Here is a 72,089-nt window from a genome sequence, read left to right on the forward strand (position 1 = left end):
AGTTCTTCCATATGATTTGGTCGACGTAACCTGTCTCAAGTTGTGTATGACAGAGAATATTTCACAAAATCAATTGTTTTTCCTTTGCAATAAACATAAAGATTTTCATTCTAAGCCATCCAAGTTCAAAATTTTCGCAATATTAGTTCAAATTTAATATTCGCCTCTATAATGTAGGAAAGTATTTCACAGTTGCAGAACCCGCATCCGATTCATTGACTTTACACTTAGTCGCTGACCATAAATTCTACCTCAGAGTGACACCAGTGTAAGTAACCTAACGTACCGAAGACTGTTTGCCACTGCTCTTTCTCACCGGAAAATACGCAATTCACTCATTGGGCTCCATAAGTACACTATAACAGTAATTTCTGTGTGTATGCAATGCATACGAATTGTAGAATTACACTTCTGTATACAATATGCCTGACCTAAACCGGCCCATTATCATTACAGGCCCTGGGCAGTGTAACATCATACTGACAACAGTAATGTGGTTACACTGTCAACCTCACTGTTCGTTTTACCTGATTTTGTAGTCATTTAAATAAAACACCCACGACCTTCCAGTGGGAGATATTTCTTCCTCCTTTTCCTTCTATGAAATTTGTCAGTAAGCTTTTTGCCTTCCAACCAGCGAATTGCGGCATAGTACGGCCGGTAAACGATTCACAAACCGCGATTTAGTGCCGTTAAGACGATATCTTAAAACATTGTCGTAGCTGAAGGAATTTAGTTTCTGCTTAAATCGTCTTATGCAGCAACGTACACAGATATCTCAAATAGGAAAAGCTCTTTACCCAGGTATGAAGGTTGTAAAACAAACTTCCCACAATTGGTGTCAGGTCGATCTTTACTTCTGATAGCACTGTATAAGTATTTTGCCTAAGAAGTATCACAAGTAGTGTTCCTGTAGCTGTGGGAATCATTGGTTTGAAAACGAGTTTAACACCAATGGGTACAGTACTACTAAATATTCAAAATGATTATCAACCTAAGTCTGAGTTCATCCAAAATCTGAGGCGTATTTGTAATATTGAAGCTAGACTGTGTATCCTTGTCTTGAGTTGGCATTGGAAGGTGTTTACACATACGTATACAATACTATGAATACTTCGAACGCTATAGTTAACTTTGCTCTCATAAACTAATTTTGTTTTTTTTATTCTTCTGGGCCTTCAGCCTGCAATATGTGTTGTAGATACAGCCTTAGACAAAAACATTGAACACCAAGTCGTTCACGTAAGGTGTACAACATAGACGTGCTCCCCTCAGACTTCTATGTTCAGCAATATGGTCGAACTGGCAACACTGAAAACTGCAGCACCTGCCGGAGGAAGTCTTGACTGCAGTCTGAGTACATCACTCTTGAGTATGACCATAGTCTTGAGGTAAAATGCGAGACTAGCTAATACAACATCTGGCAACCGAAAGCACACGTCGCCCCTCTCCTCTCGGTGATTCAAGCGAATCTACAATATATTTCACTTTCTGTCACATTGTTAATTACAGTTTGGTTCGACAATATTTTAGCGAGAGATTTCTTGTCTTACCATCTGCCTCTGAACACCACATGCGTCTGAGTTCTCTGGGACCCGTTTGCTGCCTACCGGGGAGGGCTGAGGCACTGCACTGCCTCACCTTCTGCCGATAACATCTGCTCCACTCCTCAATCTTAATGGTGTAATGCTGTTGAGTGGTGACCCATAAAACCTGTCTACAATTTGTGTTTCACACTCGGTAGCAACGGAGGCACAAAACCGTTTTTATTTGATGAGTATTGTATTACACTAGTATGAAATAAATCAATGTGGCACAGAATTAATTTCATTGTTTCTGATCCAGTGCGCTATAATTAGAGCATCACATCCTGTTCTTTTTCCTTTCACAGGAGATTCTTCAAATAATTTATTTTTGTCATGGAACAGGGAGTAAATGCAATGTAATGTGTTTTATTTCTTTCTTTGATTCCCTATGCTAAATGGATGCAAAACGCTGTGTCAATACCTTTTGGAAACTGCTCTATAGCTACTCAGGCAAATTTCTTGTTTTGAGGTCCATACATTAATTATATTAACTTACACAGCTAATTTTTATTGCTAAACCTTTCGTACTATACAACTGAGGAACACCTTTTTCGATCTACAGTGTGTTATCGTCCACGCATTCATCTTATTTTTTCTGCAACTAGATGGGATCAGATTTTATTGAATATTATTTAATGTCTAAGCTTGTCACTCATTCAGCAATGGTGGCGGTTTCCCGTTCCTTGTATTCAGTCAACAACATCTTCTGATTTTGACGGCTCATTTGTCCGAGAGTGCAATTACCTGCCCTTTCTCTGGCAGACATGGTAGGCCTATTTCCCATACTGTGTAAACTGAAGGGGACCACTGCTGTCACCTGCAGCAGAACATTAGGCGGAATCTGTGGCGACAGGTGAAAATGTGTACCGAACCTGGATCTCCTCTAATAGGCAGGTGCATCAAAGACTGCACCATCCTCAACACAGTGTCATCTGAACTGCGCGGATAACTCAGCAAGCCTCACGGCCGATTCACATTCCCACCGAACGCCATCTATCTGCAGCCCCTGTCAATTATTCTCCCGTTCGCTACTCTGACATTCCCAGGGGAGGTTGGACACACTTATGCATCCGCACTGAAGAAGGTAGACCCATTGCCCAGCTGGACATATCAATTACATGAATGCGTGATGCATGTTCTTTCAGAAATGCCCAAAAGAATGGACACTACGCAGAATCCGCAGCTGTAGATTGAAGAGGGTCACTTCTGTCAGCAGCGGGGGGACATAACGCGGAATCAGCAGCGACGACCGAAAATAAGTACTGGACTGGGATTCGAATCCAGGAACCGAAAGAACAGACGCCTCACAACGGATATACCTTCTACAGTGCGGATGCACAAATGAGTTCGACATACTGTGGGAATCTCAGAGTAGTGAAAGGGAGTATAATGGACAGGAACTGCGTAAAGGTGGCGCTCTGTGAGAATGTGGATCAGCCATGAGACTTGCCGAGATAGTCCGTGCAGTTACGATAACCCTGCGTCCTAGGTGGCGGAGTGGTTAACTCACATGCCCAATAAGCAGGAGATCCCGGTTTCGAATCCCGATGCTCGTCGCCGCTGTTGGCGCTTCGCTTAATGTCCCACTGGAGCAGTGACCCCCTTCAATTTAAATACCTCATTTCACTGCTGCGCATTCAAATAATTCCTCATACTCATTGTGAGCGACAATCACTAGGACTCGTAGATGCCGTCACCTGTCGACGACTCCCCGAAACTTGGTTGGCTCACTGAGCACAGTCTTCCAAGGCTGGCAAGCCTTATTGCAAAGGGAAACCAAGACGTTCCTATCACAGATTTACTTTGTACACTTTTAGTAGTCCATTAGGACAAAAAAAAGCGGAAGTAGTAAGGTCTACTTCTTAGACAATTTCTAGGAAATGGAAAGAGAAGTTTAGCCATCAGTGAAGCAATAGTGCGTTGTGACCCGAGCACCAGCTGGCGGCGGTCATGTGGTTGCCGCTCGATCTCCAAATTTGGTGGGTCGCTGGACTGAATCCAACTTTTTTTTAAAATCTATATTTTATCAACACTATTCCTGTTACTTCGTACATATTACACATGAAAGATAATACGAGGAAAAGACACGTCTGTCTATATGAACTTTTACTGAATTCCTCACGTTATTTGTTTGCTTACTAATTTTTATTGTTATAGCAGGTATTAAGCGAATTTTAATTCCATAGGAAAGTCAAATATTTTATGAAACGTCTTCAGACTTGCTCATATTAGATTAAAAACGAACGAGAAATTGCTTGTCCTGAGGATGCCATTAAAATACATTTAGTCGTATATTGTTAACTTTCGGCACCGATATTTACGAAAAAGTTACGTTGACACGTGTTCCATCCAAAGCGTCGGAAGAAAAAAAAAATTCTCAACACGTCAACGAGCTTCGCTTTTCCTGAGAAACTCTGAAGATTCCTAGGGCAGTCGTAAACATTGCATTTATTCGATGTAACAGATGCCGTTTTAATTTATGTTTTTCGTTACTGTATGAAAGATATGACCTTGCAGCTTGTAATGTCGAAAGCACACCAGACGATAATCGTACGTTATCCACATATTTGTTTAAAAACGAACGAGGAATTGCTTGTACTGAAGAAGCCATTAAAATACATTTAGTCGTGTATTGTCAACTTCGTAATTCACTGTGATACCGAATAAAGTTATTTACACCTACATTTATCGGTGTTAGATTTGGGCTTTCCAAGCCAGTCCCTCGTCCTTCAAACCTGTGACTGCAGAACGAAGCTTCCAGGTGGAATACAGTTTTCGATGCTTTACTTAACTGCAGATATGAGAGATTTTGGAAATCACGATGGGCATGCATTTTCGGGAAAACTTGATACTCTTGATCGTTTACCTATCGATGGATATACATCTAATATTTGTTGTGATAACAAATACAACCAAACAACCAAATACTTTGAAATTCAACACAAGTTGGTGCAAATACTCTTGGTTTTTCATCATAGTGAATAGAGTAGAAGAAAATACAACTTGAAGAAACCGATAGCGGGACTCGATCCAGCGAGTCACTGATCATGTAGCTTGAATTCTATCCACAAGATTGCCGCCATCTCATGGTCAGAACCTCAACGTACCGGTACATCAATGACGCATTAAACTTCTCTTGCGATTTCCTCGAACTCAACTATGTAGTATGCATTACTGCATACACATTTTATTGTCTTAATGAACTACCAGAAGTCAACAGAATCTGAAGTAAATCCGCGATCTGAACATCGTGGCTTTCTCTTGCTAGACGTCAAAACACGAGCACTGATCCAGCCGCGTGCATTTTATATCACAACAAGACGAGCGCTCAGCCGCTCCGGCTTTTTACATTTCGTATTCATTCTTATAGGGATTTACTATAACAGCATTTAATGTAAATTGTTATTTATTCTTTGTATTATTCAATACGGTGTCGTGTTGACACATGTAACATGTACAACGTTTAGTAAACATTACAACAATCGTTTTACAGAATATCGATTGCAAAACATGTATTTTTAGCACATTAATCTCCAAGCATCATCGTACACATCATATTACAGTCATTGTACAGTTCACAATAAATGTTCAAATATCCCACCGTCAACTTCAGTGCATTCGTGCAGTGTTCGGAGAACAAATTGTGTTACTCGTCTAAGTATCTTTGCACACTCCAATGTTAGGCGCGTAATGGGGCCCCTTAGGGATATGGCGGCTAAGGAGGGGAAGAAATCCAGTCTGCACTCCGTGTGCAGTCCTGGTGGAGTCATTCCTCATGTGGAAAGGGTCCTTCCGGATGCCATGAAGAGCACAGGGTGCAGCCAGCTGCAGGTGGTGGCACATGTCGGCACTAATGACGTGTGTCGCTTTGGATTTGAGGAAATTCTCTTTGGATTCCAGCGGCTATTTGATTTGGTGAAGGCTGCCGGTCTTGCTTACGAGATGAAGGCAGAGCTCACCATCTGCAGCATCGTTGACAGAACCGACTGCGGACCTTTGGTGCAGAGCCGGGTGGAGGGTCTGAATCAGAGGCTCAGACGGTTTTGCGACCGTGTTGGCTGCAGATTCCTTGACGCGCCATGGGGTGGTGGGGTTTCGGGTTCCGCTGAATAGGTCAGGAGTTCACTACACTCATCTGGCAGCTACACGGGTAGCGGAGGCTGTGTGGCGTGGACTGGGCGGTTTTTTATGTTAGAAGGCCTCGGGAAAGTACGGGGTGGGCTGTAATCTCAAAGGGTGTATGGCAAATACAGGACGTGCTTGGATCAAGGAACAGTCGGAATTGTAGTTGTAAATTGTTGTAGTTGTGTTGGGAAAGTCCCTGAGCTTCAAGCGCTAATAGAAAGCACAGAAGCTGAAATCGTTATAGGTACAGAAAGCTGGCTAAAGCCTGAAATAAGTTATGCAGAGATTTTTACGAAGTCTCAGACGGTGTTCAGGAAAGATAGATTAGGCAGAACTGGTGGTGGAGTGTTTGTGTCTGTCAGTAGTGGTTTATCTTGTAGTGAAGTCGAAGTAGATACTCATTGCGAATTGGTATGGGTGGAGGTTATACTTAACAGCCGAACTAAGTTAATAATTGGCTCCTTCTACCGACCCCCAGACTCCGATGATATAGTTGCTGAACAGCTCAGAGAAAATTTGAGTCTCGTAACAAATAAATACCCCACTCACACGGTTATAGTTGGTGGGGACTTCAACCTTCCCTCGATATGTTGGCAAAAATACTTGTTCAAAACCGGCGGTAGGCAGAAAACAACTTCCGAGATTCTCCTGAATGCTTTTTCCGAAAATTATTTCGAGCAGTTAGTCCACGAACCCGCGCGAATTGTAAATGGTTGCGAAAACACACTTGACCTCTTAGCCACAAACAATACAGAGCTAATAGAGAGCATCATGACTGATACAGGGATTAGTGATCACAAAGTCGTTCTAGCTAGGCTCAATACAGTTTCTTCCAAATCCACCAGAAACAAACGCAAAATAATTTTATTTAAAAAAGCGGATAAAGTGTCACGAGAAGCTTTCCTAAGAGAGAATCTCCATTCCTTCCGAACTGACTATGCAAACGTAGACGAGATGTGGCTCAAATTCGAAGATATAGTAGCAACAGCAATTGAGAGATTCATACCTCATAAATTGGTAAGAGATGGAACTGATCCCCCATGGTACACAAAACAGGTCCGAACTCTGTTGCAGAGGCAACGGAAAAAGCATGCGAAGTTCAGAAGAACGCGAAATCCCGAAGATTGGCCAAAATTTACAGATATGCGAAATTTGGCACGGACTTCAATGCGAGATGCCTTTAATAGGTTCCACAACGAAACATTGTCTCGAAATTTGGTAGAAAATCCGAAGAAATTCTGGTCGTATGTAAAGCACACAAGTGGCAAGACGCAGTCAATACCTTCGCTGCGCAGTGCCGATGGTACTGTTACCGACGATTGTGCCGCTAAAGCGGAGTTATTGAACGCAGTTTTCCGAATTTCCTTCACCAGGGAAGACGAATGGAATATTCCAGAATTTGAAACACGAACAGCTTCTAGCATGAGTTTCTTAGAAGTAGATCGCTTGATACGGGCAAGTCTTCAGGTCCAGATTGTATACCGATTAGGTTCCTTTCAGATTACGCTGATACAATAGCTCCCTACTTAGCAATCATATACAACAGCTCGCTCACCTATAGATCTGTACCTACAGATTGGAAAATTGCGCAGGTGGCACCAGTGTTTAAGAAGGGTAGTGGGAGTAATCCATCGAACTAAAGACCTATATCAAAATGGTTCAAATGGCTCTGAGCACTATGGGACTCAACATCTTGGGTCACAAGTCCCCTAGAACTTAGAACTACTTAAACCTAACTAACCTAAGGACATCACACACACCCATGCCCGAGGCAGGATTCGAACCTGCGACCGTAGCAGTCCCGCGGTTCCGGACTGTAGCGCCAGAACCGCACGGCCACCGCGGTCGGCAGACCTATATCATTGACGTCGGTTTGCAGTAGGGTTTTGGAGCACATACTGTATTCAAACATTATGAATCACCTCGAGGGGAACGATATATTGATACGTAATCACTATGGTTTCAGGAAACATCGTTCTTGTGCAACGCAGCTAGCTCTTTATTCGCACGAAGTAATGGCCGCTATCGACAGGGGATCTCAAGTTGATTCCGTATTTCTAGATTTCCGGAAAGCTTTTGACACCGTTCCTCACAAGCGACTTCTAATCAAGCTGTGGGCCTATGGGGTATCGTCTCAGTTGTGCGACTGGATTCGTGATTTCCTGTCAGGAAGGTCGCAGTTCGTAGTAATAGACGGCAAATCATCGAGTATAAATGAAGTGATATCAGGTGTTCCCCAGGGAAGCGTCCTGGGACCTCTGCTGTTCCTGATCTATATAAATGACCTGGGTGACAATCTGAGCACTTCTCTTAGGTTGTTCGCAGATGATGCTGTAATTTACCGTCTAGTAAGGTCATCCGAAGACCAGTATCAGTTGCAAAGCGATTTAGAAAAGATTGCTGAATGGTGTGACAGATGGCAGTTGACGCTAAATAACGATAAGTGTGAGGTGATCCACGTGAGTTCCAAAAGAAATCCGTTGGAATTCGATTACTCGATAAATAGTAGAATTCTCAAGGCTGTCAATTCAACTAAGTACCTGGCTGTAAAAATTACGAACAACTTCAGTTGGAAAGACCACATAGATAATATTGTGGGGAAGGCGAGCCAAAGGTTGCGTTTCATTGGCAGAACACTTAGAAGATGCAACGAGTCCACTAAAGAGGCGGCTTACACTACGCTCGTTCGTCCTATGTTAGAATATTGCTGCGCGGTGTGGGATCCTTGCCGAGTGGGATTGACCGAGGACATCGAAAGGGTGCAAAAAACGGCAGCTCGTTTTGTATTATCGCGTAATAGGGGAGATAGTGTGGCAGATATGATACGCGAGTTGGGATGGAAGTCATTAAAGCAAAGACGTTTTTCGTCGCGGCGAGATCAATTTACGAAATTTCAGTCACCAACTTTCTCTTCCGAACGCGAAAATATTTTGTTGAGCCCAACCTACATAGGTAGGAATGATCATCAACATAAAATAAGAGAAGTCAGAGCTCGAACAGAAAGGTTTAGGTGTTCGTTTTTCCCGCGCGCTGTTCGAGAATGAAATGATAGAGAGATAGTATGATTGTGGTTCGATGAACCCTCTGCCAAGCACTTAAATGTGAATTGCAGAGTAAGCTTGTAGATGTAGATGTAGAAGGGCAGCAGCGCCGACGATGCGACCAAGCAGTTCATCTCTCGTATTCACGTTTCGTTTGTACACCTCGAAGTCCATCCAACCCCATCAACAATAGTCTACTAGCGTAAGGTCTGGCGATTTTGGTAGCCAATTAATTGTACTATGACGACAAATCCCGCGATTAGGATATATGCGGTTGGGATGACCCCTCACAAGTCTGGTAAAATGAAGAGGAATTTCGTGCTGCTCGAAGCACATTGCAGTCCACGTAACCAAAGGAACGTCCTCAAGGTGTTGAACAAACGAAATGCAAATGTTACTGTCCTTCCATTCATTCTCTTAAAATCACTGGACATGTCGAGTTGTTAAAGATCACGCCGCGCCAAACACTGATCGAAAGATGAACTTGGAAATTAGTTTCCACTGTAGCGTGTGGATTTTCCTGCGACCATCGATGATTATTACCTATGTTGTTGTTTCTGTTCGGTGTAAACGAGGTTTCATCAGTGAATGGTTTAATGGAAGCGAAAACAATTTTCATTTAACCAGTGACGAAACTCAAGTCGTGTGGCGTTCCTGTCAATGTGAACATTGTTGAAATACAGTATGTGAAATGGGGACAAAGTTTCCGCATGTAATGTTTGCCGTATACGTGTTCGTGGGACACTAAATGAACGTAGAGAGCAGGTGCGAAAACGGTTTAATAGATTGAAAGTGTAGTGCAGAGGAAAACGATGGTTGCCTCGCTAGTAGGACAGTACGTCAACATAAGGCGCAAGTGTCGGTAAAACTTAACTATTCTAGGCGTAATATTATGGAAAGTAGCTACATGCAACAAGTATAGCTGATGAGGTAGCACCTCTAGTTTCATTGCGGCCGTCCATTAGACCATTTCCACAGCTGCTCTCCAGGTTTACTCGATGTACGTGTGACTCTAAGTTACTATGACTAATTCAAAGTAATTTACCTTATTTGCCTGGTCCCCCTACATTTAATTTTTTCCTTCATCAGTTTTTCTCTGGTTCGTATTTTTCTTGCTTATAAATCTGGTTTTGTTCCAGTTGTTCGACGGTTCTTCCTTTATATGGTTGTTACCATCGTTCTGACTAACCGCCCTACAAGCCGGTAATATGCTTTGCTTTGATGCCCTTTCGTGAGAGTTAATTTGCTTTGGAAAAGTTTATATAATTGTATCCTCGCGTTTGCTTTTCTTTTAGATACTTCTGATAAGGCGTTAACCAGACGAAACGCCTGCAATGAAGACTGTCTCATTACGTAATTGTGTAAACCGTTTGCCGTACCCATCAGCTTAACATTGTTCAAATGGTTCTGAGCACTATGGGACAACATCTGAGGTCATCAGTCCTCTAGAACTTAGAACTACTTAAACCTAATTAACCTAAGGACATCACACACATCCATGCTACCGTAGCAGTCGCGTGGTTCCGGACTGAAGCGCCTAGAACCGCTCGACCACAGCGGCCGGCGCCTAACATGGAATGGAATAAGCTTTGTAGTTATTAATTTCATATCCAGACCCCGTGCAATGTAGCACCTTGATATGTACCTCGGTTGATGAGTATATTCTTCTGTTCATACCACAATGGCCCATTAATACCTACATATACATCTACATGGATACTCTGCAAATCACATTTAAGTGCCTGGCAGAGGGTTCATCGAACTACCTTCACAATTCTCTATTATTCCCATCTCGTATAGCGCGCTGAAAGAACGAACACCTATATCTTTCCGTACGAGCTCTTATTTCCTTTATTTTATTATGGTGACCGTTCCTCCTTATGTAGGTCGGTGTCAACAAAATATTTTCGCATTCGGAGGAGAAAGTCGGTGATTGGAATTTCGTGAGAAGATTCCATCGCAACAAAAAAAGCCTTTCTTTTAACGATTTCCAGCCCTAATCCTGTATAATTTGTGTGACACTCTCTCCCATATTTCACGATAATACAAAACGTGCTGTCTTTTCTTGAACTTTTTGGGTATACTCCGTCAGTCCTATCTGCTAAATATCCCACACCGCGCAGCAGTATTCTAAAAGAGGACGGACAAGCGTAGTGTAGGCAGTCTCCTTAGTAGTGGCCTGCCAATAAAACTCAGTCTTCGGTTAGCCTTCCACACAAACATTTTCTATGTGTTCCTTCCAATTTAAGTTGTTCGTAATTGTAATACCTAGGTACTTAGTTGAATTTGCGGCTTTTAGATTAGACTGATTTATCGTGTACCCGAGGTTTAATGAGTTCCTTTTAGCACTCATGTGGATGACCTCACGCTTTTCGTTATTCAGCGTCAACTGCCACTTTTCGTACCATTCAGATATTGTTTCTAAATCGTTTTTCAGTTTGTTTTGACCCTCTGATGACTTTATTAGTCGATAAGCGACAGCGTCATCTGCGAACAACCGAAGACGGCTGCTCAGATTGTATCCCAAATCGTTTATATACACAAGGAACAGCAAAGGGCCCATAACACTACCTTGGGGAAGGCCAGATATCACTTCTGTTTTACACGATGACTTTCCGTCTGTTACTACGAACTGTGACCTGTCTGACAGGAAATCACAAATCCAGTCACATAACTGAGACGATATTCCATAAGCACGCAGTTTCAATACGAGCCTCTTGTCTGGTATAGTGTCAAAAGCCTTCCGGAAATCCAGAAATACGGAGTCGATCTTAAATCCGTTGTCAATAGCACTCAACACTTCATGTGAATAAAGAGCTAGTTGAGTTTCACAGGAACGATGTTTTCTAAACCCATGTTGACTATGTGTCAATACAGTTTTCTTCGAGGTAATTCATAATGTTCTAACACAATATATATGTTCCAAAATCCTGCTCCATATCGACGTTAACGATATGGGCCTGTAGTTTAGTTGATTACTCATACTACCTTTCTTGAATATTGGTGTGACCTGTGCAACTTTCCAGTCTTTGGGTACGGATCTTTCATCGAGCGAACGGTTGTGTATGTTAAGTAAAGGAGCTAATGCATCAGCATACTCAGAAAGGAATCTAACTGGTATACAGTCTGGACCAGAAGTCTTGTTTTTATTAAGTGATTTAAGTTGCTTCACTACTCCGAGGATATTTACTTCTACGTTACTCATGTTGGCAACTGTTCTTGATTCGAATTCTGGAATATTTACTTCGTCTTCTTTTGTGAAGGCATTTCGAAAGACTGTGTTTAGTAACTCTGCTCTGGCAGCATTGTCTTCGATAGTATATCCATTGCTATCGCGCAGAGAAGGCATTGATTGTTTCTTGCCGCTAACATACTTCACATACGACCAAAATCTCTTTGGATTTTCTACTAGGTTTCGAGACAACGTTTCATTGTGGAAACTGTTATAGGCATCTCGCATTGAAGTCCCCGCTAAATTTCGAGCTTCTGTAGAAGATCGCCAATCTTGGGGATTTTGCGTCTGTTTAAATTTGGCATGTATATGTCGTTGTTTCTGCAACAGTGTTCTAACCGGTTTTGTGTACCAAGGAGGATCAGCTCCGTCATTTGTTAATTTATTTGCTATAAATTTCTCAATTGCTGCCGATATTGTTTCCATGAATTTAAGCCACATCTGGTCTACAATTATATTATTCATTTGGAATCACTCGAGATTGTCTCTCAGGAAGGCGTCAAGTGAGTTTTTATCTGCTTTTTTGAACAGGTATATTTTCCGCTTATTTTTCGGAGATTTGGGGATTACAATATTCAATCTCGCTAGGACAACCCTGTGTTCACTAATACCTGAATCGGTTTTGATGTTCGTTATGAACTCAGGATTATTTGTTGCTAAGAGGCCAAGTGTGTTTTCACAACCGTTTACTATTCACGTGTGCCGGCCGGTGTGGCCGAGCGGCTCTAGGCGCTTCAGTCTGGAACCGCGCGACCGCTACGGTCACAGGTTCGAATCTTGTCTCGGGAATGGATGTGTGTGATGTCCTTAGGTTAGTTAGGTTTAAGTAGTTCTAAGTTCTAGGCGACTGATGACCTCAGATGCTAAGTTCCATAGTGCTCAGAGCCATTTGAACCATTTTTCATTTGAACTATTCGCGTGGGCTCATGAACTATCTGCTCGAAATAATTTACAGAGAATGCGTTTAGTACAATTTCGGATGATATTTTATGCGTACCTCCGGAATTAAACATGTATTTCTGCCAACATATCGAGGGTAAATTAAAGTCACCACCAACTACCGGGTACGTGTTTGAAATCAAACTCACGTTTTCTTAGAACCTTTCAGCAACTGTATCATCTGAATTTTCAGGTCGATAAAAGGATGCAATTTTATTTTATTCCGGTTACCAACAATGACCTCTGCCCATACTAACTCACAGGAAGTATCTACTTCAATTTCACGACAAGTTAAATTACTTCAGGCAGCAGTCCTTGGCGATAATAATATTTTACCGGAAATATAGATCGTACAAAGAAAATAAATACGTGGATCTTAAGCTGCAGAGAGATACGCAACAGTGTAAAGCTCCGTTTTCTATCGACAGTCGCCTGCAAAAATTAGTTCCCTCTCCGAAACTCCTGTTACAGTTATTGGAAGAATGTAGGGTGCGAACTTCGGGGAACAAAGAAAAGAACAGTAAAGGCGAAAGCGGTGATTCGGAAATAGGGCTCGTTCCATAAAAAGGCGAGACTCTCGGGAATGTAAGCGCGAACGGTGATTTCCAAAGAGGGGAAGCCAGAATTTTGAATCCTGCTTGTGTAAGCACTTCATCAGCGTAACCGGGTTTAAATGTCCGCAAACAGTAAACTTGAGAATCTGACATACAGGCTCCGCGCCTCTGCTGCCTAACGGAGCGAGAACGAGCAAGGGCAGAGGCGTCAAACGAGGCCCTGTAAAGGGTTGCGAGCGCCCTGCGAATGCGCCGATGGCGCTCCCCGCTTTCCGATCGCCGTGTTTGCCCATCACATCTGCATGCGGGCACAAGTTCTGGGCCTTTACAGAAAACAGCCTACATTCCAGAAATATTCTTCTCTTCTTTTATCTAACAGAAGTTGTAGATTACAATGTGGCACGCAACACATAACGCACATCGATTAAATAACGTCGATCAATTTCCGTAGCAAGTACTTCACGAACAAAGAATGTAAATAGTAAATATTACTAATTTTTATATTGTCGTAATTATTTAAAACATATGTTGGATTTGTGCATAAGTTCGTAGCGTTTTTTTCTATAAGTTTAATAAACACAACAGGTACACATAACAGAAGCTTTAGGTATCAGAAATATATTCTCTTTCACTGTTTACAACACTGGGACAACTTTTCATTTCAGCGACTGTAGAAATCACGTGGGTTTGAAGCGAAGAGCTATTCGTGCCATGATCAGAGCACATTTCCATCTGGGGACGAAGTTCCCTGAAGGTTGTTCGATAGAGAGTGGAAAAGGTAAATATCTGAGAGCACAAGACCAGATGAATGAGGTGGTTGCGGAATGACTTTCCAACTGAACTCGTGTGCAGCGCTTTTTATCAGTCTAGCAGAATGCGGGTAGGCGTTACTGTGGGATAGCATCACTTCACGCCATCTTCCCAGTCATTGTTCAAATGGTTCAAATGGCTCTAAGCACTAATGGGACTTGACTTCTGAGGTCATCAGTCCCCCAGGACTTAAAACTACTTAAACCTAACCAACCTAAGGACATCACACACATCCGTGCCAGAGGCAGGATTCGAACCTGCGACCATGGCGATCGCGCGGTTCCAGACCGTAGCTCCTAGAACCGCTCGGCCACACCGGTCGGCCGGTCATTGTTCCTAGGTTGCGTCTGGGTTTGGTTGTTTAGGGAAGGAGACCAGACAGCGAGGTCATCGGTCTCATCGGATTGGGGAAGGATGGGGAAGGAAGTCGGCTGTGCCCTTTCAAAGGAACCATCCCAGCATATGCCTGGAGAGATTTAGGGAAATCACGGAAAACCTAAATCAGGGTGGCCGGACGCGGGATTGAACCGTCGTCCTCCCGAATGCGAGTCCAGTATCTAACCACTGCTCCACCTTACACGGTGATTGCGTCTGGAACATGACACTTGTTAACAATAAGTGTCAACAGCGATGGTTACACCTTGCACTACGAGGAAGGAATTTGTAGTACACCACATCGTCGCTGTTCCAACAGATGCGTAACATTATCTTTCGTGGATAAGCGCAGGTAGTTGCTGCTTTGTTTGGTCTCCACCATTCCTTTCTTTTCCTTATATTAACATAAAGATACCATTCCTCGTCACCAGTAACGATATAGGATAGGAGTGGTCGGTGTTGTTCACGAGTCAATAGATGGCGTTCAAGCAGACATCGTTAATGTTGTGACTTTCGATGAGAGCTTGCGGTACCCATACAACTGAGTTTTTAACCTTCCCCATTGCATGTAAATGTCGCACGATGTGGAATGTTCACAGTTTATCACATTTGCCAGTCCTCGAGTGCACCGACGTGGTTCATTTTTGATTAATGCGTTTAAAAGGTCTTCATCAAACCTCGAAGGTCTTCCTGCACGTGGAGAGTCGCTAATGTCAGAACCATATTCCTTAAACCAAGAGAACCAGTTTCTTGGCGTGTCCTATCCAGTGGCATTGTCCCCACACACAGCGCAAAGTTTCTGGTTGCCTACGCTGCCGCATCCCTTTACTGAACTCAAAGTGAAGTATATGTCAAAAATGTCCCGATTTCTCCACTTGGCGCCACAATTTCCGGCGTTCAAAGCTCCATTCACTTATCTCCAAATGATGCAATGACAACATGTTGACTCAAATTGCTACAGTGAACAACAAATAAAACATGGCAATCGATAAATAAAACAGCAGTCGACAAATAAACTCATATGAACCACAATATCAATGTACAAATTAATACCACTACGAATTTATGCACCAACCTAATAATAAAAGGTGCAGCAGACAACGAATTTAATTTATGAAAGAATAAAATATAAAAATTCTGCAGTTGAGGCAAGAAAAAAGGAAAACGGACGTGTAGCATGAGAGTGATAGGAAGTGGAAACTGGCAAAGTAGGAAATGGGTAACCTGGAAATTCAACTCTGAAGAGGCACTCATGTCTTCGTGAAAAATGTATGTAGCGTGCTGGAAAAATAAATGGAGATTTGGGGAATAGGGAGTCACATGTATGAATATTAAGAGGTCATGTGCAAACACAAACTAAAGCGAAGAAGGGAGGGCTGGTTGGGGGATGGAGTATATAAATGTGCTGTACAATGTAAAGAAACTTTAAGACAGTATTATGGAACCTGACGAATAAGTAGATGAAGAAGTTGAAACCAGATGTGTGATACTGCGAGAACATTTTGATACACCATCAAAAGATCTAAGTCGAAAGGAGCACCTGGTGTAAAGGATAGACCTCAGAATTATTGACATTGGTGACAAAAGTATTTCACCTGATATGCAAGGCATATAAGACAGACCTAATGTCTTCAGACTGCGGGTGGATACAATTCCGATTCTACGGATGACACGTACTGACAGGCAAGAATAATACCGCCCATCAATTTAGCAGGTCGTATTTGCAAAATACTAACGCTAATATCTATTTTCTGATGAATGAAAAAACTGGTTGAAGCGGACCTAGGGGTGGATAAGTTACGGTTTCGAAAAATGCAAAGAGACACTAAGTCGTACTGATATTGAAGAAGGGCAAACTTACGTTAATAGCATTTGTAGAAATAGAGAAAGCATTTAACGATGTGACTAGAATACATTTTTCGAAATTATGATAGGAGCAGGAAAAACGTTATGTACAACTTTTACAGAAAGCAAACTGCAGGACTTTAAAGGGAAGCAGTAGTGGAGAAGGAAATGAAAGTTGTACCTTCTCCCCCTTCGTCAGTCAGCACAATGCATAAGCCATAAACGAAACCAAGAAGAAATCTATGACTCTAATTGAAATTCGTGGAAAAGAAATTAAAACTTTGTTGTTTCCTGACGATATTAGAATTTTGCAGAAACGACAATGGACTTAAGAGCAGTTAGCAATAAATAGTGTCTACTAAGAAGGTTATAAGATGACGTGTGATTATATAATAACAAATTAGGGATTTCCTGAACAAGTTATAGGCACTAAAGGTTATCGACGAACCCCTTCTTATTGGTATCAACAGTTGACATCTACACAAACTGGAGAAAACCAAAGAAGACAATTAAGGAACAAAGGAAGTGGAAGTTGTCAAGGTGTACCTTTCGGAAGACAGCAGTACAATAAGTATTTTGCAAACTCGGATGGAAGAAACATTAGTAAATTTGTAAACGGTAAAAGATTTGGAAGAAGAATGGAAGACTTAAAAGTAACTGTAACAAACATAGCTAATAACTAACGAAATTCAGAGATGAAGAAGAAATACAGGAAAGTTAGAATACAGACACAATAACTGGATATGCATTTAAAGAAAAATAAGAAGTAGACCTACTTAAATAACTACACAAATGAAAGCTATAATTATCACAAAGAGAAAGAAGATGTTAAAATTGTAACTCGGAAAGCATACTCAAAATCATGGGTATACTTTACTAGCAATATAGAGGATGATTTACCAACTTGTTTGTAAAGCGATGAAACACTGAAGCACAGGAGAATGAAATAGGAGAGAGAGAGAGGACACATCTTTATATAAAATTACAGAATATGACGGTGTAGTTCAGACATTACTCGAAATAAATGACACAGGAGGCCTGGGCGATATTAATGTGAGAGAACTGACGCAATCTCTGAAAGCTGCAAAGAATAGGTAAGCCACCGGTGTGGGTTGTATTAATATGGCACTGGGGAAATATGGAGTATTATTCCTCCAGCTACGAGTTATTCACATTTTTAATAAGTGTTGGATAAGTAAGAATGGCCAAAAGCCAAAGTAATGTCTACCTTTCAGAAGTATGAGAAAATATATAACTAAATAGGCATAATAGTCTGGATTCAGTCAATAAATTATGTACCAAAATCATGAAAGCAAGTATAAAAAAGGTTTCAGAAAGGGACCATCAAGTTATCACAATAATTTTGAGTATAATGAGTTAGGAAAAAGACATGAGAAATCAATAAGAAAACCCACTTAGCTTTGTATTTTTTGGAGAGGAATTTGAAATGCGAACAGAGCAATGGCGTGGAGTATAATGACTGAATGAGGTTGTACATCTCACCTCACAAATGCTGTTAAGACTCAATACACAAGCTCTTAAACTGTTATAGACACAAGAAACATTATTGCAAAACCAATTAATGCAATCAGAGAGGAAAGACACGGATTTTGTATTTCTCTGAATGTCTTCAATATGTGCGTAGATGAACAGTAAACGGAAAACGCTGGATAGTAAGGGAATACCGTAAAATGAGATGAATCCCATAAAAAACGGCAGTTTCTTAAAAAATTTGTCCATTTACTGTTGTGATATTGGGATAAAAATTCAGTATGTTAGTTTCACAATCTTTATAATGATATATTAATGTATTACATTATTTATAGTTTGTAACTGCAGTAATTATTTGAAGTTAATTGTTGATCGGTGTCAACTGCTCAGTTGGGGCGAATCCGATCACCATTATATTTTGTATGCAGGTGTGGAATCAGTCTTCCGGTGGACTGAATCCTATCGCTATTTTGATTTTTAAAAAATATATTGCTGTATTTGCAAAAAACTTTTACAATTTTTAAACATAAACTAATATTTACAAGCACATTAAACTTGATATTCTTGCTACAAAAACAATTGCATTCAAGAAATTTGACAAACAAATATTAACTTTTAGTTATTGTATGTCATAATCAATGTGAAAAGTATTTACTCAATGTCATAATCACCTGACACTTCAAAAATAAATTTACCTCGCCTTCTATGTTCTGGAACAACTCTTTTGATAATTTAGACTCTTTCTATCTCAGTTGTATCGTCAATTTCTGGAAAGACAAAATAAACATTACCATCAAGAACATTCTTTCTCAGAAATGTCATTCCATACGTGTATTAGAGATGCTTTCAATTTTACGAATACAAAACCTGAACCTTTTTTCGCAGGAAATTTTACTATGATGAAATCATATTCTTTAATTTCATGCCAATCTTTATCCTGCTCCATGTCCATTTCTTCATTTTCATTTGACTCGTGATGTACTAGGTAACTATTACATGTTCTGGATAGGGACTCCCTACCTGCAGCCCCGTCACTATCATTTACGTTGAAGTCGCTGGTAACAACTCCTTTTCCTGGAGTTAATGATAAATGCTTTGCTTGGTACGGCTTTCCATTTGCTTCATTAGAGCTGACATGTCTCAATTGCATTTCGGAGGTTGCTGCCTAAGAACCTTCTGATAAGCTGGTCCATGTGCATTGTTATTGGTTGCTTCTGAAATCTGTGAAATGACTTTGTCAGGACAGAAAGGAAAAATTCCTGCTTTTCTGAACCCAGATATTACATTTCATTTGAACGTTGTAGCTACACTTGCAAATGTTTTTTTCAACAACCTAGGAAATTCAGATTTTGGCACCACTCCTCTATTTTTCCCTTTTCAGTCATCTAGCACATTTATCCAAGCAAGTTTTAAATGTCTAAAAAGGGCCACATCAAGTGGGTTACACAAATGAGTAGAATTAGGTGGTAGAAGCACAAATTTAATGCCTGTTCCTAGCAAAGTTTAATCACATCATATGACAGATCACTAGAGAGATTGTCACCTGTGATCACTTTAGGTCCCTCTAATTGCCAGGCAAAAGGCAAGACAATTTCAACAAACCATGGTTCAAACATTTTAGGGTCAGACCAACCACTTTGATTCCTATTATAAACTGCACCAATTATGGTCCCTTCAGTCCATCTATCGTAGAGGTGTTTTATCCTATAAACTGTGTATGGTAGGAGGATTGAGCTGTCGGCAGCTGCTGCTTTCATGACAGTGATACTTGACTTAAAAGTATCCACTGTCCCTTCAAGATGTCTTGTGCCTCGCTTCACTATTACTTTCACTTGTCCAGGATCGTCACAACTCCCAGGTTTTTAAGATAATCCGTCACTGATTCCCAGGTAACTGTTGCCTTTGTGCTCTTCACATTTTCACTTACTCTTACCATTATTTCTTTATTTCTTCTACGAAAATATTTTATCCACTCGTGCCCAGGTCGATTGTCACGAAATCTTTTTTCATTCCTCCCTGCTCGATTGAGATATGCCTCAACAATGTCCTTGACATCATTATTCCTGAAAGGAAAAACACATTTCGCACAACACAATAATCCTTCAAACAGCCTTCTTTTCTCACTATTGGTTAACGTTGGTTGGCTGCCTATTTTGTATTTGTACCTTTCCTTGAGTTAGTCATTTAATGTGGTATGGAAATTGCGTATTGCTCTGAAACTTTCTGGGTACTTAATTTTCCTGATTTGACAGCTTTCACCGAATTTAGAAGAAATTCTGGTTTGTAGCTAGATTTCCATGTTGGTTCCAGAACCTTCTGGTATACTCGCATGATCGGATTCAGCCGACAAAAATGCAATTTGGTAATTAGGTCTGTGTATTGACTAAGCAGTATCAGCAATGAACAAATATAAACGAAACTGTATCAGTTAAGACGTTCATATACAAGCAATAACATTCCAACTTACCAGTTACACTTCGGAAGTAACAGGCGCCAGCAGAAGTTTTCCAACTGTTGTGTTGACTACACGAGTGTAGCACAAGAATCACACACCTACTAACAATGCAATTTGTAGGTTGTGCGCACTCCAACACTCCATTATCGTTGATAGATTAGTCAAGAATTCACGGCAATGGTCAGCAGCAATGCAATTCTTAAAATTCTCTGCTCAGTTATCCAAACGTGGAAAAATCTGTAAATGGTCGTACTGACGTCACCTCATCGGATTCATCTCATTTTATGGTACTTTTAAACTATGATACAAGAGTAATGCCATTCTGTACACATATACTTAACTGTGATTCTAGTGAATGAAGATGACATTCAGATGGAAGTCCTCATGTTGTAGCAGACAGCCTCATAACGTAACATAAAATCAACTGCAAGTAGAACGAAACCGATAGTGTTTCGAGGCGTACAACCAGTAAAATCAATAATAGCTTTGAATAATAATATTTTCTAGCAAGCAAACATTTTAAACATCTAGGATGTGACATCATATATGAATTCAGTCATGACGTAGACCAAAAATTAAATACATTTCCTTCCACATACGGAATGATCGTAATAATTAACAAGACAAACCCAGCAAAGAAACCCCGCTTAAATTTTACAAAATCACAGCAGTAACAACTTACGAAAATGAAACATGGGCAACAACAAGGCACCTAAGCGTAGAATACAGAATTAAGAAGAGTGGATGGATGTACAAGAGAATTTCGTAAAAGAAATGAGGGGTATTAGAAAAGATTTAGGGATTTAGGAATATATAACTTAAAAAATAGACTCCTGGTAAAGGCTTTCAATTATAAATACACTGGAAGTAGAAAAGTAGAAATACCACACAAGAGACGGAGTACCGCGACAGGCTATTTGTCTGATACATGATTTAAAGGAGCCGAAACTCAACAAGGGCGATGGAATGTTGTCGAACTAAATCGGGCGACGCTGAGGGAATTTGACAAGGAACAGAGGCACTGAAAGCACTCGATGGCTTTCGTTATTGCGACAGAAAAATACCCAATGAGAACCTAATTAGAGAGAATTTACTCGTAATATGCAGACTGGTAGTAACACGAAAAATGTTTCTAAAAAACAAAAACTGTAACAATTGAATATAATTTTCTCAGGGGGTCTTTATGGAAGTATTTGGATTACGTGTAGCCTTGTACTAAAATGAAACACAAGCAGACCGTACAAGAAGCTGCGATAGACCAACGTTGATAACTTCAGAATCTAACTGTGGAAAATAGAAGTTTGTGACACAACTATAGCGTAACAAAAAATCTACTGATCAGACGTGATCTGAGACATCAAGTAATCGCCAGTTTGCTAATGGAAGGAGCTGCTTATGTATGGGTGAGGGAGGGGGTTCGAATTGTTCCAATAAATGCAGATACTCTTCTCATCTCGTCAAATACTGAAAAAGTCTATATGAGTCTTTTAACGGGTAAGGTAAAGGCGAGGATAGTTATAATGATGATTGTAACTTTCTTTGGGAATAAAACATCGAAGAAAGTAGATCGCTTTCCAAAGTTTCATGTGGAGAATTTCGTTAAGAGCTACTAAATATAAGTTTAATCCAAACGAAACATAATACTTACTCAAAGCGGTTCATGGCTAGCTGTTAAAATCATTCGAAAGATTGCCTTTCATAAAACAGAGTAGCAACAGGATGTATACAGACACACGATGAGACAAATATAGAGATGGAAAGGAAGAAGCAGACATTTCAGAAGACCACAGGTATTACGTAATGAAACGATACTTTGCCTCCAAGTAGTAGAGAAATCCTTGAGATTATAGGAAATGGCTATGGTACAGGAGGAAGACTGTCGTATAGCCGTGGAGAAAGACTGTTGTTAGTCGTCTTCTGCATGGTTAGCTTTTCAACCACTGAATGACTTCTCCTGATCCCAGAATTTCACCAATATTACAATTTTCTACTGTGATTACCCATATGCATTAAGGAAAGAGATTTCTTTGTTTCAAAAATAATGTGGTACAACCACAGATAAAGTGAATAATGTATTACGTGTTTGGGCTTCCACCGGCAGTCTTCTGATCAAAGGACCGATGCCGTTGTTCACTCTGTCTTATGAGCTGAAGATGGCTGAAAGCGATAATTGCGTACTGAAGTGGTGTACGATCGTGAGGGAATACACAAACTGTTTCAAGATAAGCGTCTCAGCATTCACTTGCGTCACCAAAACGAAAAATGGTTCAAATGGCTCTGAGCACCATGTGACTTAACTTCTGAGGTCATCAGTCCCCTAGAACTTAGAACTACTTAAACCTAACCAACCTAAGGACATCACACACATCCATGCCCGGGGCAGGATTCGAACCTGCGACCGTAGCGGTCATGCCGTTCCATGCTATAGCGCCCAGAACCGCTCGGCCACTCCGGCCGGCGTCACCAATACGACTCAAATATACTTTTTTCCAAGAAGATATTTTTTGTTGCTTAATTAGACGCAAATTGGAAATTTGTGGTAAGATCCTATGGGACTAAACTGCTGAGTTCATCGGTCTGTAGGCTTACACACAACTTAATCTAACTTAAACTAACTTACGCTAAGGACACCACACACACCCATGGAGCCTCGCGAACTGTGGCGAATGACCGCGCGGCTACCCCGTGCGGCAATGAGACGCATTATTGATCATTCTGTGAGTTTTATAGTACAATATCTCCGAGTGGATCAGATTGGGAAATGAAAGTAACGATCTTTTTCTTTGGGCCCAGAACATCCAAATTTTTATCCGCCGATTCCAGTGATGTAGCGAATATGGTAGAAAGGCTTAAAGATTCAATGAAGGGGCCGGAGGAAGATATTACTAAACCTCAATTTAGTAAGGACTAGGCTTATCACGTTATCTGATGTGTTTTCAACGTACGGTGCGCTGATGACGAAGAGCTCACAACAATATAATTCGTTTTGTCTTGTTTTGTTTACGTTCTTATGTTTTAGAACGGCGCATAAATCTAGTACATTCTCAGATATCAGTGGTACAGGCTGCTTGGATCTTATCAGACAGATCCGCTTTAATTCTGTGCAGCAATAACTTTCGGTAAAAATCCACCGTTGAAACATCATAAACGATTGCTTTTCCAAGAACGTCGATGCAGATTAAAGTGACATGACTGGGAGAAAGGTGTGCTGACTGCACGCTCCTCCTATCCGCATCCTAACTGAGGATGACACGGCGGTCGGATGACCCCGATGGGCCAGTTGTAGCCTGAAGACGGAGTGTGCTTTGCTTGCTTCATATCTATTGATTACTGTCATATTTATTCCCGGACATTTGTTTCTTAGTTAGCGTACTCTATCTAGGATCCTCTACAATTCATATATGTTGACTCGGAGTCGATTGTTTTTCGATGCAATGCATCAAATGTTTGCTATCGGCGCTACGACATCTCGAAATATATATCGACGTCTGTAGCAAAACTATTGTTTCGAAACAAATCGACTACACTGTTTATAATACCAGGACGCCACCGTGCATATCGATGCACCGTCAACAACCGGGTCGACTGACACATTATTATGGGCTATGCGTCACGTTGTGGTTATAGCTGTGCGAGGTGCCGGGGCAAGCAGTGTATTTAACACTAAATTCTTCTAGAATCTACATATGTAAATGATGCTCTAAGCACCCCCTATTCTAACTCCGACTTTTGCTGTTGCACATGGATTAAAAAATATACGCGAACTGACTGTAATCAACCCTGCAAGTGGAGTAGAAAAGAGTTTGGCACCTGCAATAATTTAATTTGATAAATAAGTTAAATAAAGGAAGGTTTCATTAACGTAGTGGGAAATGATGGGTTTCTCTACCGATTAACAGAATGAAAGTTCTGTCCAAAATAACAATATGATTTATTAAGACTAAACACAAAATAATAAACAAAAACACATGAAACATTTATAATACATCAAATTGGCTCAAATTGGATACTCAAACAAACGCTGTGAAGGTGAAGTTGTCCCTAAACTAGATTGTGAGGTTTATGACGAAGTGGTGTGTGGAGCCAATTCCTTGCCACTCAAATTTTAAGAGAGACACACAGCTAACCCAACATTAATTGCTGCTACTCAAGACAGAACAAAGTTAGAAAAAGACGAACAGGCGCGCTCTGCTGAGCTCTGATTATCACCTAGGAAAATCCCTATCTGCTGGTGCTGCAGACATACATTACCAAACTGTCTTCTTAACTGCCAGAACACGATCTGGCGTACTGGAGGCGATGGCTGGTTGCTTCGACGTCCTCGACCGAAAGGCGAGAGCCGACTCTCCACAAGAGCACCCGTACAGGCCGAACACACAACATTCCCGTCCCCACGACAGTGGCCGTGGTTAAACGTTCCAATCAGCAACTCGAAATCCGGCGGAAAATTCCACTCTATTGCCGGAGCACTACCATTCCACCAATGGAGATTCTTGGCGCCAATTTCTGCGCTGATTTTGCTACGTCACGGAGCTATGCCCTGGGCAAGCCAATCACAGTTACTATTTTTCAGAAAGCGCGGGAATTTTCCCGCCACAACTGCCTGGGTATACAAGTCATTCCCACGCCTCGCTGGTAGCCCGCCAGAAAGTGTTTTTGCTAAGTTTCTGCGAAGTAACGGAACCTCTGGCCAGCCGCTGCTTCAGGACCCTGCGGGCGTGTCTCTTGACAATGTCGGCGTCTGGAAAGCATTCACTCGACCCCCTCACACTCGTCGGCTTAACCCTCTCGAGATCCGCAGAGCCCGCCTGTCACCGGACCACCTGGGTGACGAGAGACGCTGCGTGGGAAGTCGGCGTGTGAAGGAATAGCAACTTTTCACCGCATGCAATTAGAGACGATAATCGTAAGATAGAAATATGAGAGGGGGCTCATGCCACCTCTCAACTGTATCAAGACATACCAGACGGGCCAAAACTGATGCACGAAAATCGGTCGGAAGTCGGATACCTGTTCAGAAGGAATAATATATCACCTGATGACATTAAGTACTGCCTTTAGAGGCGAAAATATTTAGTTATTCGGTTGTACTTTACTAACACGCTTATTCCAGCACACATTGCTGTAAATATGAATGAACTATCAAAATTCAGAAAAATGTATGGTTCTCGTTTCTGTTTCTTACCTTCGTTTTCGTTTGACACAAGCGGATTTAGCCAAGAGATTGGTTCGATTGAAGTGATGCATGAAATAAACTAGTAGCTGAACTGCCTGTGCCATGACCTCTCAGAGTGCCGAAACCGATTAAATACAACGAAAGGAATATGAATTTAGGTTTTCCCACTCGAACAGGAAAAAAAATAAAAAAAGAAATCGGAATATCACATATATCCGAGATTATAACCACATATTTTCAATTCGAAGTATCGATAGTACGCATTGGGTGGTTTTCACACATCGATATATACTATCCATCCCTAATAGGGTTACACTATAGTACCAGATTCGTTTAGTAAGGATGCCTCAGTTCGAATCTTAACTGGAAACGAAGGGGAAAAGGAAATCTGGTGAAAGTCTGCATATGCAGAACGGTTGCGTAATCATAACTGTTAAGGCGTTCACAGTCTGCCATAAACGACATAGAAAGACCATGAAAACGACAATAGTCATCACGTGACCCTTCACTCTCAGCCCGTAACATAGCCACAACGAAAATAGCGGTGGGTGTCGCTTATGTATGTTTTCACTACGTATTACATAATTCAGTAGCCCAGCGTTTAGTCTAAGCTGTTGAAACTTTTGTAAAAGCATCAGTCCTTTTAAAAGAAAACTACCATTCCCAGTAATGAACAGTTGCAAATAACGAAGTCTCACACAGCGTCAGAATTGGATACAAGTAAATAGCTATTCTCTACACAAACATATCACTCGCTCTATGGTATCAGGCTACTATGTCTCCAGAACAAAATAAGAATCTTTGAAACAATATATATCGATGTCTTAGACCCCGTTCTGTGCACAGAAAAAATTCTTACATTTGGGAAGTAATGCGGCATGAATGAACCAAATTAGGATGCCTTGATCTGTATGCAACATTCACGTTTTCTATTGTGGATTTAACCTATGTCTTAACAACTCCATCTGGAATCTCATTGACATGAGTAAAGTTGTCTTCAGTGATGAGTACCGCTTCGAACTGAGCGCTGATGACAAGCGAAGACGTGACTGGAGACGTCGCGGACACAGGTGGGACACATACCTGACTGTCGCTCGCCGTATGGCCCAACAGCTGGAAGTTACTGTCTTGGTTGCCATTTCGTTTCACTGCAGGACCCCATCGGTTGTCATCGGCGGCACCCTTGCAGCACAGCGGTACGTCGACGATTTATACGCCCAGTTTTGTTGACTTTCAGGGCAAGCCATCCCGAGCTTTTATTTCAGAAAGATAATGCCCGCCCGCACACGGCGAGAGTTTCTACTATCTGTCTTTGTGCTTGCGAAACCCTACACGGGTCATCATGGTCGCCGTACCTCTCCCCAACTCAGAACTTTTGGAGCATTACAGGCAGGCCCTAAAAACAGCTCGGGATTTTGACAGTCTAAGACGGCAATTGTACAGAATATGGCACGATATACCTCAGACGGACGTCGAAAAACTCTGCCAATTAATGCCACCTCACTAACTGCTTGCATATGGGCCAGAGGTACACTTAATCAATCTCTGAACTTCTTTCTTCTCAATAAATCATCCAATATTTCTGAAATTGTATCCATCTGTTTGGCTGTACATGTCCATCCATCCTTGATTCTGTATTCTACGTTTAGGCGCCTTCTTGTTACCCATGATTCACTTCCGTAAGTTGTTACTGCTGTGGTTTTGTAAAACTTCAGTGGGGTTTGTTTGTTGGGTTTGTTCTGCTAAATTTTTACGATCATTCCATATGTGGAAGGAAATGTATTTACTTTTTGGTCTATGTCATGGCTGTATTCAAATATGATTTCGCATCCTAAATAATTAAAATGTTGGCTTGCTAGAAAATATTTTTGTTGAAAGCTACTACTGATATTACTGGTTGTATGCCTCCAAATGCAATCAGTTTTGTTATACTTGCAGTTGATTTTATGTTACATTATGAGGCTGTCTGCTACAACATGAGGACAGCCATCCGAACGTCGTCTTCATTCGCTACGATCATAGTTAAGTATATGTGTGTAGAATGACGTTAGTCTTGTATCATAGTTTAAAAGTACTTTAATATGAGATGAATCCGATCAGGTGGCGTCAGTCCGATCATTTACAGGGGTTCTCCACGTTAGGATAACTGAGCGTAGAATTTTAAGAATTACATTGCAGCTGACCATTGTCGTGAATTCATGACTGATCTATCAACAACAATGGAGTGTTGGAGTGCGCGCAGCCAACAAATCGCATTGTTAGTAGGTGTGTGATTCTTGAGCTACACTCGTGTAGTCATCACAACAGTGCGAAAACTTCTGCTGGTGCCTGTTACTTCCGAAGTGCAACTGGTAAGCTGCAATGTTCTTGCTTGCACATGAACGTCTTAAGTGATGGATTTTCGTGCTAGTCGTTTAATCATTTCTTGGTGGGTCACTTTTTGCCTTCGAGAGTACGTAATCAATTCATTAGGCTCAGAATGTTACTGTGAAGAAACTGCTATATATTTTTAGAACTAATGATATAACATATTGACAGTTAGGTCACAATTCGTCGGTCGTGTTCAATCTTGTACCCTGAATCAGAAAAAGCTCTCTTACCATAGAACATGTGATAACAGCAAATGAACTAAGTTTCTGTAATGTCTTAACAGTTATAACTGGCTTTAAAATGGATATTCGAGTTACTTTCCAATTTTTTCCGCTTCAAAACGTATTTAATTTGTAATTAGTTTTTGATCATACTTCTGTTTCATTTGATTTTACTTAGTAATTAGAGATGTAGAGCAACAATTTAATAAAGAGGACAATATAATACACTATAACGCTTTTAAAAGGTAATAGAATATTTGTTCCCACGTTCTACCTTGGAACATGTGTTCACATATGGAAAACCTTAATTTTCCGGAGCTGGTGTCGTATTTTCAGAAAACGACTACTGCACATAAAGAGTGAATTCTATCATTTAAACATGGAATAAGAACATATATTAAACTTCTAATAGAGAGCTGGCTCGAAGCGGAAGTCTGAAAAGTAGAAGAAGGTATAACACTCTACTCTAATGTTGAACCATTTCTACCACAGTACTTCACCGAAGTTATTGACTCCTAGTCGTATTTCCTGCAATCTTTAAGTGGATAACATAGTTCTGACACAATCCTGAAAACCTTAGACGCAGAAAATATTGATTCCTATCCATCCTAAAACTTCCTCACGAATGTTGTAACTTTCTTGCCAGGAATGGTTTTAGTTTTGATTAGTATTAACAGTAAAAACACTCATCTACTTTGAGAATTGCATTTTCCAAGATATATTTCAAACCCTGTCTCGTTTAAAGAAAGGCGGGAAGAAAACCAAGCTCTATATTGCCAGACCAGGATGTTAACAATCGAATACTAATACGGCGTCTTACCAACGCTCCGCGTCTCCTTTTCAATGTGTGCCCATTGTTTTGTACTAAACAATGGGAAACGAAATACAGATATTTGTAAGTAAACGCGACAAATACAAAGAGAGACAGTAGGACACTGATTCCAAAATTGTACGAACACAAAGACTAAAACATTTAGAACGTATTCTAAGAATTTTTCGTAAACGGAATAATAAAAAGGTTTCCAGTCTCTCACATTATCGAAGAAAATATGTTACAGTGTTCCACCATTGATTAATTATCAATAAAACAGAAGACGATATCATTGCCACATGCTTCACTGCAGTCACTCTAGTTGCTAAAGCATTTTTCGAAGGAAGTCCCCTTAGAGTCCTTCTCGCTATCTCCCCTTCTTCTGTCTTGCTGAATGTGTGACCGCCAATTTTGTAGCTGTAAGATAATTGTCAATAATAACGTTGCTATTAGTCAAAACGACGTATTATTTTACTAAAAATGTATCTGAAACATTATTTATTATCTGTACAGATTTATTGTATGTTTCGGCAGCTTAATGCTGTTGGCATGTGAAAGTTTCGTGATGTGTCGATTACGGACCGTCAGCGTGCTATCATACGCATATTTGTATTTTTTCGCTTAGCACCTACAATTTAAACTGTTCATTATACCAAATTAGATTACACTCGCAGCACACTGTAACATACAACCATTATCGCATTGTGCTGTATTTTAACACGATCAACCATCACACAACTTATCACTCTCCTGCCATCATCTCTGTGCCTAATTTCTTCATATCAGGGAACTTAAGGGGCAACAGAGTACAGAATCAGTGGGAGTTTTTCTTAAATTCTATCAATACCGCTATTAAATATTAACGTTTCCACTTCCAATGTACCTACTGTGTCTCTTCTCCACCTCAGAATAGTCAGCATGCTGAGGTAAACGCATGTTCCGGCATTTCGATTTTAATGTGGCCTCTCCCATGTACATATATTTTCTTAAAGAACCACATGATGTACTTAGTGTTGAACTTATTTCCTTTCCTGATGCAGCTAGACAAATCATATCAGAGTGCTGATTATTTTACAAGGTTATGACTAGGAAGGTATGCAAGATGAACCAATATGCGCAATAGAGAAAGACATATTGGCAACCCTGCAGTCACATGTACAACAGGCATCAGGTAACTTTGTACATTAATGTGTGCCTCATCTGCACAGTTAGTGCACTCGTTAGAATTGCGGCAGGAAAGAGCATTATGTTATAAAAAGAGGCTTTGAGTTCTCATCGTAATACATGAAGGAATAGTTAAATTGGTAATGGAGGGAAATGTCGGGAACAAACTGTTGTGGAAGACCAAGGCTTCACAGTAGCAACAAGGTTCAAATGGCTGCAGGCTGCAGCAGTTATGTAGTCATAGGAAGGCTAGCAAAAGAGAGACTATCACTGCATCAAACCAACATTCTGGCTGGTGGCTACAACAGCAACATGACAATAATCTATTTAACAGTTAATCAACTAAGGTTTCTCCTTTTTATTTCCTTGTGCAGATTCCTTTACGAAACACTGTATATCAACGGTCAGGAACAATAAAACGTCTTAAAATTGATAATCATTTTTGGTGGCCATCACAAGTCACACACAAAAGAAAATAGCTCCGAGCACTATGGGACTTAACATTTTTGCTGCTATGTAGCAGAATTCCTTGACTTCATCTACTTTGTGATCACCAACCCTAATATTAAGTTCTGCACCGTTCTCATTTCTGATAATTCTCATTACTTTCGTCTTTCTTTCATTTTCTCTCAATCTATGTTCTGTACTCTGTCTTGACCTTTTCTTTTATTTCTGTTGTTGCTTCTCCAATGACTGCATCCCTGTATTATACCACTTTTAATCCGAGCACTTCGTTGCTGGTCTTCTAGTCTTATTGTTCCCACTTCGTTCTTGTACATATTGAATACTACTGGTGTTTCCCAATAGCTTACCCCTATTTTTTTTACAATTTAGAAAAAATTGCACACTTTGACGCAGTCGAATGCTTTCTCCAGGTCAACAAATATTATGAATATGTGTTGACTTTTCTTTAGTCTTCCTTCCACTGTGAGCCGCTATGTCAGAACTAGCTCTCTGCTGCCTTTTCCTTTTCTAACGCCCAACTGATCGTCATCTTACATGTCAATTTCATTTTCCATTCTTCTGGAAGTTATCCCTGTCACCAGCTTGGATGTGTGGGCTGTTATGCTGACAGCGCGATAATTCTCACTCTTTTCAGATCTTGCAATTTTCAGAATTGTGTGAATGATGTTTTCCCGAAAACCACATGGTATGTCGCCAGACTCCTAAATTCTACACACCATCATGAACAGTCGTTTTTGTTGTAGCGGCCCCTTATTAGTTCGAGGGCCTGCACAACCGACATGCAAGACGGGTTGCCGACCTCCTTGCAGGAGCTTGGAGAGAGACATCGCCAGCTGGTATAAACAATAACAGGATTTCCAAATAAACATGGAACTACTACTCAAGACAACATGTGATACTATTCCACCAATTGGAACTCATAAGATGCATGTAGCACTCCACCCAACTGGCTTTATAAGCATGCCCAGACAGTCAGACCGGCAGTGTTTACCCACCACCAGAAACAGCCCTGACCAGTACTTGTGCTAGCCCTAGCATTGTATAGACTCGCTGTCGCATTGTAGTAGCACGTTATATTTTGTTATTAGTAGAGTAGATTTTGGTCAGTATTTTCTTCCATTGTCTTGTTTACCTAGTCTGCCACCACAAGAGTTGTGGGGTTTTCTTGTTGTTCTCGCTTTTGAAACTTAGTGTATGCCAAGAAGGTGTTTTTTCTTTAATTATAATAAAGTGAGTTCAAATTGACTGTTAGTTCTTTCCTACCAACCACAGTACACAACAGTTATTGGCGATGAGGATAAAGGTTTCATTTTCGAAAGAGATGGCCCCCTGTGAGGAACTGCAATCCTTGGTGGAAACTCTACAGCAGATTCAGGCAGCGCTCATGCGTTCATAACTTCGCCATCACTCACCAGCGTGGCAAGAAGTAGCTCATAGAGTTGATTCCATTGTAGGTAAACTGAACACTTTGCACATGGCTCCACCGATGTTGACAGCTCTCGGAAGATCTGTTAAACCATGGTCAAATTATGTCGAATGGTTGGAACAACATTTACTGGCACATAGGATCCAAGACGAAAATCAGAGTCAGGCCTTTTTTTTTTTTTTAGCAACACGTGTTTCGTTTAGTTTAACAACTGAACAATGAGCAGTCCCCTCACAATCTCTTATTTATCATATGAAGGGCTGCCTTTTTGAGTACTTTGACGCACAGATACATTTCACCTTCACCTGTCAGACTTTCTTTCCTTGTCGAAAGTCACCAGGTCAGACTAATCAGGACTGGATTACGACGCTCCAGGGTCTCTCCTGCGACTGGAAATTCCAGTGCGCCAAAGTTGCATGCAAGCAGTCTTATGCCTCTGGGTTTATTCGTGATATGGTGGTGTTTCATGCACCAGATGAGGGTCTTCGAACTGATATTTTGATGCCGATCATTCATGAGATTGAACAGTCTCGTTGATCCATTTGTCCTTTCCGTGACAGGAGGTCTTTCACCTGGCTTCCATCCTGTCTGGACTGTTTCTGGACTCACGAAGGCCGAGCCAGATGCCTGGTTTGCAGCTGAGTGGGCCATATCGCCGTGGTGTTTCAGGCTTTGCAGAAACATTGCATAGATGCCGCGCTTCCTGCGGACGCACAGGCTTCTCACCAATCGTCACCTCAATACCTGGAAGCCTCGCATTCCATTGACAGCAAAGTATTATCAGCATTCCCCAGTCAAGTGCCTGTTTTCTCCTCACCTTGGAGATCGCACATATTCTGGTGGTCTTCTAAACTGACATGGCATCATCTGTTTCTATTGCGTAGGGTACCACGTACCAATGCTTGGGCTCACTAGATTTATCCCCATACGCTCGCACCTTGTGCAGTTTCAGTAATCACTCTCTCAGTCGATGGCGTCTATTCCACAAAAATCTCTTACAACAGTCGTTCCTCCACCGCTTAGTTTTTGGTGGTCGGATCCCCCGGCACTACTAACCTTCTGTTTGTGGACATTTGTGGCCGTCTGGGTTTATCAGTGCAGGATTCCTTCATCGGATACCCTCTTTGCCCCATTGCTCAGCAAATACGAAACGTTTGTGCAGTTTCAGTAATCACTCTCTCAGTCGATGGCGTTTTTTCCACAAAAATCTCTTACAACAGTCGTTCCTCCACCGCTCAGTTTTTGGTGGTCGGATCCCCCGGCACTACTAACCTTCTGTTTGTGGACATTTTTGGCCGTCTGGGTTTATCAGTGCAGGATTCCTTCATCGGATACCCTCCTTGCCCCATTGCTCAGCAAATACGAAACGTTGTTCTCATCCTCCACACCATGGGTGAAGGGTTTTACCGCGCATGTTCAGCTTCTTCCCTCTGCTGTTCCTCGTTTTTATAAGGCCAGCCCGGTTCCCTTTGCTCTCTGAATCCTTTTTGCCACCTCGCACAGCCGCTGGGCGACGCCTATCTTGATAGGCATGTCCTCTCCCGTCAGTGGATGACATACTCACACTTCTTGCGGGCAGGACCTTTTACGCCTAAATTGATTTGAGCGATGCTTATTGGCAGCAGATCCTAGTCATCAATACTCCGTGTGGCCTTTTCCAGTACAACCGCCTCCCCCTGCAATTTTCTACTGTTATTTGGGATTCCTCAGAAGCCAGGTGCCCGGTGCGGCCAATTATCTAGACGAAGTCATCGTCGGTGGCTTATCCGCTGTGGACCTCGCGGACAAGCTAGATCGGCTGTTTGGGGCTTTTTTCTGATGGTAACTGCATTGCCAGAAGGAAAAGTGTGATTTTTTGCGGGAGAGGTCGGTTATCTCGGGCTCACGATTGATGCCTGCGGCACACACGCATCTAAGGAATATTTCGAGGTGATTCATCACCTGCCTCCTCCCACCAATGTGAAGCAATTAAATCTATCCTTCGTCAAATCAACTATTATGGGCGTTTTATACCCCACGCCGCCAGGACATCGTCACCCCTCATTGGGTTACTGCACAATGGTGCACGTTGGGTGTAGGACACAGCGATTGAGAAGGCTTCCACATGTCCCAAGTCTGCACTCTCCCGCCCTCCTTGTAGGCCACTTACGATCCTCCTCTGCCTCTCATCGCCGCCCCCGATGCCTCCGACTATGGCCTGGGTGCAGTCCTCTCCCAAGTCGTCGACAGCGTTGAGAGGCCGGTACCTTTGGCGTCAAAAAAATTCACCTATGCTCAAACCAAATATAGTCAAATTAAAAAGAAAACATTAGAGCTGGTTTTCGCCCTGACGAAATTCCACCATTTCGTGTATGGTCGTCATTTCACTCTGCAGAACGACTACAAACCTGTGGTTTCATTCTTTCACCCAGATGCGGCAGTGCTACCTGGATGGCCCTCTGCCTCCAGAGTTGGGCGCTCTTTCTGGTGATGTTCGACTTTGATAGTGTCTATTGCACCTCTGAACGGCACACCAACGCAGATTTTCAGTCCTGGCTGCCTGCCACGGCAGACTGTGAGTTTGATGGCTCACCCTTGGTTTGTTTCCATGTGGAACTGGACGTGGACGCAGCTCTGGACGCGCTTCCATTGGATACCGATACAGTCCGGCATGCCACTGCTCAGGATCAGACACTGCAAGCTCTCCGCCGCCACATTACTGAGTTTTAGCCTACCAGCCTTTGTAGAGTCCATGATGCTGAGGACCAGCATTTTTGGCATCATCAGCACAGTCTATTTTTCCACAGAATCGCCATCCTTTTGCAAAGAGATCCCAGTGTTCCCCAGGTGGTCATAATACATGCGCTGCGCCGCCAAGTCCTCGATCTCCTCCAACCAGGCCATTGGGGGCATCGTCCTCACCAAACAGCTGGCCTGGCGACACCTTTATTGGCGTGGTTTGGGTAAAGACATTGCCTCCCTGGTGTCATCCTGCACTACATGCCTATCACGCCAGGCAGCATAACCTCGCCTGTACTTTTTGTGGCTGGATGCGGCTGCTCCATGGGAACATCTCCATTTGGAATGAGATTTTCACTCTGCAGCGGAGTGTGCACTGATATGAAACTTCCTGGCAGATTAAAACTGTGTGCCCGACCGAGACTCGAACTCGGGACCTTTGCCTTTCGAGGGCAAGTGCTCTACCAACTGAGCTACCGAAGCACGACTCACGCCCGGTACTCACAGCTTTACTTCTGCCAGTACCTCGTCTCCTACCTTCCAAACTTTACAGAAGCTCTCCTGCGAACCTTGCAGAACTAGCACTCCTGAAAGAAAGGATATAGCGGAGACATGGCTTAGCCACAGCCTGGGGGATGTTTCCAGAATGAGATTTTCACTCTGCAGCGGAGTGTGCGCTGATATGAAACTTCCTGGCAGATTAAAACTGTGTGCCCGACCGAGACTCGAACTCGGGACCTTTGCCTTTCGCGGGCAAGTGCTCTACCAACTGAGCTACCGAAGCACGACTCACGCCCGGTACTCACAGCTTTACTTCTGCCAGTACCTCGTCTCCTACCTTCCAAACTTTACAGAAGCTCTCCTGCGAACCTTGCAGAACTAGCACTCCTGAAAGAAAGGATATAGCGGAGACATGGCTTAGCCACAGCCTGGGGGATGTTTCCAGAATGAGATTTTCACTCTGCAGCGGAGTGTGCGCTGATATGAAACTTCCTGGCAGATTAAAACTGTGTGCCCGACCGAGACTCGAACTCGGGACCTTTGCAAAGGAAGTTTCATATCAGCGCACACTCCGCTGCAGAGTGAAAATCTCATTCTGGAAACATCCCCCAGGCTGTGGCTAAGCCATGTCTCCGCTATATCCTTTCTTTCAGGAGTGCTAGTTCTGCAAGGTTCGCAGGAGAGCTTCTGTAATGTTTGGAAGGTAGGAGACGAGGTACTGGCAGAAGTAAAGCTGTGAGTACCGGGCGTGAGTCGTGCTTCGGTAGCTCAGTTGGTAGAGCACTTGCCCGCGAAAGGCAAAGGTCCCGAGTTCGAGTCTCGGTCGGGCACACAGTTTTAATCTGCCAGGAAGTTTCATATCAGCGCACACTCCGCTGCAGAGTGAAAATCTCATTCTGGAAACATCCCCCAGGCTGTGGCTAAGCCATGTCTCCGCTATATCCTTTCTTTCAGGACTGCTAGTTCTGCAAGGTTCGCAGGAGAGCTTCTGTAAAGTTTGGAAGGTAGGAGACGAGGTACTGGCAGAAGTAAAGCTGTGAGTACCGGGCGTGAGTCGTGCTTCGGTAGCTCAGTTGGTAGAGCACTTGCCCGCGAAAGGCAAAGGTCCCGAGTTCGAGTCTCGGTCGGGCACACAGTTTTAATCTGCCAGGAAGTTTCATATCAGCGCACACTCCGCTGCAGAGTGAAAATCTCATTCTGGAAACATCCCCTAGGCTGTGGCTAAGCCATGTCTCCGCTATATCCTTTCTTTCAGGAGTGCTAGTTCTGCAAGGTTCGCAGGAGAGCTTCTGTAAAGTTTGGAAGGTAGGAGACGAGGTACTGGCAGAAGTAAAGCTGTGAGTACCGGGCGTGAGTCGTGCTTCGGTAGCTCAGTTGGTAGAGCACTTGCCCGCGAAAGGCAAAGGTCCCGAGTTCGATTCTCGGTCGGGCACACAGTTTTAATCTGCCAGGAAGTTTCATCTCCATTTGGATTTCACATCGCCGTTTCATGGTTCCCAGTGGCTCATACTGGTCAACTCCAGGTCGGGATACCATTATGTGTCCCACATGATGAACACCACTTCTGCTAAAACTATCAAAATTCTCCAGCGCCTCTTTGGTGTCGAGGGACTTCCTAAAACGATTGTTACAGATAATGATCCACCATTTACTTCAACCAAGTTTAAGCAATTCAGTACTGCCGGTAGAATTTTCCTCGTCCAGACTGCCCTTTTCAACCTGCGTCAAACAGCCGGGCAGAACGTTTCATGTGGACATTCCAGACCCAGCTCGATAAGCTGCTTAGCTATCACCTGCTGGTGGAGGTTGTCCATTTTTTGGCAACATACTGCGCCGCCGTCCATGCCAGTAAAAGTCCAGTGGCGATGCTTCACGGTCATACATTCTGCTTCTCACAGTCCTGCCTGCACGCCGGCGCAGTACTTCCGTGTCGGGCAGGAGGTCTGGGAGCAGATCTTCGCTCATCGATTGGCGTACTGGGTGCCTGCAGTCATCACCAAGCTCTGTGGCTGGGCGATGGTGTTTCTCCGGTGGGCTGATGGTTCCGCCACCAGCCGGCACGTCAACCAGCTCCGCCCCATTTGGTGGACCATGACACCGTGGAGGATCTAAAGGTGACTATCGCTGGCTGCCCTGATTCGAACCTCCACTACCGCCTCTGCCTCAGCCTCTGTTTCTGACACTAGCTGCCTGTGCTGCATCGCTGCTCTGCGATGAACGCATGGACGTCGACCAGGATGCCCCTGCTCCTATGGACGTTTGTGGTGCTGAATTTTTTTTTCACAGGGGGAGAAACGTAGTTAGAGGACCTGTACAACTGACACGCAAGATGGGTTGCTGACCTCCTACCAGTAGTGCAGAGAGAAACGTTGCCAGCAGCTATAAACAGTAACAGGCTTTCCAAATAAACATTGAACTACTTCGCCAGACAACATGTGACAGGGGTCGACCTGTCGGAACTTATATGGCTCATGTAGCTATCTGCTGACCCAGCTTTATAAGCAAGCCCAGACACTCAGACTGGCAGTGTCTGCCTACTGCTCGGAACAGCTCCAGCCGCACTTACGCCGACCCTAGCAAGGTATACACTCGTCGTAGCATTGTAATAGCATGTTATACTTAGTCATGGTAGAATAGATTTTGATCTTTTGGTCAATATTTTCATTCATTGTCTTGTTTCCTTATCTTGTCTTGTTTCCACAAGAGTTGTGGGGATTTCTTGTTGTAATTGGGTTTAAAACTTAGTGTACTTCAAGAAGGCAGTTTTTCATTGATAGTAATAAACTGTGTTCAAATTGACTGTTAGTTATTTCGTTGCTGACCGCAGGACACTACAGTTTTTTTGGCTCTTCCTCACAGTGTTTACAAATACTGGTGGAATCTCTGTTAGTTGAGAAAAAATACGTTCTTCTGTAGCTACATCAAATTTTCGACAAGCAGTACATGTTGCTGTGTCCAGTTCTCGATTGCCATAATAATGTTTGAGATATTTGTGAATACCTTGTTGGCACTAAAACGTGAAACTGATAATATAATGGGAAGTTAAATGAAAATTATATAAAAACCTAAGTAAGCTGTTCATTATTTTAAAACTAATCATCACCACTATTAATATATTTATACCACTTTCAGACAAGACGGTTAATACCTTAATGGAAAAAAAGTTTACGGTTGCCTGTGGAACCACGGTTCCACCAAGCTCTGCGTCTCTTCGGCCGCAGAAATCGATGGCAATGAATGCCTTTCTTCAGGGCTCCAAAATTATGGAAATCGCATGAAGAGATAACGAAACTGTATGGAGGAAACAACTGTAGTGTACTCTTAACAGCGACACATGTTGCCGGATAGCCATTACACATCCTCCAATCAATCCTAATGTCTGTCCATCCGTTTTCCATATTTATAGAGTCCTAGCGAAAGAGTCCTAGCGAAAGACATCCGTTGCCATCGATTGCTTCGGGGAAGAGGTGTATGCTTGGTTTCAAGCATGGTTGCATAGTCATCCGCAAACATCCATGAAGGCAGTCAGCGTCTTTTCACACAGTGCGATGTATGTATTGACAGACATGGCGATTACTTTTGAAATAATGAATGGTTAAGTTACGTTTCTGCGATCTGCCTCGTTTTCATTTGACTGCCCCTTTTAGAACTGCGTCGAAACTTAGTGGCATGCCGATAAATAATTACATATCTGGGTCAAATGCACCACAATTAAGCATTTTAAAGACAGACACAGAGTCGCTGTCATTTGGATCAATATGTTCTCTGGATGCAAGTAGAGCAACGATGTAATTGGCGAATGCTCATCAATATTTATTAAATAACGGTAGTTACGATTACGGGCTGGAAGAAAAATTTTTATTAGCCGTTTTACTTGGAAACACTTTGAACTTATAAAGATCTTTCTTCCCATCCAACTCTGATGGCAAAAAATGCATAACACTTGATGCACACGAAGAGGACGAGGGTTTTACATACTGATTTGTTCAGTGGACTGCCTGGGACAAATGTTGCACCCAAATTATTTGCGAACGTATTTGCTCTTCAGTAAACAACATTCATGAGGGCAACTGATTTAACTTTTTAGAGTTACAAGATCCTAATCTATACAAAGCAGATATTCGCAGAATGTTATTAGTGTGTGCCACAGGTACCAATCTTTAACTTGTCAATCATCTCACCGTATTTTTCTCTGTTCCGTATACATATACGCGGATTATTGCGTAGACGCTGTACAAACGAATGTTTTCTTCACAGTCAACTTTCTGAAAATAACATTAGCTAGAGGCTACTGCAATATTAGTCTGAATGTAATACATTTTACGTAATATTTTTTTTTTTTTTTATAACGATTCCGTACAGGTTTTAGATAAAGACTATCCATTAAACTGTGCAGTCCAGCAGTGCCAAGGGCGAGTTGATTATTCATACGATAAAGTGTTCCACATCAGTGTAGTGTGGTGTTACCAGGAAGAAATACACTGAGTTTACAGAAGTCATGGGATACCTCCTAATGGCGTGTCGGACCTCCTTTAATCCAGCAAAGTGCAGCAAATCGATGTTTCATGGACTCTACAAGCCGTTGGAAGTCTTCTGCAAAAATGTTGTTGTTGTTGTGGTCTTCAGTCCAGATATTGGTTTGATGCAGCTCTCCATGCTACTCTATCCTGTGCAAGCTTCTTCATCTCCCAGTACCTTCTGCAACCTACATCCTTCTGAATCTGCTTAGTGTATTCATCTCTTGGTCTCCCTCTACGATTTTTACCCTCCATGCTGCCCTCCAATACTAAATTGGTGCCTACCATCCGATCCCTTCTTCTAGCCAAGTTGTGCCACAAATTTCTCTTCTCCCCAATTCTAGTCAATACCCCCTCATTAGTTATGTGATCTACCCATCTTCAGCATCCCTCTGTAATACCACATTTCTAAAGCTTCTATTATCTTTTTGTCTAAACTATTTATCGTCCACGTTTCACTTCCATACATGGCTACACACCACACAAATAATTTCAGAAAAGACTTCCTGACACTTAAATCTACACTCGATGTTAACAAATTTCTCTTCTTCAGAAACGCTTTCCTTGCCATTGCCAGTCTAAATTTTATATCCTCTCTACTTCGACCATCATTAGTTATTTTGCTCCCCAAATAGAAAACTCAATTACTACTTTAAGCGACTCATTTCCTAATCTAAATCTCGCAGCATCACCCGACTTAATTCGACTACATTCCATTATCCTCGTTTTGCTTTTGTTGATGTTCATCTTATATCCACCTTTCAAGACACTGTTCATTCCGTTCAGCTGCTCTTTCAGGTCCTTTGCTGTCTCTCACAGAATTACAATGTCATCGGCGAACCTCAAAGTTTTTATTTCTTCTCTATGGATTTTAATTCCTGCTACGAACTTTTCTTTTGTTTCCTTTATTGCTTGCTCAATATACAGATTGAATAACATCGGGGGTAGGCTACAACCCTGTCTCACTTCCTTCCCAACCACTGCTTCCCTTTCATGCCCCTCGACACTTATAACTGCCATCTGGTTTCTGTACAAATTGTAAATAGCCTTTCGCTCCCTGTATTTGACCCCTGTCACTTTCAGAATTTGAAAGAGAGTATTTCAGTCAACATTGTCAAAAGCTTTCTCTAAGTCTACAAATGCTAGAAACGTAGGTTTGCCTTTCCTTGATCTGTTTTCTAAGATAAGTCGTAGGACCAGTATTGCCTCACGTGTTCCAATATTTCTACGGAATCGAAACTGGTCTTCCCCGAGGTCGGCTTCTACCAGTCTTTCCATTCTTCTGTAAAGAATTCGTGTTAATAATTTCCAGCCGTGGCTTATTAAACTGATAGTTCGGTAATTTTCACATCTGTCAACACCTGCTTTCTTTGGGATTGTCTTCTTGAAGTCTGAGGTTATTTCGCCAACAGAAGTATTGAGCCATATTGCCTCTATAGCCATCCATAATTGCGAAAGTATTGCCTATGCATGATTTTGTGTATGGAAGGACCATTCCATTATGTCCCATAAATGTTCGATGGGATTCATGTCGTGCGGTCTGGGTGGCCAAAGCATCCGCTCGAACTGTCAACAGTTACTTCAAAACAGTCGTGGAGAATTGAGGCCTGGTGACAATTTCATCTTTGTTTCGGAACATAATGTCAATGAGTGGCTGAAGCTTGTCTTCACGTAGCCGAACTTAACCATTTCAAGTCAAGATCGGTTCAGCTGGACCAGAAAACCCGGTCCATTCAATGTAAAATACAGCCCACACACCGGAGCCATCACCAGCTTGCACATTGCCTTGACAACTTGGGTCCATGGCTTCGTCGGGTCTGTACCACACTCGAACCTTGTCACCAGCTCTTATCGACTGAAATCGGGGCTCATTTGACCAGGCCACTGTTTTGCAATTGTCTGTGATCCACCTGATATGGTCACTTGCCCATCAGAGGCGTCGCAGAAGATGTGCTGTTAGCAAAGGAAGTCGCATAGGTCATCTGCTGCCATAGCCCATTAACACTAAATTTTGCAGCATTGCCCTAACCGATACTTCCGTAGTACGACTCGCATTGATTTCTGACTATTTCACGCAACACTGCTTGTCTGTTAACACTGGAAATGGTTTTGTTAACACGAAAATGGTTTTACATGAGTCATCTGAGTACAAATGACAGTTCCGCCATGCACTGTCCTCTTATATCTTGTGTACACGATCCTGCCGTCATCTGTATATGTGCATTTGCTATACCATGACTTTTATCCCGTCAGTTTACGCCACAATAGTACCTTGAACCCTAAAACCAGCTGATCTACAAATATTATTCTCTCCCGCAACAACAGTTAAGTAGCACTGGCCACTGAACGTCTTCCCACCCTTTTCTTCTCTTTTTCGTACTGAACATTCTCAGTAGTTTGTACGACATTTTTTCGAAGTTAATTGTCATTTATTTGGGTAACTGCTGAATGTGTAACTTACATTATGTACCAAGAATTCTAAACTTGAAGACACACAACATTCGTTGTCCGCCGTAGGAAAACACTGCTGAAAGGTGAAAAGTCGTTAAAAATCTGAATGCACGGATCCCAGTACAATACGGTGAATGGGGTTGCTTCTCCGGTCTATACGCAATCGCAGAACAGTGGACGCGGTAGCGCGCTGTCTCTTACCGCCTAGATCTGAGGCCTCAGAAAAGCGATACAAAGACTTTGTCTGTAAACACACAGAGGAGAACAAACAGTTTTTACAGTCAGTTGCAGTACAAAAACATGAAGTAGAACAGCAGTTACTCACTAGTCTAACAATCCATGTTGACGCTGGCATAAACTCCGCTACAGACGAGGTTAGCACAGTAAAACAATCACAGAACCAAATACAGACAGATGTAAGCGATTTCAAAGCCACTGTTGACTCACGAATCCAGAAAATTACAGAAAAGAGCACAGATGACATTGAGTCGTTAAGCTCCCGTCTTGAACAAATGCCGGTACAGGACCCTGACACAATTAATGCTGATTTGAAAAAGATGAACAAAACTACACGCAGACTGCAGAAGCAAGTCGGCGCTAGATACAAACAATTCCGCTAGATACAAACAATTCCACAAACGTTCTTAACCTCACGGAAAGATGTGATGAGCTATCAGCAAGGTTAGAAACACTTGAAAACAAACTGAAAATAAATCAGACGACACAGCTCCCATTCCATTTGCTGAATCTCAGGAATATCAGTCCCTGCAGCAAAAATTAAACCATAACAGTTAGCTACATAGGAAGACTAATAGTTTACATCGGGAAGCAGCCCATATTAGAAAGTTTTCTCCATGTAATCAGTTTCAGACTAACATGCAGCAGCAACAGTCACCTACTTTTCAGCCTAACAATAATATGAGTAGACTAATAAGAGTGCGTGTCACTGATGCCAACCAGTCGTCTCACAATCAATTTTTTTACGGCGCCGTACCTTCTCAAAATCTACAACACGAAGGATTTGACTATAAACATTTCCTATCTGAAGGAAATTGAAGGTAATTCGAAATAACCGCACGGACGTGCATCCCCTCGATTGGGTGCAGCAATTTTAATTTTCACTGCCTCCAAACTGGGCAGTGAGGCGTAAGCTCGAATTTATCTGTAGCTTTTTAGAGAGAGAACCGTCGATGCGTATGAGACTCATAGCAAGGCAATGCCACTCCGTGGAAGACTTCCAAAATGCATTTCTATCTGATTATTGGTCGGAAACGACTCAGCGAGGCATTAAAGACCAGCGAATCAGGGTACCCAATTCCGAACAATTCAGTTTTCTCACTATCACCCAGTTCTTTGAGTATACGGCCCAACAAAACCAGTACCTGACCGAACCGTATAGCCAATCTGCGCTCATACCATTAGACATCTCAAAACGTCCGCGCTCATTACGAGTTTCCCTTCTAACTGGACAGCAAAATGAAAGTATTTCAGCATTCAGGGATTTACTGCAACTGTTAGAAATTCAGCATTGGACTACTCATTTGCCAATAAGGACTTTAATAGCAACAATCAAAGTAACAACTCGTTCGGTCACAACGAGCAGTCCCGCCCATTCCATAACAAAAGAAACAAAAGATAAGGTTCCAATAATGACTTTCTCGGACATTTTAACAAGAGACAACTTTTGGTAACCAGTACATTCAGCAGCAGCAACAACATCAGAATTCCGACGCCAACAGTCACAGTTCCCCGCCGAAATTCTTGCCGCAGCCCCAACAGCCGGGTGATATTCAACAGCAACACGGTCTACAAACTCAACCGGACGTCAGTGTGCCGCCGCTTCCCAGTAGTTTTACGCAACTGCAAGGGAATAACTTCTCCCACAAAAACCAATGGTCGCAATCACATCGAAACGATCATCTGCAAAGTAATTTTCACCACAAACGTAAAGGGAATAACCACCAATGTAAGGGTAATTTCGGCAACAGCAACTTTCATCAGAATCAACCTCGGCAGCCTCAGTTCATTCTTAATGAACCTAATGTTCCTTTCCATTCACCGCGGCATTCTGCAGACCAAAGCAACTGCTGTCAAACAATCAGCCTACTTGTAATGCATGACTAGAAACTACCGTCGTTATTCAATCGGACCATGTACAATACCGTTCTGCTACTCATGATCCCGTTTAGGAAAATGTCATAACTTTCGATGACATTAGGGGCAGACACCGAACTCAAAAGAAAATTTTTCACCTCATAGTTGAAATTAAAATTGGCTCGTATTTAACTTCTGCAGTGATCGACATCAGTAACAATGATAAATGAAACAGCATTTCAAAAGTGCAGGGCCGGCAATACCTGTGCTACCTTTCCACTTAGTGAAACGAAAGTTCGAGGCGCATTCCCAGCAAGGGAGTAGATGTGAAACTGCAAACACACGTATCTCTTCTATTTGTTGATCACACATTTCATGTTAATTTCAGGATCTTTTCCCTCTTAGCAACCGACGTTAACGTTGGCATGGATTTCCTTGTCAAACATGATGCTGTTATCATCTTTAAGAAGTCATTGCTTATACTGAAATCTGATACGCAACAAGTAGCTGTCACTTTTCAGAATAATTTGATCGCTGAGGATCGAGGCATTAACAGAGTAGAGGTCATTTCAGCATCTAAGAATACTGATTGGCATACAACATGTTTTACAGAAACGTATTTCGGTAGTAACAATATCCCTAACGAATTTGACTACAACGTTGTGCAGACGCTGAACAGAAAGGTAAATAAATGTAAAGCTTCGACCGACGATAAGCGCCAACAGCTACAGAATATTCTTTTACAGTACTCTGAAGTATTTAAAAATGTACCAAGAAGCATGTCCAGTTTTGTTTACGAATTCCAATTAAAACCGCATGATACATTTAAGGCAAAACATTATTCCATTTCGTTTGTCTATAGAGATCAAGTCAAACAGCAACTTCAGGCTTTGTTAGACCAAGGTATCATAAACCAGCTGTTAGTCAATATATTAACCCTCTTTACATTGTTAAAAAGAAAGATGGCTCACTTCGTCTTGTGTTGAATTCACATCAGATCAAAGAAATCACTACTCAAAATTGATCGTCTGCAAACGCTGGAGGGGCTCTTGCAAAAATTTCACGGAACGTCAGTCCACTCTACTTTTGAACTAAAATCTGGATTCTAGTTAATTCAACTGCATCCTAACTGCACGAAAAAACATTGCTTCCCTATGTTTCGGTAACTGCTACAATTTTATAAAGTGCCCTTTGGCTTAACAATTAGCTCCGCTGCATTCATCAGTGCGATAAACTCTATTCTTCCAAATGAATTAAAAGACAGAATCACTACATACATTGACGACGTTCTAATTGCATAACCTTCTTGGTCAGAACATAATTCTGTTTTTCGCATGCTATTGCGGACTTTTCTTACAGAAGATGTTACTGTGAACCTCAGTAAATCTCATTTTGTCAAGAATTCCATTAAATTTCTAGGTCGCGCAATTTCGGCAGACAGCATTACGCCCAATTCTGACAAACTACAAGCCATCCGCAGAATTTCAATTCCGTCTACCAAAAAAGAAGAATTTTTCGATTGCTACAGACAGCTCCAAGACTGCTCTTGGTGTCCATGTATTTCAGGTCATGGAGGAAAATGGTACAACCGTTAAGAAAAACATCGCCATTGCTAGTCGCATCCTCACATCGGCTGAAAGACATTATTCTATCACCGAACTAGAAACATTTCGTGTTGTTCGTGCTTTTACTAAATTTCGTCACTTTTTCTACGGCAGACACACAACAGTTTACACAAATCACAGAGCTATTCAATTTCTTTTATCGGCTAAATTCACAAGTGACAGACTTAGGCGTTGGAAAATTTATTTGCAGTAATTTTATTTTATGACTGTCTACATGCCAGGAACCTTTAATACTGTAGCACATGCACTTTCACGCTCTGTGCAGTAAACAGAAATCGCCGCTAAATCAATTTCCGCCTTCTTTACATTAAACGGGTGGCTTTGTAAAATTTTATTTCAGCGTCATTAAAAGACATTGCCAGAGAACAGAGCAAAGACGACGTCTATCAAGAGATCAGACTTCGGTTTCGTAACACTAGCCAGACAACAACCAGGACTTACTGCACCGGGCACAACAATAATGTGTTTCGCCGCGCTAGCACAGACAGCGACGATTAGACTCTCTGCATACCTGAAGAACTTATTATCTGGTATACATACTTGAGTTACGCTCATTATGGTGCTCGCAAATGGTTTTGATACTATGACGGAACTGTTATTTCACAAATATGGGAAAGCGTAATCGACAAGTCTTGGCGACTTGCAAAATTTGCCAAACAGCTAAATCTTGTACTGTATCTCACACTGTCCCTCTGTATCCCGTTGTATCCGTGAAATTAAGACCTATGGCAGCTGTTGGTCTATTTGGATCCATTCCGGGAACTAATAAAGATTTCTTTACATATTCGTTGCTGTACAACCAACTCATTTCACTCCTTTACGAAACTGTTTCTAATGCTTTTACAAAACATTTTTTGCCTCATGTCGAGCAGAAGATAATCTCCGACAATGGACCGCAATTTCGATCAGTAATATAGCAACGTAACCTGCAAGATAGGAATATTACATCCATTTATATGTCCAGGTACCATACTTCCTCCAACCTACCAGAGCGCATGATGAAAGAAACTGGAAAACTTTGTCATATCTACTGTCACAAAACACGTATTGATTGGGACAGGAACATACCAGATTTTCAGGAGATCATCAATTCCATAGCAAATGACTCCATCATGCTTTCGCCGTATCTTGTGTTGAAAAATATAGATCCTCCTAAAAAAAAACGTCAAATTGTTTCTTTTCCTACTACAAGAAGACTATGTCACCATGAAATAATAAACATCACACTCAACAATATAAAGTGCGCAGCACAGCGCAGCAAACGTCAGCAAAAACAGGTGGGTTACCACCAGGAATTTCGCATAGGACAAAAGGTGTTCGCACACGCTCACTACCTATCCAGCAGAGGAAAACATCGTAGCAGTAAATTTTAACTTTTGTATTCTGGACCTTTTAGGATACGTAATCTTCCCCATCCAAATGTGGTTCATATTGAAACTTTATGGGCGAGAAAATAGCGAGGCAATCGTCACATCAACAATGTCAAGCAGTTTATAGAATAACTTTCGCTTTGGTTCACGTCACGTAGCTAGATAGAATTTTGATGGTCACACACGACAACTACACTAATGCCCATTAAAACTGCTACGCCAAGAAGAACTGCAGATTATAAACGGGTATTCATTGGACAGATATATTATACTAGAACTGATATATGATTACATTTTCACGCAATTTGGGTGCATAGATCCTGAGAAATCAGTGCACAGAACAAACACCTCTGACGTAATAACGGCCTTGATACGCCTGGGCATGGAGTCAAACAGAGCTTGGATGGCGTGTACAGGTACAGCTACCCATGCAGCTTCAACACGATGCCACAGTTCATCAAGAGTAGTGGTTGGCGTATTGTGACGAGACAGTTGCTCGGCCACCATTGACCAGACGTTTTCAGTTGGTGAGAGATCTGGAGAATGTGCTGGCCGCGGCAGCAGTCGAACATTTTCTGTATCCTGAAAGGCCCGTAAAGGACCTGCAACATGCAGTCGTGCATTATCCTGCTGAAATGTAGGGTTTCGCAGGGATCGAATGAAGGGTAGAGCCACGAGTCGTAACACATCTGAAATGCAACGACCACTGTTCAAAGTGCCGTCAATGCGAACAAGAGGGGACCGAGACGTGTAATCAATGGCACCCCATACCATCACGCCGGGTGATATGTCAGTGTGGCGATAACGAATACACGCTTCCAATGTGCGTTCACCGCGATGTCGCCAAACACAAATGCGACCATCATCATGCTGTAAACAGAACCTGGATTCATCCGAAAAAATGACGTTTTGCCATTCGTGCACCCAGGTTCGTCGTTGAGTACACCATCGCAGGCGCTCCTGTCTGTGATGCAGCGTCAAGGGTAACCGCAGCCATGGTCTCCGAACTGATAGTCCATGCTGCTGCAACTGTCGTCGAACTGTTCGTGCAGATGGTTGTTGTCTTGCAATCGTGCCCATCTGTTGACTCAGAGATCGAGACGTGGCTGCACTATCCGTTACAGCCATGCGGATAAGATGCCTGTCATCTCGACTGCTAGTGATTCGAGGCCATTGGGATCCAGCACGGCGTTCCGTATTACCCTCCTGAACCCACCGATTCCATATTCTGCTAACAGTCATTGGATCTCGACCAACGCGAGCAGCAATGTCGCGATACGATTAACCGCAATCGCGATAGGGTACAATCCCATCTTTATCGAAGTCGGAAACGTGATGGTGCGCATTTCTCCTTCGTACACGAGTCATCACAACACCGTTTCACCGGGCAACGCCGGTCAACTGCTGTTTCTGTATGAGAAATCGGTTGGAAGCTTTCCTCATGTCAACACGTTGTAGGTGTCGCCACTGGTGCCAACCTTGTGTGAATGCTCTGAAAAGCTAATCATTTGCATATCACATCTTCTTCTTCCTGTCTGTTAAATTTCGTGTCCGTAGCACGTCATCTTCATGGTGGTGTAATTTTAATGAGAAGTAGTGTATGTATTTTCCGACTTCCAGCCTGATACATAAAATATTTTAATACTTTTCAGGAAATAAGATATTAGGTTTTTGTCTTGGTGAAGTCGTTATTTACATTACCAGTAAGTCTTAGTTTATGCTTACTTTGCTCCTACATGCGAATCCACATACCTGTAAAACACACCAGACTTCTACTTAACACATTTCGCATGCTTATACAAATTCTATTGGTACCTTGTTTTCACGCTTCCCTGGTAATTCAGCATTTTAATAGGTGACGACCTGCCCAGTAGGAAGAATTTTTCGGGTCGGTTCTCTTACAGTAAGTTTTGGCCTAGATCATTTATTCTGTTTAGATATGCATTTCGATGAAAGCAACAACTGAAAGAGACACCATTTACTTTGACATGTGTCCAGCGGATCACATCTCTTGGATGGTCTAACTACTGTCAACTGTGACTCAAACATTTTTTTTATAAAAAGAATTTGTGTCCTTTTGTATATAGATTCCATATATCTTATGTTCATCTATTCCTGATGCAACTTTGTCTTTACTGATACCTTGTAATGTGCTTTTTTTGTAATGGTTTGCTACTCCACATTGCCATTATTGCACACGCTCTGCAAGATACTATTACTACTGAAATTTATGCCATTGTCAGATGAACTATTATTAATTTTTTTAGGTTAGTCACACTTTGTATTTTATGATGTTGCCATGTTTCACTTATTCCAATTCTTGTGCTCTAATTTTACTATATATTTCTTGTACTTGATGATATTACTAATTTACTTGCTTTCACCAACATAGAGTTAAGAAATCAACGACCCTGTAACTCAAGTATATTGCATATACTCATCCATTTAGTATATTTTGGGGAACCAGTGTAGTGAAGTCTCATTGTACCTGAATGAGCCGCTATGTTCATAAATAGAAGCACACGAAATTTTCAGATGTGCCATCTGTAAAGGTGTGCAGGAAATACATTACATAGAAAGCAAGACGTAAGCCACTTATATGGAATACTAAACACCACTGAAACTTCTCACACTGTTTCCTGGCAAGGGTTCATAAACCTTTTCTTGTTTCCTGTTAGTGTACTAGGTAAAGTAGGCAAATTGCCTCTAAAGATTTAGGATTGAGGATATTTTTTATTTGGATTTTGTGTTGGGTATAAGAGTATTTTAAAATATTTAATGAGTCTTCATGGCCCGAGCTGCTCCAATTTCATTTATTTATTTATTTATTTTGGAATAATGATGGAATGTTGACGCTTAATGAGTGTTCATACCCTGAGCTGCACTCCAGTGAGGATTATATTAATATATTGATGATTCTACTTTAATGATACTATATGATGTTATATGTATTTAGTTTATGTTGTGTCCTATCTAGGAGAATCTGTGTTACCTTGAGTCATTGATTGGAGTTGTTTGTGGGAGACTGTCGCAGAAGATTTGTACTTTAAAACTTTTTTGCCATACCTTATGAGATTGCATAGGATACTGCCTTCTTAAGTTGGCATGCATGAGTGGTTTTTTTTTCAGGCTAGTAACCGCATTTACAGCTTCCACTATTTCTGCAATTCACCCTCATCTTTGCATATTTATTTCATGATTTATTGTGATAGGTTACATTTACCTAGTTAGTGAGCTACATTGCTCTCAGTACTCCTGTCTTTATGCTTGCATATACTACCTAATCACATTTCTTCTTTGCTTTGGCCATAGCAGTTCTTGACTCAAGATGAATGACAATTGACTGATAACCATTTTCTTTACAGATAAAGTGCAATGCCCTCATCAATCATTCCCATACCTTTCCCTGCAGATATGCGCATTGTTACAGATATAGATCATTTAATAGACTGATATTTATGAAGCCCTGAGGGTGCTATACAATCTATAAGTACTGCGTCTTTACTCATAATAGTCTTAGTTTGTTTTTATGATGTTATTATCTAATATGGACTCATACAGGTCACACAGAGCCATAATTTTATGTACTAGAACTATTTATGCACTTTGTTTTGTAAAAGCCATGTCAAGTTATATTTTCTGCTTATAAATTATGCACTGGTCGCTGAGTACCATATAAAGTTATAAGAAACAGATTTTTTAAAATACTTTCTTAGCTTTGATGTTCATCTCCTGTAAAACTATTCCACTTTCAGCCACAAAGATGATATCTCTATATATTTTAGCTATTAGGGTCAGCATTTATTTCATGTACTAGGCCACTTTCAGCCTCAATCATTTTATAGCTATTAAGAGCAGCATTTATGTATGTAGAAAGGCCACTTTGAACCTGTGATTGATATTTTCTATTTAGTTGTTCTAGATATTAAGATTTACTTATATTCCAAGCATAAGGCCACCTGAAGCCACTCAGTTCTTTATTTTAGTCTTAAGCAATTACGTCACAATATTGTACATACAATGCCACTAGGAGCAGTAGAATATTATGAACCAGTGATGTCCTCTGTTATGTTAGATTATTCTATGTCTAGTTGGTAGGTTGATGTAACACTTGTTGATTTTGTCTTATTCAAAGTTCCCTTACAATATTGCACACTCTGATGTAAAGCACTGTTAATCTTCCAGTCTGTAATTTCATTAGGATACTGAACTTTTCCTGAAATGATAGATTACTCGATGTTGACATAGGTAGAAACTGTCATGTTCCACTACATTACCTTTGCTACCTTTTAATACCTTCCTTTCTCCAGTCTCCTACCTCTGTTCATGGTATTGAAGTAATTTATTACAGATATTCATATTTCAACATAAGCGACTATATATGTTTTTTGGATCTCAGAAGAATCTGCACTATGCAGAACAGTGATGATGCAGATCAGCACATTACTGATATTGTGATGATATCCAATTATGATTGTTGGTAATTTGTTGCTGAGTACCTGTTGTATCTTTGCATATGACTGAAGCCTATAACAAAGAGTTCAGATGTCTTGGTACACTGAATGCAATCCACATGGGTGACTACACACTTACTGAAGGTCAAAAAGAGAGAGAGAGAGAGAAAGAGAGAGAGAGAGAGAGAGAGAGAGAGGGAGAGACAGAGAGAGAGAACTTAATGATGCAGTCAGTTCAACTTCCTCATAGGCTTCAGCCATGACTCTTCCTTTCCTTCGCCCAGTCCTCTACCATTATCTTGACATTTATTTTATTTGATTTAAAGTCAAGTTCCATAGAACCAAATTGAGGAACAAATCTCCATGGAACGTGTCAATATATGAAATTACAACATAAAAATAATAATAGATAAAAATAAATGTTTATGAACCTAAAAAAGTCAGTCCATAAGTTTTGGTAAACGCAATCAACAATACAAGAAAAATCAGCTGAATTTTTCAAAACACTCCTCGACAGAATAGAAGGAGTGACCCATGAGGAAACTCTCCAGTTTCGATTTTAAAGCGCTTGGATTACTGCTAAGATTTTTGAATTGAAGTGGTATCTTATTGAAAATGGATTTAGCAGCATACTGCACACCTTTCTGCACTAGATTTAAAGAAGTCCGACCCAAATGCAGGTTTGATATCTGCCGAATATTAACCGAGTGAAAGCTGCTTCTTCTTGAGGATAAGCATATTATTAACAAGAAATGACAGGAATATATATATTGAGAGGCCAATGTCAAAATACCCAAACTCTTGAACAGGGATCGACAAGAGGTTCATGAATTCACACCACTTATTGCACGAACTGCCCATTTCTGAGCCAAAAATATCCTTTTAGAATGGGAAGAATTACCCCAAAATATGATACCATAGGACATATGGGAATGAAAATAAGCAAAGTAGACTAATTTTCGTGTCGAACGATCACTCACTTCAGATACCATTCCAATAGTAAAAATGGCAGTACTAAGTCTTTGAACAAGATCTTGAATGTGGGCTTTCCACGACAGCTTACTATCTATCTGAACACCGATAAATTTGAACTGATCCGTTTCACTAATCGAATGCCCATTCTGTAACATTAAAAGGGCAGATTTTGTTGAATTGAGTGTTAGAAACTGTAAAAACTGAGTCTTACTGTGATTTAGCGTTCGTTTATTTTCTACAGGCCACGAACTTAGGTCATGTTCTGCACTATTTGAAAAGGAGTCCGTGTTGCAGACAACATCCTTTACTACCAAGCAAACAGAAATATTTTAGTTACCTGCAATACTAGATGACATATCATTTATACGAATAAGGAACAGGAGGGACCCAACACTGATCCCTGGGGCACCCCTCATTTGCTTGTACTCCACTCACGCCCCATATCACAGCCATTGTCAGCATTGTGAATAATCACCTTTTGCTGTCTGTTGCTAAAGAAAGAGTTGAACCAGTTGTGAGCTACCTCTGTATCTGGTAATGGTCCAACTTCTGGAGGAGTATTTTGTGCTCAGCACAATCAAATGCCTTAGTTAAATCAAAAATGTGCCAAGCGTCAGATACCGTTTCTTTAATCCATCTAGTACCTCTCAGAGGAAAGAGAATATAGCATCTCCTGTTGTTAAACGACTTTCTTGATAGCAAATCCTGTGATATAAACTGATCAATTATCCTTACATACACAGCCTTTTCAATAACTTTTACAAACACTAATGGCATAGAAATAGGTCTAAAATTATCTGCATCACCCCTTTATTCCTTTTTATAAAGTGGCTTTACTACTGAGTATTGTAATCGTTCAAGACACTGACCATTCCTAAAGGAAAAATTTCAAATATGGCTTAATTCAGGGCTAACATGTGCAGCACAGTACTTAAATATTCTGCTACACACACCATCACAACCATGAGAGTCCTTAGTCTTCAGCGATTTAAAATTTGACTCATCTTCCTCCTGTCTGTATTACAGAGGAGCATTTCAGACATCAATCTCAGCCAGGCATTTGCCAAGAAATTTATATTATTTCCTGTAGAAACTAAACTTTTATTTATTTCACCAGCAATGCCAGGAAAATGATTGTTAAATGCTGCACATATATCTGATTTATCAGTAAATATTTTTACTACGAACTGACTTTATATCGTTGACCTTTTGCTGCTGACCAGACACCTCCTTCACAACTGACCATATGGTTTTAATTTTATCCTGTGAATTAGCTGTTCTATTTGCATACCACATACTCTTTGCCTTCCTGATAACATTTTTAAGCACCTTACAATACTGTTTGTAATGGGCTACTGTAGCTTCATTGTGACTACTTCTAACATTTTGATATAATTCTCGCTTTGTTCTACATGATACCCTTATCCCACTAGTCAGCAACCTGGGCTGCCCATTACTGCTAGTACCCCGTTTAGAATCTTCTAATGGAAAGCAACTATCAAAGATCATGAGAAATGTGTTAAGGAAAGCAGTGTATTAGTCATCAATGTTATTGGCACCATAAACAACCTGCCACTCTTGTTCCTTGACGAAGTTTAAATAACTCTCTGTTGCTGTTGGATTAACTTTCCTACATATTTTGTAATGAAATATGACATTTGTTTGAGTACTAAAGCCTTTTAGTGTTAGAATTTGTGTATCATGGTCTGAAAGCCTTTCACCCTTTTACTGACAGAATGCCCGTCTAGTAATGAAGAATGAATAAAAAAATGTCTATGGCTGTGGTACTGTTCCCCTGCACCCTTGTTGGAAAGAATGTAGTCTGCATCAGATCACATGAATTTGTGAGGTCTACCAACATCGTTTTTCTTGCACCATCGCATACAAAATTAATATTGAAGTCACTACATATTACTAACATCTGGTACTTTCTGCAAAGTGAAACAAGAACCCTCTCTAACTTGAGCAGAAATGCTCTGAAGTCAGTGTTAGGGGACCTATAAACAACAACCATTAGAAGTTTAGTTTCACTGAATTCAACTGCATCTCCACAACATTCAAATATCTGCTCAGTGCAGTGTTGGGATGCGTCTATGGACTCAAATGATTTTTAGGTACATAGCCACTCCCCCACGCCACAAGGAACTCCTTGAAAAAAGCTAGCTAATCTGTATCCTGGTAAAGGGAGCATCTGAATTGTAAATTATTGAAGTGCTGCTTTGATATACCAATATTTCATAGTCAACATCTATAAGCAGTTCACTAACTTTATCTCTAATACCTCTTATATATTTATAAAATATGCTAATTCCTTCTGTACTTGAAAACATTACATCCTCAGAAGAAGCTTTCCCAGTCTCCCCACCCCATACCTATTGAGGTGCAGGCCATGCCTAGTGAATCCCAATCTACTGATAGACCCAACTGGCGCCACTGAGATGTGACCCACGCCCTCTGCCACCAGCCCCATGTTAATGCTCCTAAGAGTCACATTAGTAGTTGCACGAAATGCAAATTAGTGTCACCAGTTTGAGTAGCTATCTTTATCAGGTCACCACCTACATCATATACCCCGTCCCTATCAAGACTGTTCCCTGCTTCACCCACTACCACTACCTGAGCCTTCGTAAAATTCCTACGTAACTCCCCTAAGCTGTCAGTCACTTGAGCCAACCCTGCACTAGGCTTCACAATGATAGTGACCTGGTACCCAGTCCCCAACGCTTACTGCAACTTCTGGCCCACACCTCTACTGTGAGAACTACCTAGCAGGAGAACCTTCATCCATCTGTTAGGCTTTGAAACTGACCTAGGCCTCCTAATTGCTGACGACTGCTGCATGTTCCCTACGTCTACAGCTACACGAGGCTCCTCTCCTCTCCACTGAACTCTGACAGTTTGTCAAATCTATTGCATATACGCAAAGTATAAATGTCTGAATACCTTCTCTTCCCAACCACCTTTTCACCAACTGCCATTCCCCACCACCCTTCACTGTCCTCAATCTATCCAGTCCCTCCTTTGAACGTTGTAAGCTGCACCTGAAGGGCACAAGTCTTACGCTCCTGCTCCTCTATCAACTTACTACAGATTCTGCATTCCCAGGAGAAAATCCCGCTAGAGTGCCCACTGGCTTCCCCGCTGCATTTAGGATACTGACTTTGCTTTACATGATTTTTCAGCAACATTGTTTACAAGACAATGTACTCATAATACAACCAGAATATGATTCATAGTAGTGCACCTGAGACTATCAATATTTTCAAGTTTAATGATGTTATACAGTTAGATTTTTCTTGGTGCAATCATGACATGATACTTGATAATTGTCCATAGGACTACACTGTAATGTTTCTATACTACTGAAGATTCCCGCTTATCAGTAATGAGATAAATTTACTATACATTTGTTGTACAATATACTTTCAAATATGTGCCAAATTTGTTAAACCATGGTAGAGGAATGTGAAAGGAGTCCACTGGGCTACACTTGTATGTGGCACCCGATTTGATAATAATACTAATGTAAACTAAAATGGAACTGTTATATTATAAACGATGTATGAATCTGATAAGCTTTATAAAGTGGATCGCAGACTGTGCCCGATCGCAGAGCCAAAGGTACTTTTTCTGGTCTGAGATTATAGTGTTGGAGTAAGAGAGCACTTGGCGCACAGTTTTGGGTAGCTGTCTGTGAGCGAAAGAGGACGGAATAGGCAGTTTTGTGGCGTGCGCTGTGAAGTCAACAAGTGTTAAATTATAATTTAGGAATAATTAACTTTCGTTTTGCCAGCGCTTTAATATATATGAGTTGACTGATAACTTTCATTTGTTGAAAAACCTCAGAATGTAAGCGGCCTGATATGTTATAAAAATTAGTTAGATATTTCCTTTTTTTGAAAGTTCTACGATTTGTTAAAACACATATACATAATCTGATGGTTTGTACTTATGCTTTTTTAATGAAGTTAGATAATACTTGCTATATAAATCTCATTGTTTGTAAATCAATTAGTAAAAAGGATGTAATTCTTCTGAGTAATGTAATTTCAATTAAAAGATGTTTTCAATGTCCAAACTTAACTTGGAGCACAATTTCACTAAAAAGTCAGTGTTACTAATTCACCACAATCAGTACCGCCTCCATGTCCAAGTCATATGTTTTTCAAACACGTTGGAATTTTCTTAAATGTTTTCATTTATCAGCTGAAAGAATTTCGTGTACATTTAAAAGTACTACGGCCAGCACTGCACACCGCTGAGCCTGTAGCTAGCATATTTTATTTTTTCAGGAGACAGAAAAACTACTCGCGTTCCACCGTTGCTGCTTTACAGTTAAGACAATTTAATTCATTGGTTATGTGCACAGGGACCACAGGTTTTGAACAGGTCCGGTGGATTCAGTGTTTAAGGGGGCGAATGTGGTTTTCGGTAATGTATTTCTTTACTGGTATTGGGAGTTGCATTGGCCAATTAATTTGTATAAATTTGTATAAATTTTTGCTAACAATAACACAGGGTGCACCACTTGCAGTTACAATACGATAACGACAGATTTGCATCAATTCCTCAGTCACACATTCATTCAATGTACCACAAAGCAGATCAAGTAACACAATTTCATTCATTTATTATGTGCACAGGCACTCACTAAAGCATCACAAAGCAAATTATTTTAAGGAACTTTACAGGGTTTTCCGATGTGTAGCAAGGCTCACCGTAAACAGTCGCTAGAACTGGTCCCATTAGGTAGCGTACATAGTGGTATCAACAGACATGAAGTCATCACTTCACAGCTCCACGACCCATTTCAGCGAACGACAATCGTTGCCGACCAAGGCAGCACTAGCCGAGTGACTCCGGGCCGGACTCCATACCCCGCGCAGGCCCACAGCACTCCACTGCCTCTTGCGACTGCTGCCCTCACGCATCTCCTCGTTCATCCCCCAACCCTGACCTCTTGCGGCTAGTTTATCAGTTCGACCTCTCAACATTTTCGTAAAGATCTTCTTGCCAAAGGAAAGTGTCACCTTACATTGGGCGCCATTGCTCAACTTCCCACACTAAAAATATAACACAACCGTTATCGGGACTGGAGGCTTAGTCTCCGGGAACACAAATAGGTTAACTGCATTATGGATCTCAGTTACCTCAAAAGGCCCCACAAAACGAGGAGCTAATTTATGGGAAGTAGGAGCCTTCTCCAGATGGCTCAGCGCAAAATTATCGATGAAGACTCTCAGCTTAACTTCAAACTCCCGACACCCCTGGTTGTAACGGACCACCTGCCTCTGATGAGCACTACTAATGGTTCGGCATCCTTCCCCCTGTTCTCCTGTATCAGGCCAGGTGTCACCTTTTCAGGAAGCAAGTCAATAACAGATCACAAGTTGACTAAATGTGAATTTAGACAACGACCAAATATTAAGGCAGCAGGAGTGGTCTCCAGGACATCCTATGTGTGGAATTAAACACCAAGTTCAACAATGGGACTGAGAAGTGTCTGTGTCTTTGTGTGTGTGTGTGTGTGTGTGTGAAAACCTACGTGACCAAACTGCTGAGATCTTCGGTCCCTAGACTTACACACTACTTAGACTAACTTAAACTGACTTATTTTAAGAACAACACACACACACGTACACACACACACACACACACACACACACACACACACACACACACACACACACATGCCTGAGGGAGGACTCGAATCTCCGATGGGCAGGGCCATGCAGTCCGTGACATGGCGCCTCAAACCACCCGGCAACTCCTCGCGGATACGGAGCAGTCCCACTCGTGGCGTGATAGAGAATTACATAAGATCAGTGCAACCTTCAGGTTTCTATTAACGTTTTTGGCGAAGGATGACTCGAGATAGTATGGAGTTGTGGGCGGAGTGGGTTATTGCATTATCAAAACAGAATTTCTTAAACCACTCAGAGAGAAATACAGGTGCGTTGTCACTAACAAGGACCCATTGAGTGGTGAATTGGTAACCTTGTAGTGACACCACAACCGGTATCAACCAAACGAAAAGGGAGAATGCAGCAACGGCAACGGAGATGTAGTGATACCCATCAAGAGTATTCGGCAAGAGGCCGAAAAAATAAAAAACCTATCCACTGAGAAGTCATCCCTAGATGATTTAAAAACCCACTGTGGGTACTTAAATTGGGCTTAGCCATAATTCATTTATCACACTCCGTCACTAAAAGGCTAAAATCTTTGCATGAAGGGGCCCACCTGAGAAATTCTCTGATATCACTTAGGTTACACTGGCCCCCAACGACACTGTTGTGAAAGTAATGAGAAATATCCGCGACCAAGTCTCTGCGAACACAAGTCCTGGCTTGAATATTACGTTTCCCCTGATAACACAATTCTTTTTTTGTAAAGGGTATCGAGGAGTAGCTTTCTCACTCAAAATATTTTGCATGATATTTCTCAGAATACGATCCTGCTCTTGGCTCTGCTTCAAGTCTCTGACCCCCACTATAAAATGGAATGCTGAAATGTGCACAGTTCATCAGGCAATCCGGCCAGTTTTCCTGAGCCTCGCCACCACCCAGCTCAATGTTTGACTCTCTGTTTCAAGACAAAACACGTTGTGCTTGAGATTAAATTTAAAATTTTCATCTGAAAACATTACCCCTAAGGCCTTGCACTCATAAACACAATACTTCTGCTCTGTAGCTGAAAGTTATCTTAAAGCATAAGCAATGGTTCTGTGCTCCCCCTGGTCTTCCTGAAGGAGAGCAGCAGCAATCCCAGAGTTTGAGGCTTCGGACTGGAATATGGAAAGTTAATTGGAGGCATGTACCCCAAGTACCAGGTCATTACGCAAATCTACCTTAATGGCCTCATATGCAGACTTCTGCGATTCTTCCCATTCAAATTCCTTGTCCTTCCTATGTGGCTGTTTCAACGGTGCAGCTAACTGGGAAAATTGTGGAACGAATTTCCTAAAAAAAATTTGCCATCCCTATCAATTCGGCTTCTCTCTTCTTGGTCTTAGGGAGAGGGAACTTTTGCAGAGTCTTAGTACGTTCAGGATCAATACGAGTCCCCCCAGAAGAGACGAGATGTCCAAGGACGGAAATTTTTTCTTTAACTAAACTGACCGTTGACATCTTATTTGTAAGCCGGCTATGGTGAAAGTAGAGGAGAACCTCCTCAAGATGATATAACTGCAGTTCTAAGACAACACTATAGGCGATCGCATCATCTAAATAATGATATTTACAATCTCAGCTCACGACAGCATTAACACCTGTTAACAACATCCACTGACACAGCTTAAATTGTTGCTGATGGCAAAACAGAAAGGAAAACCCTGTCTTCAAGTAACTCAAAATTAGACCAGTATTCTGAATCCATTCACGTGCCAAAATAATTTTCGAACATCATTGCCTAGTGACCACAAAGTGGAAAGGCCAAGAAAAACTCAATATAGAAACACTCGCCTTGCAAAGACCCCCAAGATGCAACAGCTGCCCAATGGCAGTATGCCATACCTGCCAAACCGATTTGCAAGGATGGAAGTTGGCAAACATTACGATTCCGAACGTACCAATCACAATGCATCAAGCATAGATTAATTGCTCTTTTCTTAAATAACTCTACCTGAGGCATCCACGTATTTCCATGAGTCAGTTCCAGCCTCTGCGCCTTCCTGCAACATAATGACTAGACAGAATCGTAACACCTACCGTACAAGCCAAATCATTTAACACTAGCACTACAAGACAACTGTGAATTATCACTGCCCCCAGTTCCCTTCCTAGCACAACCAAGCTCTCTGCTACCACTGAAACTGGTTTACCAGGGGAGAGGCAAGGCCAGCACGAGAGCTGTGGTGTGGAAGTGGAACACAAGGGCACACAACAGCAACACCATTCATAGTAAAAAAAATTAACAGAAAATTTATTTATTAGTTGGCAAGCTTGATTTGATACAGCATGGATTTATGATAGTGAAATCTCCAGGAAAATTTTTTTTCTGATCTCACTCAGCTTCAACACTCTGAGGTACATTTAAAGTAATGAGCTCTTAAAAATGATAAATATTAACTTTAACGAATCCTAAGAAAATGGTATTTTAAGTACGATATTTCCTTTACATATTTAGAAATTGTTAAGGCAATAAACACCTTGAACTATTAGCAACTCCTTGAAATCATGCTAAAACGTGAGGCTAACAAATAGTGTTGTTGAGAAAATGATTGATTAAATTTATAACATCAAGAATGCCAAGAGAAATAAGACTGCTACTCATTTCATTTCAGAAGCAAACATTCCTCAAAACTTAAAACTGGCTAAAATCATAAAACCAACATTAGTAACTGGCTAGTAAGGATTTACAGAGATTAAAACGCGATTAAATGAAGTTCGTGCACTCACACAGAATGTAAGAAAATTCTGCTAGGCACGCACATAAACACAGTTCAACTTGCAAGTGGCAAGCAAATTAAGGGAGGTACTTTGTCAAATCTTTGATAACTATACACAAATGATATGTCCGTAACTCAGTTCATAATAATCCACGACCAAGGTGCTGGCCCATTCACCTTTGTCACAGGAATATTTCAAATACGATTACTGCATTGTGCGGTTTCCTTCCTCCATCAACTGATCAGCCCAAATCATTTGGACTAGCGAACAAGGTGAATTGCTTGCCCAACAAATTGGAGGGAAAAGCCATTAATTACAGGTCTGAGGAGTGGAGCAGTAAAACAGATTAAGTTAATGACATTACTAAGAAGCAATAGTTCACCATTCCAAAACCTTACTTTGCTTAAAGGGACGCTTGGCACATGAGCATGAGGTTAAACTCTGTGATTTGACAAGAATGAAAACAATGTACCAATTATTGCCAGTCTGCACTAAGAAGGTTCAAAGTATTTAATAACAGTAATCAAACACAGCAACGAAGCGTTTACAATTGCAAATGCTAAAAGACTAGATAATGTAATTCTGCTCACCATGCTATGCCATACAATTAGATGCGTATGTATGCTTGACGCTATTACGCTTATCAGATCTTTAACCAGCGTATCCAGTTCCAAGCATTATCCTCGACTCATAATAAACATTCTCAGTCACCTTGTGATCCAACAAGCAACTTTATAAACAGGTGTTACACTCAGGTTTGACCGATGTGCAGCAAGGCTCACTGTTTTCAATCGCCAGAATTGATCCCATCGGGCAGTGCTCCATGGACCACTTACGCGAACGACAATCGTAGCTCACTAAGGCAGCAAGATCCGACTGATTCCAGGCCAGTCTCCACACCCCGTGCAGCCCACAGCACCCCTCTGCATTCCGTCTCACGAGCACCGTCCACAAGCGTCCCCTCTTTCACCCTCAACAGTATGGAAGCCCTATGTCAGGATCTTCCAGAAACAAAAATGTTTGACTACACCTTGGAATTCGTCATGAAATCACTCACTACGGATACTTCTAGTCAAAGAGGCGAAAATAAGAACTGTTACCTTGTGGCCAAAATAACCAACAGATTACTCCACAATTTCTCATAGAAGAGGTGCACATACAGTTGCCAGCCTAGTCGATATTCTGGATCTTGCTGTATTGTATAGCTGACAAGCATTAGACTTTTCACTGGACTCGCATTCGGGAGGACGACGGTTCAATCCCGGGTCCGGCCATCCTCATTCAGATTTTCCGTGATATCCCTAAATCCCTCCAGGCAAATGCCGGGATGTTTCCTTTGAAAGGGCACGGCCGAATTCCTTCCCCATCCTTCCCTAATCCGATGAGACCGATGACCTCCCTGTCTGGTCTCCTTCCCCAAACAACCCAACCCAACCCAACCCCATTCGACTTTTAAAGGTGAACTGCTGTAGATGTGTGCACTGTCTGACACTATATATTTTAACTCCTCCTGGAATGTTTCCTGAAGAGATGATGTATCCACCCAATATCACAGAGGGGGGGGGGGGTGCACGGTTCTATAAAACAAAACAAAAAATAGCACTGTGGCAGCACATAGATGAATCTACTGATCCAGGGGAAGTATGACCTTTGCATTACTAAATTGTGAGTTTTCAAATGCCACCATCAGATAGAATTCATAGTGAAACTTTATATCTACACTGACATGTTTAGTGCCACATATGTTTAAACTGTGGGTAAGATTATGTACCATTATTTCCACGTCAGGTGATTACTGCTGCGATTGTGGCGCCATGTGTGTAATGAGAAAGAAGAACAAATAATTAGTTAGGCATAATATTTATTACCAATGACATTTTTATTCATCATCATCAGTACTCATACTTAGATGGTAACTGTCTTGCTGCTATATTCGTCACGGCACCACTTGATAGTTCTTACCTGTCTGATTGTACGCTATATTAATAACTGTAAATACATAGAACTTTAAGTACCGCCACCTTTGATTTCGATATAATGAATATGGTTTTCATCTTTGATACTTATTGATAAATTGTGTATGAGTAGCAAGTATATTTAACCACTGATGCTTCTCTTCATTCACTATTGATTGCATGATTTTGGTCTACCATCATAGATGCCTTCTATATGCTCCAGTGATTAACCATTTTTAGAGGAATCTTGAAGAAAGACGTCATGGCTTGAATGCAGTTCACAGATTACACCATTCGTCTTAAAGACTTCGAGTTTCAAAACTGTTATTCTGCTGCTAGTAGGCGGCTTGTGTACTGTGATATGGCGCAGCTTCATGCTGATTTCGAGGTTTGGCAAGGTGCAAATATGTATGCTAGTGAGATAGCGTGTCTGTTAGCAAGAAACAATATGTACCAGCGCATGTGGGCTTGCAGTCATGTACTGAGCGGCAGCTACCATGCCTCAGAGATATAGCAGCAAGCAACTCGAGTACATCACACATGTAGCATATGTATTAGATGTGCCTGGTGTCCATGGCACTGCGGCGATATTGTGGCAATGCATTGTAATTATGTGTAAAAAATGCTAAAAATCAGTCATGCTTGTGTGGTTATGGGGTAAGTACACACTTTATAGATTAGTCGTGGGAGTGCACACATTTCCAGCTGCTGTTGCCTATAGTGGCCAGGGAATTCTCTCATGGTAGTTTACCATCAGCTATCCTTACACATCCAAGAGCTATCAACACTAGAGTATTCTCTGCTGCCTGTTAAATAGCAGCTACAGCGTTCCCACACACACATCTATCAGCTATTGACTACACCAGGTAGGGTACTCCCTGAAGATATAACGGTAGCAGTTACTCTCCCACGCTTCACGAAGTCAAAGGAAGAAAAATTATTAGTTAAGTATTTTTTGTTCCCATCTATATTCTCAATGCTCACATGATGGATGTCTTCCATTGGGGAGTGCTGAGAGCTGGTACATCACGTCGACTTTTTGGTAGGTAGCAGAAGTTTGTTTTCTCAAATATACGTCTTAGTTCTGAAAATTATGAAGAACATGCCCCTAATCATGTTAAAGGAAGCTATTTTCAGCAGAATACTCTATATTTACATAAAATGCCAATCTGTTCACTACAGAGTATATAGATGCAGTAGCTCATAAGGCGGTGTTTGAATTAATTTGTTATATTAACGTCAGACAGTTGAGTTTCTGTATTTTTTGGTCTATTCTATAAATATGCTGCCCGTTTTGGTCCAGGCATCACACCAAAATTTTTGCTTGTGAAAGTTCCAACACACACATTCATGGCAGACCAAAGTATAGCTGACGATCTCTATTTAAAAATTAGATGCGCGACTGTGTATTTAAGGTGATATGGGTATAAAAATTGTGTTTTACCACCGCCAGAAGCTGACAGTTATGTGACTGCACCGTCTTTAGAGTTTTTTGCAAGTTTAGTTAGCCGTTACTGCTGGCACACACATGCGTACTTCACAGTCCCTTTATAAACCGCAAGTTGATGGAGAGGGATCTGAATACGCAATTACTTGTACACTGTTGCCACTACTGCTGCAGCTCAGGCAATAGTAAGTCGTGGAAAACTTTTGTGTCCTGGTTCAGAATCAGATCTAGGGGATCCTGTTCTGTTGTGGACTGTTGTGACCTTTGTGATGGCTCACACAATAGTAAACTGTTCAAGATATCTAGTACTTTCACTGTTGCTGTAATAATAACAACGCACTAAGTATAATGGCACACACATATAAAACTACTGCTATTACTACTACTACTACTGCAGATAATAATAATAACACACAACAGTAATAATAATAATTAGAGGTAGATAGTTGCTTAGTGACGGGTATTTGTGCTTATTGTATTGGAGGTCTCAATCAGGTAATGTATTGCTAACAGCAATATTTATACACTGTCACGAAACTCTTCTTATGTGGTGGGAGACTTGGCAGACATTTTAAAAAGTGGTCACAATTCCAGAAAATGCAACGTGATGTGTTGGAGGACCCAGTTGTGTTGCAATGGTATTACTTGTGGAACAACATTGCTGGTTGCTGGTAAAATGCTGAGTAAAATGTCAGACGCTCCAACATTATCGTGCATCTCCAGTCTTGATGCAGAAAACTGTGAATCCATTACTCTACTGGATGTTTGCAACAAACAGACCCGTTTAAGTCTTCTTGGCCCAACCCAAGTGTCTCGTCGATTGAGTATATGAGACCAGGACGTATGTACAGAGAGTGATCGACTGATGACGTTCACGCAGTCGAATTCTACAAATCAAAATTGCCCGAGGGGAGAGGGCTGAGCTTGCATGTCATTGTCCGAGATATTTGTGCCTCAGGGCCAGACAACGATTGGCAAACAGCCCAGTGACGTAGACGGCACACGTAACATTATTGGCCATGGGGTCGTTGTGGTGGCTGGTGGGGGGGGGGGGGAGGGGGGGGAGAGGAAGTTGTATCACTCACAGGTTATTACCCAGACAGCAGCTGTGTTTCTAGGCCAATCCATGTTATGTTTACGGCCGTTTGCCTTTTATATAAGAAAAAGCACCACAAGAAATGTGTTACAACGTCAGGTTAAATGACAGAGAATTTTCAGAGTAATAAAAGGATGAAACTTGTCATGTCTCAGTTGGTTGACAAGATCCCTTGTCCTAGTGAAATGTCTTAAGAGGACTAAAGACCCTCTATCAATATATGAGACACAGCAGCACCCCTGTCTCAAGATCACACACAAAATAAGAAATAAATATCTTTCCAAATAACGCATATCTGAGGCGTAAAAATTTAAGTTTTCTCACCGAAAACTGTTCTTTTAGCTCAAGGTCAGTGACTAGAAGAAACTGGACTGGACAGCAAGAGCTATGATGCTGACATGTAGAACGTTCAGCGCCACTTCTTTAAGTAATGCAGTTCTTAGAGTTGAAATAGCTTGTGGTGCAGAACTATTTAGAAGTTACCCTGCCCTCCTATTGCCAATGTGGATCCAGTTTAAGAATTGAGAAGTAGGGAGCAATCGTTGGCATCCGGTAGATAGTTCATGTGACCTCTCCAGGGCTCGTCGTCCGTAAAATTTTGTTCGCTGCAGCAGTTTTCCCACTGCGAACTTCATCACGAACTCTTTATCATGAAAGTGCCGTAAAAATGTCAGATTATCCAGCAGCTACACTACTTGGACTTCGAAATTACTCATCTGATGATGGTATTCGGGCCACTGTCGAGGAAACTAAGACGTGATGCCGTTCAGTCAAACAACCACGACCATCGCGTAGCACGGTTTCCGTTCTGCGATGAAGGAACAAGTGATGTACGTATAGTCTTAATTAAATAGTGAAAGACTCAGACTGCTTTTCCAGCCATTGTAGCTCACGGTTGGATTCTGTGATTAGGGAAGCAGTGCAAAATAGACTACTGAGTGAGGTAACCAGTTCAGTAGATTATATTAGATTAGATTCGTACTTGTTCCATAGATCATGAATACGACCCTTCGTAATGATGTGGAACGTGTCAGGTTAATAAAAGGGGTCTATACAATATATTACATTACGCAAAATATTGCATGACACATAATATTTTAATTTTTTTTGGGGTGAGGGTGTTGAAATTACCCTCTTACTATATCCAAAAATTCATCTAATGAATAGAAGTAGTTGCCATTCAGAAATTCTTTTAATTTTCTGTTAAATGCTGTATGGCTGTCTGTCAGACTTTTGATGCTATTAGGTAAGTGACCAAAGACTTTTGTGGCATCATTGTTTACCCCTTTCTGAGCCAAAGTTAGATTTAACCTTGAGTAGTGAAGACCATCCTTTCTCCTAGGGTTGTAACCATATACACTGCTATTACTTTTGAATTCGTTCGGATTGTTAATAACAAATTTCATAAGTAAATATATATATATATATATATATATATATATATATATATATATATATATTGTGAGGCTACAGTGAAGATCCCTAACTCTTTTAATAAGTGTCTGGAGGATGATCTTGGATGAGCTCCAGCAACTATTCTGATTACACGCTTTTGTGCAATGAACACTCTTTTACTAAATGATGAATTACCGCAGAATATGATGCCATACGAAAGCAGATAATGAAAATAAGCGTGGTAAGCTTATTTACTGAGATGTATATCGCCAAAATTTGCAGTGACCCTAATAGCATAAGTAGCTGCACTCAAACGTTTCAGAAGATCTTCAGTAGGCACACCGGCTACGCATTTAGCGATATATGTAAGTGTGCACCTGCAGAATTAGCACAGAGAAAGACTTTATGTAATTTACCGCCTGTTACGAGCTGTAGCGCTGAAAGCGACGCTGGGAATGAGCACAAGCACACTGCACGGACGCAGAGGGCGTCATTTCAGTATTTTCGTGATGTAATGTAAACAGTATTTTGTTCTCTGGGCATAAAACTGGGAATGTCACCAGGTCTCCGACAGTAAACTGCTGATGCTGATAAGAGAGGCTGTCATCGTAAACAGCATTTCTCGAGGCAAGTTAAGCGATAACATTTAATTCAAGCACTCCGTTGTAAAGCTCAGATTTAATTTTAAAAATGGTTTTACTGTCGAAGTTTGTTATTCCGAAATGCAGTTAATGACTACCTGTGGGTTAAATATCTTGATACGTTCAAATGTTGAATCCTCAGTTTGGGACAAAGAGGACCAGGCAGCGCAGTTAAAATATATATCTAGTATAGAACCTGATAAGTAGTAAATCGGCTGAGACGTTTTGTAAAACACACAGGCTAACAGAAAAGAGTGAAGCATCGACGAGACTACAAACGAGTAGAATTATAGTTATCTGCAACGGGTAAAAGACTCCACCAGAGTACATTGATATTACTCGAGTTCATTGTTCCGCTGCCTGGTCCTCTTTGTCCCAAACTGAGGATTCAACATTTAAACATATCAAGATATTTAACCCACAGGTAGTCATTAATTGCATTTCGGAATAACAAACTTCGACAGTAAAACCATTTTTAAAATTAACATAACTGGGAGAACATAACAATGTACATAAACAGCATGAGATGTTGAGTGATTACCGGGAAGGACACAGAGTTGGCACGAAAGCATTTGGGACAGCGTTATCAGCAAGTGACAGATTTTCGTATGTAAAAGGGGGAGTAGTGTCTTGAATTACAGATAAATCAGATATAGTAAAAGTGTGTCATATCTGAGAATCCTGATATGTTTACATAAAAGGTAATTTGCGATTTAGAGGGTTATGCGTAAGTTTGCTGGGTCAAATCGACGCCCTCAAAGAGTATTGATGAAACAGGAATATCAGAGGCATGTGAGTATCCAGATATAATGAGGTTGTAAATGAGAAGTGAGAATAGAAATGCACCTTGCGTGGGGTACTGTTGCTTGGAGAGATGGCTGCTGATTCATATCGTATTTGTATTTTTAAGATTTGCTGTGACTGTCCTGAGTTGGAAGGTAATGTTTCAGTAGTGCTTATATGTGTTTCGTCCACATCGATGGAGCGATTTCGGACGGCAGTTATTCTGAGTATAAATCTCCTCCAAAGTTGCGATTCGACATACTTTTATGGGGAAGAGAGTTTATTGTGAGGTAGTTTAGCGTCAGGGTACGTTCCAAAAAAATGGTAGTTCGATGAGGACATAATTTTTACAAGGGCACGAAATGTGTGTGTTACTATAGGGTGAGGAGAGTTTCTTGGCTTGAGAGGGACGGAAACGACGAACTACCATCAAAGGTGTCACACATTGTAGAGTTAGACGGACATCAATTAATGGCTGTCCTATCTTCAGGATATTGCAATAATGTGTTTTGAGTATTTATTTATTAAAATTTCAGGAGAATGGAGATGCAGGAGAGGAAGGACATAATGTTGGTACAGAATGGTCGCAGACACGACAAAACTTCGCAAAGACAATGTTCAAAAGAGAATTAACACTGAAAGATAAAACGCAAGACATAATAAAGGACGTGAACTATTAACATAATATTCGAGGACGGCATAAGCGCTACTGCTTTACCACCTCTGCGACTAAGAAACATAATTTTGAATTGTGATGCAATAGTTCAAATGGCTCTGAGCACTATGGGACTTAACTTCTGAGGTCATCAGTCCCCTAGAACTTAGAACTACTTAAACCTAACTAACCTAAGGACATCACACACATCCATGCCCGAGGCTGGATTCGAACCTGCGACCGTAGCGTCGCGCGGTTCGAGACTTTAGCGCCTAGAATCGCTCGGCGACCCCGGCCGGCTGCAATAGTCTCTGTTGTGTTTTGTGTGAAGTACCGTTCTCAGGTAAGGAATAAGGTGCGATCCCTGCACCAGAAGAAACAAAGAAGACAACAGTGGAATTGCGGAATGGAGTAAGCATAGGGCAAAGAGAGAAGTAAGAGAAAACGAAAGAAGATGGAAGAAAAATAGGAACCACAGCTTGATTACACGAATTATTGGTGTTGGTGTCATTATTTATCGATATTTTATTTCTTATTTGCTTGGGAGGAGATAACTAACAGGCGTATTGGGAGCATGGAACTAATTACGCTTTGCTGGTCCTAAGAGATCGCATGAGAAGAGCTGAATGGAAATGGAGCTAATCAACTAGGAAAGCGAAAGGAATTGCCGCTTTTCAACTGAAATCGAAGACAATCATACGGAAGAATCAGTTTGAAGGAAGTGGGATACTGAAGTGCCGAGGAACGGTAAGGAGCGTTTCAAGTTCGCCAAGAATGTAGATACGGCGATAAGGAATGCCACAATAGGTAATTCAGTTGAAGGGGAGTGAACATTCCTAAAAAGAGTAATCGAAGATCTTGGAAAGAGAAACATAGGTACTGCAAAGGTAACAGCGAAGACACTTTGGTTACGGAATAAATACTTTGACTGACTGACGAAAGTTTGGGATAGACAGGAATACAGCAATACAAAACACTTAGGAAATAAATAAGTAACAAGAGAAGGAAACCAAGGCGAAACGTCTGCAGTAGTAATAGGAAGAAAACGAAAAAGAAATGATAGTTGGAAGACCTGACTCAGCGTACTGGTAAAATTAAATGCAAGAGGAATTAGACTGCTGAACACGGAGAGAAGAGGGGACATGTGGAAAAAATACCTTGGTGGAGAAATTGTCTGATGACGTGATAAAAGAAACTGGAGTAGATGTGAAAGACAGAATTGAAAAGAGTTTTGGGAGACATGAAATTAAATAAGGCATAAGGGACCGTTAACACTGCATCAATACGTCTAAAATCATTGGAGACGTGGCAACAGCTATTCAGGTTGGTGTATAGAAACTATAAAGTTCTGAAAATAGCAAGAGTTGATAAGTGCGAGATATGACGTACAGTCTGCTTAACAGCCCAAGCGTATAAGTTGCCGACAACAGTAATATACGAAACAATGGAAAAGAAACTTCAGAAATTGTTAAATGTGAAGCACTTTGGCTTCAAGACAAAGGTATACCTGGTGCAAGGATATCGTCTTTGACTAGTACACATAACATCCTTGGTCCCGAATTCGAATCGAGCCCCGACTTAAATTTTGATTAAAAATCACCAGTGTCGACCGCCGAAGACTTCCGCAATAATAAGTCACACTCGTTCAGCCAACGGGTCTTGTCAAAGAGAGAGTAGGAGCAGACAGACCTGCAGGCCACTCTATTGCCCTTGGAGTGGGAAACGGAAGAATCAGAAATCGAGCAGCATGAGGACGCAGAAGGAGGTGAAATGCACTGCATTAAAGTCGCATAACATGTAACCTTCGGTTATGTTGGCCGGTAATTGAGAATGTGTTACGATGACCTCTCCAGTGGTAAAAAATTCCGGAATATTCCCCATCTCGGATCTGCGGGAGATGAATGCCAAACTGAAGGTGATCATGAGGAAAAATTGGATAACCAACGAAAGAATAACGTTCTACCATTTGGGGCGTGGAATTTCAGAAGTGTGAAAGTGGTGGGAAAGCTGGAAAATACGAAAAGGGAAATTCAAAGGCTCAATCTAGATATAGTGGCTACCGGGAGGGGGGTGGGGGCGACAGGTCAGTGAAGTGAAATGGAAAGAAGTCAAGGATTTATGGTCAGATAAGTAAAGAGTAATTTTTACAGCAGCAGAAAATAGTTTAATGGGAGTAGGATTCGTTATACATAGGAAGATGGGGCAGAGAGTGTGTTACTGTGAACTGTTCAGCGATAGGGTTGTTCTCATCAGAATCGGCAGCAAACCACCGCCAACAAGGACAGTTCAAGTATACATCACTATGTTGGAAGCAGAAGAGGAAGAGATAGAGAAGGAATATGAGGATACTGAACGGGTAGTGAAGTTCGTAAAGGGAGGAGGACCGGAATGCGATGGTAGATAGTGGATTAGAAGAATGTATTACATGAGAATATGGGCCTAGTACAACGAATGAAAGAGCGGAAAGATAAACTGAGTTCTGTAATAAATTTCAGCTAGTAATAGGGAACACTTTGTTCAAGAATCACAAGAGGAAGAGGTATACTTAGAAAAAGCAGTAAGACGCGGGAAGGTTTCAGTTAGATTACATCATGGTCAGACATGATCCAGAAATCAGATACTAGTTTGCGAAGTGTAAACAGAAGCAGATATAGACTTAGATAAAACTTAACAGTGATGTAAAGTAGGCTCAAGTTCAAGAGACTAGTCAGGAAGAATCAATGCGCAAAAAAAGGTAAAGAACTAAGGAATGAAGAGCTGTGGTTCTCTGAGGCTATGGACTCTAAGATAAAGAACAGCTCAGCACGCAGTTTGATTAAAGAGAAGCGGACATCTGTAAAAAGGGCCTGCCCCAGGCCCTGCCCCAGCAGATCCTGGGCCTTATCTCAATGAAGAACCGCCTCAGGAGATACTGGCAGCGTACCTGGCGCCCGTTC

The 72,089-nt window shown here is 41.4% G+C and overlaps 2 non-coding genes across 2 annotated transcripts; one reads left to right on the forward strand and one right to left on the reverse strand.

The window, feature by feature from the left end:
* Positions 1-35,213: 35,213 nt before the first annotated feature.
* Positions 35,214-35,288, reverse strand: Trnas-cga (transfer RNA serine (anticodon CGA)). The gene has a single exon. It is a non-coding gene; the product is annotated as a tRNA-Ser (tRNA).
* A 1,375-nt stretch (positions 35,289-36,663) lies between these two features.
* On the forward strand, positions 36,664-36,738 carry Trnas-cga (transfer RNA serine (anticodon CGA)). Its single transcript has one exon. It is a non-coding gene; the product is annotated as a tRNA-Ser (tRNA).
* The last annotated feature ends 35,351 nt before the right edge of the window (positions 36,739-72,089 follow it).

Source organism: Schistocerca serialis, chromosome 2 (assembly GCF_023864345.2).
Source record: "Schistocerca serialis cubense isolate TAMUIC-IGC-003099 chromosome 2, iqSchSeri2.2, whole genome shotgun sequence".
Classification (NCBI taxonomy): domain Eukaryota; kingdom Metazoa; phylum Arthropoda; class Insecta; order Orthoptera; family Acrididae; genus Schistocerca; species Schistocerca serialis.